This window comes from Oryctolagus cuniculus, chromosome 14, assembly GCF_051225735.1.
Source record: "Oryctolagus cuniculus isolate XC-2025 breed Fujian yellow rabbit chromosome 14, ASM5122573v1, whole genome shotgun sequence".
Lineage (NCBI taxonomy): Eukaryota > Metazoa > Chordata > Mammalia > Lagomorpha > Leporidae > Oryctolagus > Oryctolagus cuniculus.
In genome coordinates, this window is record NC_142880.1 from 55272522 (window position 1) to 55344610 (window position 72089).

Sequence of the window (72089 nt, forward strand, 5' to 3'; positions counted from 1 at the left end):
TTTCTTTTATCAAACCAGTTAACTATTTTGGCTTTGAATACCTCTTGGATTGTGTCAAATACATTAGTTTTAAACTGAAATCCACAGTTAACATAATTTCCTCAGCTCTTAGTATTCTTCTGGGACATCCCAAAGAGGTCTATAATTGAACTTGTCAGCTTAGTCTCAAATTATTGGCTATGTGCAACGACAAAGACTGGATAATTTGGCCGAAACTCTAGTTCTTAAAATTAGAAAGACTTTGAAATAACTGAGAAAAACTACTTGATACAAGAATTTCATGAATTTTTTCTTCTTTAGAGGAGATCTTTGAGTTCAAAAGAAAAAAAAGAAACCCAGCTGTGAAAATTGTATGAGTAGAGTGTTCTGCTGAGGAACCAGTTCTGTATCTTGGAAGGAGTAAGGGATGGTACCATGGGAGGTGGACTCAGTTTGAAAGTCATCAGCACTATGGTTCTTACATTGTCCTAGGAATCCCTCAAATTCTGTCACAATAAATATACCTGGAACAGAGAAACAGGGAGCTATTCCACCTTCAAACCTTACAGGAAGCAGAAGTGGCTATTTTGTTGATTCGTACCTAGTTGGTGTGACAAAATACAAATCCAAGGCAGATGCAATATTATTTATGGATTTTCCCGAGGCACATTCTGGTTTAGAGAGGATGCCTGTATTAAATCTTATCCTCTAATATAATTTGTAGATACGGAATTTATATTAAGTTAAACAATATTTTAAAACCTAGGCTACACCTTAACCCATGAATTATGCTTCTATATTTTAGTTGGAGAAAGGAATTAATCTAGCTGCCTTGTGGTTCATTTCTCTCCAGTTTACAGGACAGCATTACTTTAGAAAACAAGTAAGCAGTGAATTCCTCTCTAGTCTCTTTATAAATGTACTGATAACAGACCAGGCAGATTGGCTAATGGAGTCTAGTGGGAAGAGATAGTACCCATGATTACTTCTAGAAGAGTGATCCCAGCTTAGCACTGTTTCGAGTAAACAAGACTTAGAATCATGGATTTTTGAGACAAGACCCTTGGATAACATCATGCAAGGAACAACACTGTTCTTTAAAATAGAAGCGCCTTAAAATTCAAATGTGTAATCCTAATGCCTCCCTTGGAGAATTCATCTCCTCTGACTCACAAAGCATGTGTCTGATGTGACTAGAAAGATCTGGGCAGTCGCTTGGGATTCCCCAAACATTTCCAGGTTTTGCCTGTGCCCCAGCAATTGCTTATTTTCTTCAAATTGTTGAGACTGTCCCCGAGGCAAAGCCTCAAGTTTCATGTGAGCCCCACCATAGCCCTGCCACTTCCCTAGATTTCTCAGGGTTTATGGGCAGAGATGCAAGTTGTATGTGTATCAGCTAAGTCTATTAAAGAGCAATAAACTTTTTCTTCCTTAAATTAATTTTTGTCTGTTTAGAGATGGTGGCTGTAAAAAATAAAATACTAAAATAATGAAATAAAATATTAAAAAGAAGATATATGCATTAAAATAATTAAGAGAAAAATGAAACACCTCCCAGACAGGACAAAGCAGCATACCGTCCTCTTTAATAGGAAGAAAATAATAATATTAATTATCTGAACTATCTGAGAAACGTAAGAGAAACACGGAAACATGTAATAGATCTTTATTAATCACCAGGATAAATGATTAATTTAACGATGGAGATTTGTTCGTGTTAGAGCTACAGGAATTTACATTGTGTCATTTAGAAAACAAAGTTCCTGTGTGTATTCTTTTTTACTGTTTGAATACTTGATTTACTGTTCCTGTGTGTATTTGAGCACGTATGTTTTGTGAACTTAGAAACACCTTTGAATCAAACATGTCAGCTGAAACTTCAATGTGAGAGCATGAGCTAGTCTTTGAAAGGAGAAGGATTATAGTGCTCTTTCATCACTTTCAGAATTATTCCTCTGATGAACAGTTCTTAGTGCTAATGAATGTGGTGTCCTAGTAAACCTGAAGCAGTAAAATATCACACAGTAAATGGCCATTATACAATGATTTATATTCTATAAAATCTGGAGGAGAAATTGTCAAAATAATATCTATTTGGGGGAATATTAAAATGGTAAGATTTTAGTTTTAAAAAAGATAGCATGAATAAGGTGAAATTTAAATTAAAAATTAAATTTATTATGTCCTCAAAGTAATAAATTTATTTTAAGGAAATAGGGTTTACAATTTCTCTCAATATTTGGCCTAATATAAATTATGGTATATATAAGTAAAGTTAATAAATAGGTAAATTATAACTTTATTCTCTTCTAATTTGATGAATGTTTGAAGTTTTTGATAGTGTTTAAAATTATTTTTTAAAGAGAGCATTGCAAACAATGTTTAAGGAATATTTAATTTTTAAATAATTAGATTATTTATTTATTTTTTTTGACAGGCAGAGAGGACAGTGAGAGAGAGAGATAGAGAGAAAGGTCTTCTTCCTTTTCCGTTGGTTCACCCCCCAATGGCTGCTGTGGCCACTGCACCGCACTATGCGAAGCCAGGAGCCAGGTGCTTCTCCTGGTCTCCCATGCTGGTGCAGGGCCCAAGGACTTGGGCCATCCTCCACTGCACTCCTGGGCACTGATATTGGGGTTCTTCCAAAAAAAGGTTTAATAAATTACTTGGGAAAAAATAACTTTAGACAATACAGAGATATGAATTACCCAGATTTTTCATTGAATCTAAGAAATAGCAATAAAAATGTTTTAAGTCTTTCCACTTTTTGTTAATAAAATGATCAGGTAACCAGCTGTTTAACAAAGCTATACAGATGTTCAGCATAATTAAAATTACAAAAGCCATGAATAGAGTCTCTATTAATTTTTGAGTAAATATTAACTGCTTAATGGGAGCATAGTAAATCTCAGACACTGGAATAAATTATCTCTCTAAAATTTTATATTTCACTATAATAAACTTTTTATATGTTTTTCCACTTTAAGAATAAATTAGTTTCTAGTAACTAATTTTCCCATTTAACTCCAACTGAAAAATGATTAGAATCATATTGAAAATATAATGAGTCATAATAATTACAATAGTATATACGTGTATATACACATACATATTATATAATATATATATATATATATACACATATATATGCTTGGAACTCTGCTAGGTATTTTTCATGTATCACTTTTATAATCATTTTTCTACATCTCTGCAGAACAACCTCCTAATATCAGTATAAAGAGAACAACTATATGCATTTTATTGTTTAGCCTTCAGAACTTCTTTGTAAAAGGGAATCTTATTTTTCTCATCTTAGTGATGAGTAAATATATCTTTCAGATGGTAGAGAAATTTCCCCAAAACACATAGATTCTAGTGGAGAAGCCTCAGTATTAACCCATGTTTTCTGAAATTAATACAGTTAACCACATGTCTGTACTACTTGTAAGAAATGAAACAAGCCGGCGCCATGGCTCAATAGGCTAATCCTCCACCTTGCGGCGCCGGCACACCGGGTTCTAGTCCCAGTTGGGGCGCCGGATTCTGTCCCGGTTGCCCCTCTTCCAGGCCAGCTCTCTGCTATGGCCAGGGAGTGCAGTGGAGGATGGCCCAAGTGCTTGGGCCCTGCACCCCATGGGAGACCAGGAAAAAGCACCTGGCTCCTGGCTCCTGCCAGGATCAGCGCGGTGCGCCGGCTGCAGCGGCGGCCATTGGAGGGTGAACCAACGGCAAAGGAAGACCTTTCTCTCTCTGTCTCTCTCTCTCACTGTCCACTCTGCCTGTCAAAAAAAAAAAAAAAAAAAAAAAAAAAAAAGAAAAGAAATGAAACAATGCCTACCCAAGATGAACAGGAGCTCTAATGTGTTGTTAATAATCAGTAGGTCAAGAAACATGTAATTCTACATTTATTTTGTTTTATTTTAGGAGATGTGTCTTCCAAATATTTGACATTTTGGAAAACAAATAACATCAATTTATTGATATAGTTAAAGTATCAATTTATATTGTCAAAATGCTGTACTTACATATGCATGTGGGGGATTAAAAAGTGACATAATTTCCCATTTCAATATTTTAATTAATGTAGAAAAACCAGGAATGGCTGATTTATATTTGTAACTGTGTTCATTTCCTAGGGCTGCCATAATGCCAGACTAAACGGAGTGAGAACAGAAATGTGTTCTCTGATTAATGTTAAGTCTGAGTCTAAAGCCTAAGTGTCAATAGGGAATCACCGCCCTCCAAGATCTGGGGCAGACCAACTCCTTGCCTCTTCTGGCTTGGTGGCTCCTCAGCTTTTTGTTCTGTTTTCTTCTTTCTACAGCGTTCCCCTCCATGTCTGCTTTTTATGTGACTCACTTACAAGGAGACTTCTTAATGGAAACCTAGGATGGTCTCAATTTAGTATCCTTAACCTAACCTCATATAGCAAAAGACAGTGTCCCTTTGGCTGGAAACTGGTAACGTGTCCGCCCACGAAACCAGTTCCAGTTCCACTGAAGCTCTTGTAGAGTGTAAACATTTAACGAAGCCTGCGTTTCCAGCGTCAGGCTGTGAGAACTGAGAGCCTGGATTTCTCCTCCTGTGATCTCGGATGGGTTACTGAATCTTCTAGGAGCAGTTTTCCTGAAGTCACCATGGAAGACTGCAGCTTATATGCAAACTTGCCCTCTTTTTATGATTGTTTTTAACCCACCAGAAAGCTGCAACTGTACTGAATTCTCTGCTAATGGGCCTGGGACGGCAGTAGAGGACAGCCTTAGTGCTTGGGCCTCTACCACCTATGTGGGAGACTGCGATGAAACTCCTGTCAAGACTGGGCTGTTAGCGCCACTTGGTAAGTGAACAAGTGGATGGAAGATCTTTCTCTGTCTCTTCTTCTCTCTTTGTAAATCTGTCCTTCAAATAAATAAATGAATCATTCTTTAAAAAAATACTGCTAAAGTATCTGTAATGGAATGCACTTATCCCTGAAAGCAACTTTCTTATATTCATGCAAACATATTTGGAAAGTGAACAAAAACATGCACATTTCAAAGAACTATCACTTTTAATGAAAATATTTTATAGATGTTTCAACTGCCCAGCACATGTATATCTGTAAACTCCTGAGTACAACTTGTTTGCTTCCATTTACAGAGTTAAGGAATGATTTATTTTCTTTCTGTACTATACATACTTAGCAAACAAGCACTGAGAATATGTTCATTTTTTTTTTTTTTTGGTAAATTTGTTTCTTTTGAAAGTCAGAGTTACAGAGAGAAAGAAAGACAGAGAGTGCCCTGGAATCTCAGCATTTCCCCCTAGTAAAGATCTTCTGTGGGAACATCTGCACAGAAATTGACTGCTCAACCTTGGACTGATGTCATCCTTTTGACTGTAGCCAAGGATGATTGTTCCTAAAAACTTATGTAACTCTCCTCATTTTACCTTTATAAACCCTTTTCTGGGTTTGCTTCTCTGAATATATCTATAGCTCATTATGTCATGCCTTTTGTTGTTATTCTTGATTAAACTCTGTTATGGAGCAAAATTCTCTCTGTTGTTATTTTGGCTGGCATGAAATGTGATGTAAAAACCTGGTATAGTTATGGTTGCTACTTGTCCATTTCCAGAGATAAGGTCCAGTAATTATGAACTGTATTAAAATTATGCAGGGTATGTTTTCTATACATGAAGTGCAAGAACCAAATTCTTTAGGTAGAGGTGTGACGGTGGTGAATATCCTCTAAGAAGGTTTTCAGTGATACTCATCTCCTATTGGCCATGCTTCCTTATTTTGTATGCCATGGACCCTTGGCCAACTTCTAACAGAGCATGACAGAAATGATAGATGTTGCTTCTTAAATTAGCCTGTGGCTTTCATCTTAGGTACATAATAGGGTCCCTTACACTCTTTTCCTTGATGTCAGATTGTTGACCTGAGGGAAGACAGATTAGATTCCATGCCATGAGGCATCATGAGTCCAGGAACTCATGTGGCAAGGGAACGAGGCCTTCCCAAAATTCCTGGACCAACTCTTCTCAATGCAGTAGAATTTCCAAATGAAGCCACAGCCCAAAGTTAACAACTTACCTGTAACTTCATGAAAGTACAATCTAAGAGGCACTCAGCTGAGGATTAAAGGTAGAATCACACAAGGAATCATTGGACTTCTTGTTTTACATATGAAGGTAAAAGAAAAGATAGATAAGTTGAAGGAAGAGATATTTAAATAAAAGAAAATCAAACTTGACAGTCTTTAAAAGCCTCAGTCTTGTAAGATGATATATGACACTAAAATTAAGAACTGACATCCAGGCAAATATTGAATCTAGGGTGCTGCATGAAAACAAAATCTAATCATGAAACCAAAGAAAAAATCCTGTTAATAGTTTAAAGGTTCACATAATAGATCATCTAAATTAGCCATCATGGCATCTGAAGAGCATAATGGCATCATTCCCCAGAAGACAAAGGTGAGGAGGGTTGATCTACATTTCAGTCTTCTATGTCATGGAGTATTCCTGAAGAAGAATCCTGGAAGATCCACATATTTCTTTCTTTTTTTTAAGATTTTATTTATTTACTTGAAGGCAGAATTTTCAGAGACAGAGGAAGAGAGATAGAGAGAGATCTTCTATCGCTGGTTCATTCCCCAAATGGACGCAATGGCTGAGGCTGGACCAATCCTAAGCCAGGATCCTGGAGCATCTTCCAGGTCTCCCACGTGGGTGCAGGTTCTTAAGGACTTGGGCCATCTTCTACTGCTTTCCCAGGCCATAGCAGAGAGCTGGATCAGATGTGGAGCAGCCAGAATTCTAACTGGCACCCATATGGGATGCAGCAGTGCAGGAGATTTTACCCGCTATGCCACAGTGCCGGCCTCCACACATCTCTTAAAAAGATTACATAAGCAGAAAAAGCAGCAGCACTTAATGAAGGACAGGGGAATGGTACAAAACAAACAAAAATCCTTTGGACACTCTGATTTTTGAACAGTAAAGAGACTAAAGAGAGTCTCAGCAGCAAACACATGTGGAGGAAGCATGAAGGAAAGATAGCTTAGAAGACAGAGCCAAGATTACAAAAGGTAATAAAGCAATTCTAGAACTTTCTAACATTTATCAAGTTAGATTTCAGAATAGACACTAATCAGTAATTCATATGCGTCTATACATTTTTTTCATTTTTAACAAGAATGGCTGATACATTATCCTGGAACTATCTCTCATTTTCTTTTGCATGTTAAAGCAGATAATTTGTTTGTTTAACAAGGAAAGATGAGTGGAACTTTTCTTGGGAAGAATTATTTAAAGAACCAGAGATCCATGTTTATGTCTGGGTCTACTACTAATAAAATGAGACCCAGGGTTTTGAGCAAATATTATAAATGGGAGGATAGTCTGAGTGCATTTTGTGAATGGGAATGGAGCAGTTGACTAGAGCCAGAGGGCAGAAGGTAGCGGGCAACCTCTAAGACTTTTCAAATATATTCTCAGTGTTATCCTTTCAAAGTCATCTATTGACGATGCTAACTCTATCTGAACTATTTGTGGAACATATCTTCTGAAAAGACAGATAAGTCTTAGAATTGCCTTCAATATTTCCAAAATTTTGTAATTGGAAAATGCCTGTGATTTCAAAGAAACATGCTAAAGACATTGAGAGACATATTTAGGCTAACAAACTGGGAAATATACTACTTTCATTAAATAATTTTATTTTCCTATAAAGATAGATGTTTTTGATATGCCTTGCGAGCCTCTCTAAGCTACATTTGAGATGAGAAAGAAAAAAAAATTTCAACAAGAAAGGCTTCACTATAGTACAGTCTATTCTTCCAAAGTTAATAGTGTGAAGTTCAATATTTATCTGAGTCTATAAGCTTGGTATGCTTATAAAAATAATTCTTCACATCATAATCACATCTAATACATTTCACTAATTGTTTCTTTATGGCCTAATAGAGTTATTTTTTTCCTTCCCAAAGCATTCAGCTAAGACAACATTAATGAGATCAGACTTAATTTCCAAGAGATTCAGTGAAATGAAAAATTAGGTTAGCTTGAGTTAACACAATTGGCCAAAAGGCCAAACGAAACGAAACCTTTTTTTTTTTTTTTTTTTGGAAAAAATTTAATGTCTCTATCTTGTCTTTTTAAGACATAGTACATTTGCAGTATTTTCCAACAATTGGAAAGCTTAATTAAGCTTTCAATTATTATAGTCTTGTATGCATCTCTGCTGACATTTAGTATTACCCTGGGAAAGTTGTCTTGTCTTTGTGTGACTTAGTTTCCTACTTTGCACAATGGTAATAATAATACTAATTGCTTTGTGTTACTTTGAAAAGGATTAGAAGAAATGACTCCATAATGGTTAACAGAGTGACTCTACACACATTCAACACTCAATTATATTTAGATATCATTATAATGATTTCACCATTGATTTGCTTAATTAAATCTCCATTTCGCACCCTCCACCCCCATAATGTCATCTGCTATCATTTACCACTATTTTCTTCAATGGATGTCTATTTCCATTCTCCATTGTTGACATTTTTTGTCTATTTTTTCTTTAGCTTTTTATAGATTCCATTAATTTGCAATTATACCTGCTGGCTTGTTTTTTACAGGTGATCTTTCATATCTAAAAGTGACTCATTGAGTAAGCTGGGATAGTAATCTAGAAGAAGTCAACTTTACTTTTTATTGTTCTCACTCTTCTTTGATGTGTGCTCTGGCAAACCATGCTTCCATGACTCAAAATCTTAGGCATCTTCCTGAGTGTTTCTGCTCACTTAAATTTGCTCACAAATCATATTATGCCCTGATATTAAGGGACCGTAATCAAATCTAATATTAAAACTTCAATTGCTCATGCTCTTATTTTTTCATGAGTATAGTGATAAGGGGCTGGGGAAAACAGAATTATTATTTTTACCCAACTTTCTCTTTTTCTCTTCATTTACTTTCAGACTTCAAATCCCAGAATGATAAGATGAGGCATCAGAAAGGAGGGCTAAGGAGACTGGCTGTAATTGGATCCTGGGGACTTCTAAGTTCTACTCTTGAAACTTTTTTTCTTAATTTTTGAAAGCTTTCTTATGAAGTTTCTACTGCATTTCTGATACAAGTGCTTCAGTTTCTTGTTAATTCATATTCACCTACTCTCCCCATAACCTCTTTTCTTTTCATTAGGGTGACTCACATTAGCAATTAGTTCACATGTGTTGGCACCTTCCTTGGGGTCCCCTGAATCTTGGGAAGACTTGCCAAAATCTGGAAAGGCAAATTCCTCTGCATTGTGTTACCATGGATGACTACATCAAGCCCTTTATATGTATATTGCTTCAGAATTGGAACTGACACTAAATTATGTACTGCTAATCTTCAGTGAGTTTAGCAATGCTTTCCAATTGCTTCCATATAAATGCTCCCTTCCTTGGTTGGAGATAAGGAAGAGAGAGACATGCTCCTATACTTCTTAATAAACAGAAGGGAATAAAGCATTTCACATTCACTCAATCTCTCTAAATAATGTCCACTGTTTGATTTTAGACTAATATTGCTACTTGTTTTTATATGCCTTCAAATTAGGTCATGGATTAATGATCACTTGACTTCCAAATTTTAGAATGAATCCTAATTATAAAGCTAATGAAAAATCCCATACACTAACCTGTTATCTGTGCCCTGATCCTTTATATATTCAATTTATAATTTTGAGTACTGTTTTTAAAAACATTCATTTATTTATATATTTCAGAAACAGAAGAAGAGTGAGAGATAGAGACAAAGAAATATAGAAGAAAGAGGGAGAAAAAAGGGAGAGGGAGCTCCCAACAGCTGGTTCACTCTACAAAAGTGCAATAGCTAAGTCTGGACCAGACAAAAACAGAAGCCAAGAAGTCAGTCCACATCATCATATAGGTGGCAGGAACCCAATTGCTTGATCCTTCACCATTGCTGCTCTGGGTGTGCATTAGCAGGAAAGTAGAGTCATGTGCTAAAGCTGAGAATTGAATCTAGTACTCCCATATCAGATGTGATTGTTGTGATCTCTGGCCAAATATCCTTTCCTGATCAATAATTATATTCCTATTTCCTAAATAATGTCCACTGTTTGATTTTAGACTAATATTGCTACTTGTTTTTATATGTCTTCAAATTAGGCCATGGATTAATGATCACTTAATTCCAAATTTCAGAATGAATCCAAATTATAAAGCTAATGAAAAATCCCATCTGTTATCTGTACCCTGATACCTGGAAGAGAATACCTACTCATAAACCATGTAATACTGCTAGCAAGTAGTTTTTAAATTAATTAAAATAATTAGTTGAATTATCTGAAGCAAATTAATCACATGAAAAGTACCCTCAAGCCTGGTCAAATTTGTATATGGACTTGAACTTCTGAGTTCTCATTCTTATTTCATATATAAGTTGTATGACTTTCAATAAAGTACTTACTTCTCTAAACTTTAGTTTTCTACTCTATAAATTGAGATTGGTAAGCAAATATATTTTGTGGTTATCTCAAAATATGCATGATAATGTAGTAGCTTGGTTTGGCACATTATAAACTCTCATCAAGTTATGAAAGTTCATAGTTTCTCTCTATCTGGATTCTTCCCAGCCCCCTGCAACACATATATCCCTTTTGAGGAATTCACAGCTGTGTAGAGTAGTGAGGGAGGCACTGGCCTTCAAATCCCAGGAAGCTGGCTTTTCCAGATCTGTCTGTGAGCACGTCTGTAGAGCAGGCATGTACTGGAGAGATGACCTCCAGCCCCTTTTGTGATACTATGTAGTCTGAGAATGAAAAGTGCAAGGGTTAGAAAAACTGACTTCAAAGTCACTAGACAGGCCATCACATGGGTGCAGGCTTTTGATCCTGTGACTGAATACCATGTAGGTCTGATGATACCTGACCTCCATTCTAGTCCTTCCACTTCTCATAATTCCTAGTTAAATATCCAGTCATTTTCTGAGGCATCAAATTAAAAGCACTTATGGAATCAGTTGGCATTATTGTTTCCTTTTTATCGGACTTCATTTTCCTTATGAGAAAATAGTATGAAATAGCACAACATTTATATTCAGCTGAAGAGTTGTTCTGAGAATGCTTTGTCACCCCCTTTTCACTCTCTTTGCAGCTCCCTTTTCTCTTTTTGTATCTCTAATGAAGATCGCTCTAAATTCCGGATTTTGCTCCTTTTAATTTTTTTCCTGTGCAACGTATTCTTCATTTTCAGTGACTTCCAGAAACATTCTTGACCTTTTTGGCAGAGAAATGTGATATATCTATATTTCAAACCTGTTTTCCACACCTTTATTTCTTTCTCCAGTAGTTATAGAATGCCTTTATGTTGATATTTAGCAAACATATAAAATAAATATTACTTAAACAGATTGAACCCCCCTTGTCCTCAAATATTTTATTTCTAGTATATTTTTAAATTTATAATTAACCATGTCTTTTATTAGAGATCCATACAGGAACTAATAGATGCATTTTCTTCAAATTTTTATGGCCAATTACATGCAAATCTTACTGATGTGATTTGACACGATTTCTTTTACTTCTACCCTTTTCTTGGCCATACTAGTGCCTTAATTTGGACTCATTATTTCCTTCCCAACAGTTGGGCTTGATTCTTTACCAATTTTCCTGCCTCCACTATCTACTTATTCAAAATACATGAATTGCATATTCTGCCACCAGACTAAGTCTTCTAAATCAGAAATCTAACTTTCTATTTCTCTAAGTTCCTCAAACTCTTTAAGTGAATTCAAGGAGCATAAGTGAGAGCTCACTTATGACATCAGTGTCCTAAGTATTTTGAGTAATGTTCTTAGTGGGAAAAAATGATTCTTACTATTTTATAATCACCACAGACACAGAATTCCTTTCCATCTTCATGTAGCCTGGCCAACCTTCTCCTTTTCTTCACAATGCTTATAGTCCTTTATAGTGTTTTTTTGTTTGTTTGTTTGTTTTTTTTTTTTTTTTTTTTTTTTTTGAATGAGTCCTTCTAAGGCTCAAGTTCTACCTTGAAATAGTGGATCAATGTTTTCTATTTCTAAGGTATCCCTTCTTCCTTAATTAAACAAAATTTATATACTTGAGAGGAAGAAAAGGAGGCAAAGATATTCTAGCTGGTTCACTCTGCAAATTTCTACAATGGCCATGACTGGATCAGGCTGAATCTAGGAGCCAGGAACTCAATCCACACACCCTAGATAGGTGACAGAAACCCAGCTGCTTTTACTATCACTAGCTACTTACCTGAGTCTGCATTGGCCAGAAGCTAGAATCAGGAACTGTAACTAGGAATCAACCCCAGGTAGTCTAATTTGGGACTTGGATATCTTGACCACTAGGACACCTGTTTGTTTTTTTAATTTTGATGATCAAAGAAAAATCTTATCATATATGTACAGGGTCAAAATAAGACTCATTACAGTCTCTGTTGTCACAATCACTTCAATTTCTTGCTAATATTGCCTGTGATGAACTGAATTTTTATGTCTCCTGAAAATTCATATGTGGAAATCCTAACTCCCAAGATGATATCGTCAGAAGGTGGAAACCTAATGAGGTGATTAGGTGAGGAAAGCAGACCTCTTATAGAAAGTACAGTGTTTTTATAAAGAGGCTTCAGCAAGCTTCAGTCCCTTCTTCTATATGAAGTTGTAGAGTGAATGACGTCTTCTCTCATCAAGGAAATGGGCCCTCATCAGACATTGTGTCTGCTGGTGAGTTAATATTAGATTTCCCAACAGAGAACTCTAAGAAATAAATTTTTGTTTATAATCCATCCAGTTTATGGCCTTTTGTTATAGCAACGTGAATATACTAATACAATTTGCATGACAATTCAGTATTTCAATGAATGAAGTCTCAGCATTTTCATCATCATCCTTTCCACCAGTGGTAAGCAGCATTATAAAAGGCAATGAAGATGAAAATTCCATAGATACATACACAGAATAATATTGAATTACCTTTGCAGATGTGTAATTGTGACCTAGAAATATTTTCTAATTTATTCTGCTGTAAAGTCTGTGGCAGAGATTGAAATTTCACTTACCATCTTTTCTTTCATTATGAATCTTCCTTAAAGTAACATTGAAAGACATCAGATTGGCAAAGATTTATTGGATAAGACCCTAGAAGCACAGGCAATAAAGTTAAAAATAGTCAAGTGATATTACATCAAGCAATCAAGCAAGAAGCATCATGACAGCAAAGGAAACACTCAACAAAGTAAAGAGGCAACCAACAGAATGGAAGAAAACATTTGCAAATTATACATCTGATAAAGGATTAATACCCAGGATATACAAGGAACTCAAGGAATTCAACAATAAAACAATCTATTTAAAAATGGACTAAGGTTATCAACAGGCATTTTTCAGAGTATGAAATACAAATGACCCACAGACACATGAGAAAATTCTCAGGATCACTAGCCATCGTGGAAATGCAAGTAAAATCCACAATGATGTTTCACTTCACCTGAGTTAGAATGGCTATCATCCAAAAATAAAAAAAAAAAAATACTGCTAGTACTGCTAAGGATGTGGGCAAAAAAGATATCCTAATATATTGTTGGTAAGAATGTAAACTAGTACAAGAATTATGGAAGACAGTATGTAGACTCCTCAGAAATCTGAAAACAGTTGGGGCCAGTGTTGTGGCGTAGTGGCTTAACGCTCTGGCTTGAAGCGCTGGCATCCCATATGGGTGCCAGTTATAGACCTGGCTGTTCCACTTCTGATCCAGCTCTCTGCTATGGCCCGGGAAAGCAGTATAAGATGGCCCAAGTGCTTGGGCCCCTGCACCATGTGGGAGACCCAGAGGAAGCGCCTCACTCCTGGCTTCGGATAGGTGCAGCTCCAGCCCTTGCAGCCAACTGGGGTGTGAACCAGCAAATGGAAGACCTCTCTCTCTCTCTCTCTCTCTCTCTCTCTCTCTCTCTGCCTCTCCTTTCTCTGTGTAACTCTGACTTTCAAATAAATAAATAAATCTTTAAAAAAAAAGAAATCTGAAAAATGTTACTGTATCATTGGCCATCCCACTCCTGGTAATTTACCAAAACAATGTGAAATCAGCATATGAAAGACTTATCTGTATCCCCATGTTTATAATAATGCAACTCACAATAGCTAAGATATGGGATCTACCTAGATGTCCATCAAATAATGACTGAATAAAGAAAATGGTATTTAAATACAATGGAATACTACTCAACCATAAAAATGAACGGAATTCTGGGGGCCAGCCCCGTGGCTCACTTGGTTAATCCTCCGCCTGCAGAGCCGGCATCCCAAATGGGCACCAGGTTCTAATCCCAGTTGCTCCTCTTCTAGTCCAGCTCTCTGCTGTGGCCTGGGAGGGCAGTGGAGGATGGCCCAAGTGCTTGGGCCTGCACCCGCATGGAGACCAGGAAGAAGCACCTGGCTCCTGGCGTAACTCCAGCAGTGGCGGCCATTTGGGGGGTGAACCAACGGAAGGAAGATTTTTCTCTGTCTCACTCTCACTGTCTAACTCTGTCAAATAAAAAAAAAAATGAATGAAACTCTGTCTTTCACAACAAAATGTATGCAACTGGAGACCATTATGTTTAGTGAAATAAGCCAGTCAAATTAAGGTAAATATCACATGCTTTATTTGATTTATGATAACTAATATACATAGTTTAAAATATGTAATGAATATAAGCAAAATTGACATTTGGGATTTGATTATTGTTTATAGTTCCTATCTATACTTTTGAGAAACAGGGAATTTCTTACTACTTGTTGAATTCTTTAATTAGTGGAAGGTTAAACTTGTGATTATAAAGAAAATTGAAAGTATGTCATACAAACTAAAAGAAAAAAATAAGGAAGAATTAAGGAGGGAAAGAGTGTATGCTGTGATGTATCATTATGCTCGTAAGACTGTAACTAGGAAATACAAATATGCTATAGAAAAAAGGTGCTTATTCTTTTTACAAAAAATATAAAAATGAAATGTCTTACTTGGTGCTAACCATCTGGGCCTTACGTGAATGTTTAAAATTGGAATAAAGGTATAGAGAGGTGATAATAAAAAAAAAAAAAGAATTTCTTTAATAATTTCCAATTTAAAATTTCCATTCCAGAGTCTGTCTTTCTGTAGATATTAAGTTTACCTGTGATTTAGACTATGAGATAGAAATAGAAGTGTGGTGACAACTCCAAAAGTTTTCTTTTACAACATTGCACCTCAATTCTTTTTCTTTTAAAAAATCTTTTCTTATTTTCAAGCTTGCATGATCATGAATCATGAAATCATGAAGATAGAGCTTTGGTAATTTTCTATGATTAGAAGATTTTTTAAATTTTATTTTGCAGCTGAATAATAAAGACAGCAAAGCAGAAATAGACAAGAATCCTGGATTTTTCCAGAAATCACTGATTCAGTTTCCCTCTAACTTCAGATTGTCTTATATATGATAGAGAAGCATGTTTCCCAATGATTTTCCATTGTATGTGGGTGGAAAATATCAGTTATGAAAATATATGAACAGATTTCAAAAAGTTTTTACTAGAATAAACTTATATGTTATTCCCTTTTCCAAAAAAAAAATTTCTTTGTTCTTAAATAAAACTGATTACATACATATTGTCCTGACTGCATCCAATAGCACCAGCTGTATTGGGCTTTTATGTCCAAGGCTGCAGCATAAACAACTAACTCAATATTTTTAGTTGTTTTAATCCCTATCAATAATAATTAAGCTTAACACATTTATGTGCACGTTCCCACACACCAGAATCATGATCAAGCTATATGTCTGTTCCTCTTCGATTGCAGATGGTATTTTCTCCTTTCGTTTTATCATTCTATTCTTCCTTGGTACATCTGTTCTCTGTTTATGCCACTAAAGCTCACCCTAGGAAATAATTTACTTTTCAAGACCTTACACAAAAGTAATCAGTTCATAAGACCTTTCCACATCTAATCATTAATCTCCGAATAGAATCCATCTCCTTTGTTCTCTTGCTGCAATTTCTTCCTGAAACTCTATGACTCATCGCCCAGTGACTGTGTCATTGAGTTGAGATCTCCTGGAGGGTAGAAAAAGTCTGTCATTCTTTTAACACCACTCAGAGTACCTGGCAAAATTCAAAACCATGAACAATGTTGGCTTAGATTAATTAGCCTTATTAGTAGTTTAAAAGCATTGTGGACGAAGGAAAAATATTTTGAGCTCTCTGATGTAGTGGTGGTTTTACAGTATAGAAAGTATTATTTTTATTATTGTCATTGTTAGTATTTTATTTAAGTGCTTCCAATAATGGATAAATGTTATACAGCATGCATTTTTCTTATATCTTTTATTTAATTATTTTCATTCTGTTCGAAAGGTGGAGAGACAGGGAGGAATCTTCCTTCTGCTTATTTGCTCCACCAAAGCCTGCATCTCTCAGGGCTGGACAAAACTGCCAGGAGCTCCATCTGGGTTCCCACATGGGTGACAGGAACTCACATACTTGAGTCATCTCTACTGCTTCCCAAGAGTGTGCAATAGTAGGAAGCTGGCTCAGAAACAGAGGTGCCAAAACTCAAACTAAGCACTCTCATGCGAGGCAAGCAACCAACTTGAAGTTTTAACTACTGTGCAAAAACACCTACCCCCAGCATAAATTCTCAGTAAAGACAACTTAAACACATTGGTCAGTAAACTCACATTTTCTGACCCAGCCAGGAGCTTGGAGCTCCTTCTGGGTCTCCCACATCAGTGCAGGAGACCAACCACTTGGGCCATCTTCTGCTGCTCTCCCAGCAGGTACACCAGCAGGGAGCTGGATGGAGAGTGGAGCAGCCGAGTCTCTAACTGTGGCCCACGTAGCATGCCAGTACAACAAGCAGCAGTTTTAACCACTATGCTACAATGCCAGACCCCAAAAAGCAGATTTTCACAGGATCTTCCTCCTCCTGAAATAGATAGAAATTTGACACCAATTTTTAATGTCAATGTGCTTTCCCTGCTAGTATTGCCTCTCACAACACCACCACCTGAAGATTTAAAGAATGTTCTAACTACTTCTGTGATATTTGTACAACATTGCTCCCAATTATTAACTCTTTCAGTATCAAACAAGTGCTTCAATGAATACATGACTTGCTTTAATGAATACACCCACTTGCTTTAATATACTCTATATCAACAGACCACCAGCTTAACTCTATTATTAAATAGCGTTTAAACAAGTCGCTCATCTAAGGTAATAGCTCACAAAAAGTCTCTGCAGGGATTCTGTCGCTCCTACAAAGTGCTAACTCAACAGGCAATATATAGTGCTGTAGCTTTAGAAGCTACTAAAAACCATTTTAGGAGCCAAGAATAGCTAACGGACCTAATGATCAGATGAAAATTTTGAATTACTGTCAATATAACTTTAGAGTTACATATGGAAGATCCAAAAACCTAAACTGCACATCTTCCACTAGAGAATGATGCAGTGTTTCTGCTAGAGTAGAAATTGTTGCTACTGCTTGATCACTTTGAGCTCTCTGTTGTAATGCGTAATTGGGTAACAGGAGAGGGATGGAGAGGAAGGGATAATCTCTACTGGCAGACTCCAGTTTGCACAAATATGTGGAACTATATTTAAAGATGGGGAAATCTGATAAATATCGAGTTAATTGTGACATTTAGACACTTTTAGGCTGATACATAGCAGAGAATGTAAAATTACAGCAATTTTATCCTTAAAAAGAAAACAATTCTGTCCTCAAATTTCTCTGAGATGAAGTTCCAGAGGTATTATAGCCAACCAGTGTTTCTCAATGTGTGGGAAATATTGAATGAGTGGGAAAACCAGGAAGTGGAGAACAATTATATATGAGATGCAATCTACAACAATAAGGGTTGTAACTTATTCCAAGAAGTTTCTTGGATGAAATACTTAAAGAAATTAGAGCTACCACTTTTAAGGTGTCTAAATACAGGTTGCATTTAATAGAGAGAGTACGTAAGAACAATGCTGGTATGATTGTGTCTAACAGTTGTGTGTTTCACTTGCATGTATTTTCTACTCGTGCCGCAACATCCTTCTTCTCATGGTCACAATCAGCTTCACACTGTTACAAGACACAGTGCCCCTGGTCAGGACCCCATGACTCAGAAGAGAAAGCCACTTAGTTTATTCAGAACTTTTGAACAACAGATAACGAATGTCTATTAATAATGCGTCCATCTTTCTTCCCAGATGGTTAGTTCTGGAGAATTTTTAAAATTATTTATTTATTTCAAAGAGCTACAGAGAGAGAGAGAGAGAGAGAGAGAGAGAGAGAGAGAGATCCATCAGCTGGTTCACTCCCCAAATGGCCACTGGAGTTGGGCCAAGCTGAAGCCCAGAGCCAGGAGCTTTTTCCAAGTCTCCCCAAGTGGGTGACAGGGGCGCGAAGACTTTGACCACCTTCCACTGCTTTTCCAGACTGTTAACAGGGAGCTGGATCACAAGCAGAACATCCAGGAGCAACTGGTGTCTATATGGGATGCTGGCACTGCAGATGGTAGCTTAACCTGCTGTGTCACCAGCACCTGCCCCTCTGAGAAACATTTAATACATCTCATTTAGTGGTGTCATGAAATAAAAAGAAATAGTCACGCATAAAAGTGTCTGACACAATGCTGCATATTTGCACTGTTCCTATCATCCCTTCATATGTTCTTCCTGGTCCCCCATGTATTTTGCCTCATGTTTCCCAATAATCTGATTTTAGAACTTGGCTTGAGTCAATGGTTTTTGGAGAAGCCAAGTGTGTCACGTGTATGTGCAGGTATGCATATATGAAGATTGATGGTTTTTGAAAACCTCAGATTCTCACTACTCTATAAAAGTAATTTCTTACTATATGCCCTAAGTTGCTTGTAAAACAAAAACTAAACTAAACTTAACTAAAATGCCTGGAATCCTTCAGCACAGATGGCTCTGTATGGGTCAAAGGTGAGAGGTAAATAAAAAGTTGAAGCAGATTCGTTAGTGACTTGCAATCTAAACTGCAGATAGTCCATAAATGACTAGAGATTCATTGATAATGTCTGAATTTGGAAGTTACATTTTGAGATATGTGATTTAGAAAAATTAAACCCTCATTTGGGAAGGAATGATGCAGAAAATGATTTGTGTACAGTTGCCAAAGACATGCTATTTCAGTAATCCAGGTGTAAGATGATGAGTTACAGAACTGAGGTGGTGGGAGTTTGCATGTAAATAAAATGACACATTTAAAGAGATTTTAAGGGAGGGATTGACAAGACTTGATTGCCTTTTAGATAAATAACTGAGGAAAGAAGGAAACGTATTAAAATAACCCTAAGAATATCAAGCTGCTCACAATGATTTGCTTCTAGAAACTCCTAGATTTTTGTTCATCAAGCAGATGATCACATATGAGTTTAAAGAAATGTCTATAATACAGTAGAAAAATGAATATTTAGAAGTCAATAATCTTACTCAGGAATAGAAACTGATGTAGCATGTATTTCAAGCCAGCCCTAGGCAGTAGGCTATTGGTAGTGAACTGAGAACACAAGTATATAAAACAAGAAAAACATGAGTGTACCTGTACTAATTGACATTTATTATGGTGGTGGTGGGAAGAGTAACCAAAATAACTAACTGTTTTCTAAACTACTTTGCTGTAACATAGCAAGTGCTGTGTAAAAAACAGAGGTTCCTGTTGAGGCCAACAAATGCTGGGAGCTGTTAATATTTTGAATATGGTGAATAGGATTAACCTCACTAAGAAGACATTGGGATCAAGTCTAGAAGCGACCCAATGAGCTACATGGAGAGGGATGTTCAATGCAGAATGAACCCCTAGTTTTGTGGCAGAAGTTTCAGAAAAGAAACCGTCTTGAAGAAGCCCTCATTAGCAAAATATGGATCATATAAGCACCTAATAAGATTTTTAAATATGATATTTGTTTTTTTGAGAAGCTGTATTCATTTTATTTATTTGAAAGGCAGAGAGAGAGAGAAAGACATACAGATGAAGATAAGGAGACCGAACCATTTCTCCTATCTGCTGGTTCACCCCCAAATATCCATGCCTCATGGAGCTGAGCCACCAAGCCAAGAGCTAGGAACTCAATGTGGGTCTGCTCTGGAATGACAGGGATCTAATCACTTGAGGCTTAGTATGTTTGGGTCTGAGTTTGTATTTTTCAATCTCCAGATACAACATAAAATATTCATCAAAGAAGATGTGTAGGCAGTTTTCAGAAATATGACTGAGGTCTGGCCATACTGTCATCTGGAGTCACTGCCTCTTGGCTATGTCAACGGATTGTGCCCTTCCTCCATGTGTCTTTTCACTCATGAGTTAATAAGATAGTTTCCATTCTTCCTGTCACACATTCAAAATTGAGTGCTTTTCCTCACTTTGCTGTATTTGTGTTTGTACCTCCTGTTTACCAACCGGAGTACCTTAGTCCCCAAATAGACCCAGATATTTTCTTATTTTCTCTTACAGTGTGCACCAACTAGAACTGTAATTGAGACTTCAATGCCAATACCAATAGCAAATGTGCTAAGATCAAGATTACTTTTCATTTTGTTGCCCTGAGACTATATCCCATGGAGGAATATAACAAAAATATTGTGTTCAAAGTTAACTGAAATAATGGTGTATGTGTGTGTGTGTGTGTGCTTGTGTCACCCAGTCTCTGTATGTGATCAATTTGATATGTTTGCGTTGCATTTAATTTTAGTTTTTCCTGCTTTTTAATGTAATTCTATTGCCTGACTTTGAGAAGAATTTAATAAAGTTCAAAAATCAATACAAGTTCAGTAAAAAAAGAAGAAACAAACATAGGAGAAAACAATGTATGCTCAAATGAGTTTAACTCTAATTCTGCCTAAAAATATATATATATATGTATATAACATGCTATTCATAATTCTTCATGTGTATATTCAAATATCCAAACACATAGGCATGTTATGTGTTTCAAGTTACATAGTTTTTAAAAGGTAGTAGATGATATTTTAGGCTGCTATATGTAGAAGTAATTCATGCATTTAGCTGTGATGTAATATTTTATTGTTATTATTCATGTAACCCAACAGAGAAGGCTACTTTTTCATTAGTATTCTATGTTTATTATGTTTCTATTTTATGAATTAGTCTTACTAATATTTTATTTGGATTACTGCAACTCTCTACATACATGCAGTCAGCCTATGGGTTTAGTACCAAGAACTATGTTCTTATATAACTACATAAGATAATTATTTATAAGTCACACAAAATGAGGAGCTTTTCTTCTATCTTCCTATTTTCTGGATTGTTTAATATAAATAAAAATGATTTTATAATTTATATCAGAAAATTTCAGTAAAAGCAAATGAGCCTAACTTCATATTTAATTATTTTATTTTATTAGTTTGTTCAAATATCTGTTAAAATTCAATCTGGGAAATGCTCATTTAGCCTAGAAGTAAAGATACCCTCGTCACTAATTGAATTATCTGGGCTTGCTTCACGGCTCCAGTTCCTGGCTCCAGCTTTCCAATAATGCAGACCCTGGGAGGCAGCAGTTTTGGCTCAGGTAATTGGGTTGCCATCCACATGCAAGCCTTGGAATGAGATCCCGGCCCCTTGCTTCAGCTTCAAGTATTGCATGCTTTTGTTTGGCAATTTAAAAACTCTCTCCTTCCACCTATCAAATAATAAATAATAACTAAAAATTAAAAGATCAATGCATATTTCCATGCAAATCAAGTTTGGTTAATGGTAGTCTAGCAAGAATGATGCACTCTATTTTGAGATTGTCACAACATTAATCATGATATGTCATTATGTCTTTTTATTTTAATGTGCCTATATTCTTTCCCTCTTTTTCTATTTTGGACATTCATATATGACTTCTTTCTGTATCTGGGATCATTTTTCCTAACAATTTATTGTTTTTGTTAATCATGGTGCACAGATTTTTTTTTTAATTATTTATTTGACAGTAGAGTTAGAGACAGTGAGAGAGAGAGAGAGTCAGAGAGAAAGGTCTTCCTCCCGCTAGCTCACTCCCCAGATGGCCGCAACGGCCAGAGCTGCGCCAATCTGAAAGCAGGAGCCAGGTGCTTCTCCTGGTCTCCCATGTGGTTGCAGGGGCCCAAGGGCTTGGGCCATTCTCCACTGCCCTCCCCTGCCACAGCAGAGAGCTGGACTGGAAGTGGAGTAGCTGGGACTTGAACTTGCACCCATATGACATGCCAGCACTGCAGGCGGTGACTTTACCCACTACACCACAGCACCGGCCCCGAGTCTATTGATTTAATACCTTAGTGAAACTTGCTTTTATTTAGATGTTTCTGACATATGCATGAACAATAAATAAAAGCTTTTTATGAATTATTCAGTAACTACAGCATGAAGACGTTACTGTTTATTAAATTGTATATGTTTCATAATTTTAAGTATTTTTTTCATGAGACTATAAATTCTTATTTACTTTAAGAGCAAATGGACATTCATTACAGGTGAAGAGTGAAAATGTCCCAAAATAATTTTGGTCTTCCAAAACATTTACATTGAAAATTTTTATTTTATTTATTTATTAATATATGCAAATGAAGTTAAGTCATTTTGCTCTAGTATGCTTTTTTTCTTTATAGAATATAAGCATACTTGGGGCAGGCACTGTATCCTAGTGGCTAAAGCCACTGCTTGCAGGGCCAGCATCCCATACGGGTAGCGGTTCAAGTCCCGGCTGCTCCTCTTCTGATCCAGCTCTCTGCTATGGCCTGGGAAAGCAGTGGAAGATGGTGCAAGTCCCTGGACCCCCTGTACCTACGTGGGAGATGCGGAAGAAGCTCCTGGCTCCCCGCTTCAGATCGGGGCACTCGGGTAGTTGTGGCCAATTGGGGACTGAAGCAGTGAATGGAAGACCTCACTCTCTCTTTATACCTCTCCTTCTGTCTCTGTGTAACTCTTTCGAATAAATAAGTAAATCTTTTCTAAAAAAGAATATAAGCATATTTAACTTAAGTAAATCATTTTGTATACCAGTAATTCATTGAATAGTGAAATAAATTGTTTTTTGGTAATAGATATATTTATATCTTAAAATGCTAGACCAGAGCCAAAAGTGTTTGGGTTGCTGTTTTTTTCTGAGATCTAGTTTCCGAACAATTGGTGGAATAAAAAAGAATATTCAACATAATTAGAAACAAATTAATTTTAGAATAACTTCCTAGAGGATCATGAATTAAAATTAATCTATAGTTACTCTGAAAATTTTTATAACTTGTACTGTTTATGATCAATAATAGCTGTTTAGCTCTAAGAATTATGCTTGCATCTTTGGAATGAAGAAATGCATAGGGTTTTATTGGCAAGGGTCATTTGACAAAAATTTTATAGATATAACTGGAATTTTTATCAGCAAGATAAAACATGGGTCCATGGGCTTTTTGGCAGCCCAGAAATCATGCAGTCATTGTGAAAGGCTGACCTTGTTACCCCTGAGATCTCTCCAGAAATTGATTTTCTCTTGCTAACCTCTGGGAATATGTTCCATCAGCTCTCCATTTCCTTCATCTCCCTTTGTAAGAGAAATCTTTCTGTAGTTTAGCTCTTTATTAACTGTATTTTGTTTCATTTTAAAATAATGTTTCTCAGTTAACTTACATAAAGTATGTTGTTCATTTAGAGAAAATCTAACTATATTTTCTCAAGAAAAATAAAAATGCAGATATATATCATGAATTCCCCAATCTACTGTAAATGTTTTACTTTAAAAATTATTAACATATAGTACTTATACATTTTATGGGGAACTGTGCAATATTTCAACAGTGTACATTGATCAAAATAGACAGCTTGCTTTTCCATGTCCTCATTCTTTTTTGGGTTGGAGTCCACCAGCACTTCTAATCCAGGTCTTCATACAGTATAGAAGACATTATTATGAACTATACTCAGTCGCTGTGCTGTTGAATTAATTCAGGGTGGAATGGAAGATGAAGATACTAGATTGACTACTGGATGAGAAGACCACAGTGGTCCAGGCAAACTGTAGCCAGCTTCAGACCTGTAAGTGATGATGCTCAAGAGATCCAAAACACATATTAATTTCTTTACTCATATCTAATTGGGTGAGAATATCATTTCAATGGATATTTTAAGTAAAGCAACACTTAAAGAAAAATTACTAAAGAATTTTAGAAATGTATTAATTATAGGGAAAGTCAAATATCATTTTTTTTTTCTGGTTGAAAGTTTTTTCTCTTTTTTTTAACTTTTATTTAATGAATATAAATTTCCAAAGTACAACTTATGGATTACAATGGCTTCCCACCCATTAACTTCCCTCCCACCCGCAACCCTCCCCTTTCCCACCCCCTCTCCCCTTCCATTCACATCAAGATTCATTTTCGATTCTCTTTATATACAGAAAATCAGTTGAGCATACATTAAGTAAAGATTTCAACAGTTTGCACCCACATAGAAACACAAAGTGAAAAATACTGTTTGAGTACTAGTTATAGCATTAAATCACAATGTACAGCACATTAAGGACAGAGATCCTACATGAGGAGTAAGTGCACAGTGACTCCCGTTGTTGACTTAACAAATTGACACTCTTGTTTATGGCATCAGTAATCACCCTAGGCTCTTGTCAAGAATTGCCAAGGCTATGGAAGCCTTTTGAGTTCACCAACTCTGATCATATTCAGACAAGGCCATGGTCAAAGTGGAAGTTCTCTCCTCCCTTCAGAGAAAGGTACCTCCTTCTTTGATGACCCATTCTTTCCACTGGGATCTCACTGGCGGAGATCTTTCATTTAGATTTTTTTTTTTTTTTTTTTTTTTTTTTTTTTTTTTTTTTTTTTTTGCCAGAGTGTCTTGGCTTTCCATGCCTGAAATACTCTCATGGGCTTTTCAGCCGGATCCGCATATCTTAAGGGCTGATTCTGAGGCCAGAGTGCTGTTTAGGACATCTGCCATTCTATGGGTCTGCTGTGTATTTCGCTTCCCATGTTGGATCGTTCTCTCCCTTTTTTATTCTATCAGTTAGTATTTGCAGACACTAGTCTTTTTTATGTGATCCCTTTGGCTCTTAGTCCTATTATTATGATCAATTGTGAACAGAAATTCATCACTGGGACTAGTGAAATGGCATTGGTACATGCCACCTTGATGGGATTGAATTGGAATCCCTTGGCATGTTTCAATTTTTTTTTTTTTTTGACAGGCAGAGTGGACAGTGAGAGAGAGAGAGAGAGAGAAAGGTCTTCCTTTTGCCGTTGGTTCACCCTCCAATGGCCTCCGCGGCCGGCACGCTGCGGCCGGCTCACCGCACCTATCCGATGGCAGGAGCCAGGAGCCAGGTGCTTTTTCCTGGTCTCCCATGGGGTGCAGGGCCCAAGCACCTGGGCCATCCTCCACTGCACTCCCTGGCCACAGCAGAGGGCTGGCCTGGAAGAGGGGCAACCGGGACAGAATCCAGCGCCCCGACTGGGACTAGAACTTGGTGTGCCGGCGCCGCTAGACGGAGGATTAGCCTAGTGAGCCGCGGCGCCGGCCCCCTGGCATGTTTCTAACTCTACCATTTGGGGCAAGTCAGCTTGAGCATGTCCCGAATTGCACATCTCTTCCCTCTCTTATTCCCACTCTTATAGTTAACAGCAATCACTTTTCAGTTAAGTAGTACTTTCAGTTAATGTAATACTTTATCCATTTTAGTAATTTTTTATTCTAGCACTATTAGTTGAACTCTGTAATTAACACACAATTATTCTTAGGTGTTTAAATTTTAACTGAAAAGTGATCCCTGTTAGGAATTTGGAAAACATTATGCTAAGTGAAATAAGCCAGTCCCAAAGGGACAAATATCATATGTTCTCCCTGATTGGTGACAACTAACTGAGCACCAAAAAGGAAACCTGTTAAAGTGAAATGAACACTATGAGAAACGGTGACTTGATCAGCCCTTGCCCTGACTGTTGATGAACAACTTAATACGTTATCCCTCTTAGTATTTTTTGTTTGTTTGTTCTACTTAATACTTTGGTTGAATACTGTAATCAGTACCCAGTTATTCTTAGGTGTTGAAACTTAACTGAAAGTCAAATATCATTTTTATACACTATTTTATACACTATCATCAACACTTGTTCTTGTGCCAGCAGCTCCACTTCCAATCCAGCTTCCTGCTAATGTGCCTGGGAATACAGCAGAAGATGGTCCAAGTATATGGACCCCTACACCCATGTGAGTGATCCAGATGGAGTTCCAGACTCCTGGCTTCTGCCCAGCCCAGCCCTGGCCATTGTGGCTATCTGGGGAATGACCAGTGGATGAAAGCATCTCTTTCTCTCCCTCTTTCTCTGTAACTCTTTCAAATAAATAAATATTTCTAAAAAAGACAAAAATCATTCATTTATTGCATTTCTGTATTTCTTTCACCTGGCTCAAACAACTCTGTGCAACTCAAAGTTTAAAAATCAATTGAAGACAATAGTAAGCCTTGTTCTCTGAGCAATGCTGCAGATTTGGTTGCTATGTAGCTACCCAAAACATAGGCTGTCATCTACAAGTGTCTGGATCATTCTAAGAAATGATAAAATCGGGTCTAGAAAATAAAACAATCTGGCTTTGAGTGATTTTATAAAAGACCACAAATAGAGAAATGAAACTATGATTAGCTAGCACAGAACACTGTATTATTCTGTTACTGTCAATATAGTGTTGGCCCAAAAATGTTGGTCTTGAAATTTAACAAACATCAATAGTAGAATCTGATGCACGTTCTTTTTTTTTTTTGCTTTTTATATTTTATTTTTTATCACTCTCTTATTTATTAATAATATAATGACAAGAATTTATGAATTTCATAAGAATACTGCTTTACAGGGAGAGCTTTATGACCCAAAAGCTAAAGCCTAGTTTCTGACGCCCTCATCCAATATTAGCGACTGGGTTGAGTCCCCACTACTCTACTTCACAAGACAACCAGAAGATGGAATTCCTGGCTTTTGGCTTCAGCCTGGCCCAGTGCTGGCTGCTGTGGACATTTGGGAGTGACCCAGTGTAAAGAAAATCTTCCTTTCTCTTTCTGCCTCACTTTTTCTCTCTGGCACTCTTTCAGAAAAATGAATCTGAAAAAGATTATTAATTTGGTTTAAAAGTCTAATCTTCATATAAATCGTTATTTTCTACTTTTGTTTTAAGGCTTAAACTAACACATACACACACATACACACACACACACCCTTCTATTGTAAACACACATGGCACAATTTTCTCAGATTTGCCGTAATCTTCTTAGATTGATATTTTTGTGTTTCGTATAGAATTTCAAAAGTAATAATAGGCCGGCGCCTCGGCTCATTAGGCTAATCCTCCACCTACAGCGCTGGAACCCCGGGTTCTAGTCCCTGTCAGGGCGCCGGATTTTGTCCCAGTTGCCCCTCTTCCAGTCCAGCTCTCTGCTGTGGCCCGGGAGTGCAGTGGAGGATGGCCCAGGTCCTTGGACCCTATACCTGCATGGGAGGCCAGGAGGAAGCACCTGGCTCCTGGCTTCAGATCAGTGCAGCACGCTGGTCTCAATGCGCCATTCGTAGTGGCCACTTTGAGGGTGAACCAACGGAAAAAGGAAGACCTTTCTCTCTGTCTCTCTCTCTCCCACTGTCTAACTCTGCCTGTCAACAAAAAAAAAAAGTAATAATAGTGCATTGTCTCCTAATTTATGAAGAATTCTACATTATATTGGTTGATATATTTTTAAAATATTACAAAAGAGACACAATATTGTTTACATAATTTAAATATGGAAATTCATTTTATTTATTAGCAAAACATATACTTTTATTATTGTTAAAAGTCTTCTAAGCATAATATTAAGTATCAGCTGTCCCCATTACATGTTCTATGGCCTTCAATGAAATATTTAAAGATGCATTGAACCTTGATCAGGTTGCTCATATGCAAAGTTCTTTTCAATTATTTCATGGAGATAATTTAAAATCATTCATTAGGTATAATAACAACAGTCCCTAATGGTCTACTATGTAACAAAGAGTAGCTCATATAATGAAACCTCTTCTTAGAAACAAATTTTCTTTAAATCACCCTGATTGTTTAAGATTTATTCTTAAAGACTCTTGGTTTCATTAACAATTCATAAAACAAATGTATCAATGTTTAATATTAAACTTTAAATGTACATATATTATATATATATATATGTATGTATATTTGCCACAGGGCAATAGCTCTTCTGTACATATGGCTCACTTGGCTCACTAGGCTAATCCTCTGCCTGCGGCGCCGGAACCCCAGGTTCTAGTCCCAGTTGGGGCGCCGGATTCTGTCCTGGTTGCTCCTCTTCCAGTCCAGCTCTCTGCTGTGGCCCGGGAGTGCAGTGGAGGATGGCCCAAGTGCTTGGGCCCTGCACCTGCATGGGAGACCAGGAGGAAATGCCTGGCTCCTGCCTTAGGATTGGTGCTGCGTGCCGGCCCCAGCATGTTGCCCGTAGTGGCCATTTGGGGGGTGAACCAACGGAAAGGAAGACCTTTCTCTCTGTCTCTTTCTCTCCCACTGTCTAAATCTGCCTGTAAAAAAAAAAAAAAAAAAAAAAAAAAAAAAAAAAAAAAAACTGCATGAAAACATTATGCTTCTGTGCTAAAGGTTGTCAATTTGTTCACACCTTAAGCTTGCATTTTTCCCTCTAGTGTCCTCTAATTCAACCTCATCATTAAATCATTTTGCCTGGGGCTGGCACTATGCCAAAGCTGGTAAAGGTGCTGCCTGCCGTGCTGATACCTCATATGGACACCAGTTATAGTCCCAGCTGCCCCACTTCTGATCCAGCTCTCTGCTATGGCCTGGGAGCAGTGGAAGATGGCCCAAGTCCTTGGGCCCCTGAATACTCATGGGAGACCTGGAGGAAGCTCTTGGCTCCTTCTTTCAGATTGGCCCAACTCCGGCATTTGTGGCCATTTGGAGAGTGAACCAGAGTAGGGAAGAATTCATACACATTGGCTTGTGTATTAAATGATCTTACATACAGAAAATCATCAGAAAGAGTCACCAGAAGTAATACATAGTATCAGGGCCGGCTCCATGGCGCAGTAGGTTAATTCTCTGCTTGTGGCACCAGCATCCCATATGGGTGCCTGTTCTAGTCCTGGCTGCCACCCTTCCAATCCAGCTCTTTTCTATGGCCTGGGAAAGCAGTAAAAGATGGCCCAAGTCCCTGGGCCCCTGCACCTGCATGAGAGACCAGGAAGAAGTTCCTGGCTCCTGGCTTTAGATCTTCGTGGCTCCGGCCATTGCAGCCATCTGGGGAATGAACCAATGTTATTTAATGAATATAAATTTCCAAAGTATGGCTTATGGATTACAATGGCTTCCCCCCCCATAACATCTCTCCCACCCGCATCCCTCCCCTTTCCCACTCCATCTCCCCTTCCATTCACATGAGGATTCATTTTCGATTCTCTTTATATACAGAAGATCAGTTTAGCATACATTAAGTACAGATTTCAACAGTTAGCTCCCACACAAACATAAAGTGAAAAATAATAGATGATTTTTTAAATGATGATGAAATCAGATCAGACCTATTGTCATGTTTAATCCCAGCGAGAGTCAAGTTGGGAATTAATAATTTCTTCTTTTTTTTTTTTTTTTTTTTTTTTTTTTTTACAGAAGATCAGTTTAGTATACATTAAGTAAAGATTTCAACAGTTTGCACCCCCATAGAAACACAAAGCGAAATATACTGTTTGAGTACTCTTTATAGCATTAAGTCTCAATGTACAGCACATTAAGGACAGAGATCCTACAGTGACTCCTGTTGTTGACTTTACAAATTGACACTCCTGTTTATGGCATCAGTAATCTCCCTATGCTCCAGTCATGAGTTTCCAAGGCTATGGAAGCCTTTTGAGTTCACCGACTCTGATTTGTTTAGACAAGGTCATATTCAAAGTGGAGGTTCTCTCCTCCCTTTAGAGAAAGGTACCTCCTTCTTTGAAGACCTGTTCTTTCCACTGGGATCTCACTCACAGAGATCTTTCATTTAGGGTTTTTTTTTTTTTTTTTGCCAGAGTGTCTTGAAATACTCTCATGGGCTTTTCAGCCAGATCCGAATGCCTTTAGGGCTGATTCTGAGGCCAGAGTGCTGTTTAGGACATCCGCCATCCTATGAGTCTGCTGAGTATCTAGCTTCCCATGTTGGATCACTCTCCCCTTTATTTATTCTATCGGTTAGTATTAGCAGGTACTAGACTTGTTTTAGTGCTCCCTTTGACTCTTAGTCCTTTCATTATGATCATTGTGAACTGAAATTGATCACTTGGACTGGTGAGATGGCATTGGTACATGCCACCTTGATGGGATTGAATTGGAGTCCCCTGGTATGTTTCTAACTCTACCATTTGGGGCAAGTCAGCTTGAGCATGTCCCAAATTGTACATCTCTTCCCTCTCTTATTCCTACTCTTATGTTTAACAGGGATCACATTTCAGTTAAATTTCAACACTTAAGAATAACTGTGTATTAACTACAGAATTAAACCAGTCATATTAAGTAGAACAGACAAAAAAAAAAAAAAACACATCCACAGCTGATGTCATAAAATTGAAATCCTTCCTCTAAGATTGGGCACTAAACAACGATACCCACTTTCATCACTTCTAGTCACTGTAATACTGTAATTCCTAGCTAGAGTAATTAGATAAGAAAAAATAATCCAACGTATACAGCTCAGAAGGAAAGAAGTAAAATTATCATGGTTTGTGTCATCTTAATTTCTCTCATCAATGTCTTATAGTTTCACTATACAAATCCTTCATCTGTTTTATTCTAATGTGCTTTATTAGTTTGATTGCATTATGAAAAAATATTTTCCTAATTTCCATTTCAGATAATTCATTGCTAGCATGTAGAAACACTAATGGTTATATGAATTTTTATTTTGCATCCTGCAGCTTTATTGATATTATGTATTTTTAAAAGATTTTATTTATTTATTTGAGAGGTAGAGTTACAGACAGTGAAAGGGAGAGACAGAAAGGTCTTCCTTCCATTGGTTCACAGAGAAAGGTTTTCCTTTTTCCCTTGGTTCACCCCCCTTAATGGCCACTACAGATGGCATGCTGTGCCGATCCGAAGCCAGGAGCCAGGTGCTTCTCCTGATCTCCCATGTGGGTGCAGGGCCCAAGCACTTGGGCCATCCTCCACTGCATTCCCGGGCCACAGCAGAGAGCTGTACTGGAAGAGGAATAACCGGGACAGAATCGGGTGCCCCGACCGGGACTAGAACCCGGGGTTCCAGCACCGCAGGAGGAGTATTAGCCTATTGAGCCGCGGCGCCGGCATGTATGTTGAAAATTTTTATCATCAAAAGGTGTTGAATTTTATCAGATAGTTTTTCTACAACTATTGTAATACTTTTATTTTGTTAATGTAATTATGTCACATTGAACAATTTTCATATATTTAACCATCTTTGCTTTTCAGGGGCAAGTTCCAGTTGTTCATTGTATATTCTCTTTTTAATGTGTTGCTTAAAATATTTGCTAGTATGCTTAAGGAATTTTTGTATTTTTAAAACAGGGATATTAACTGAATTTTACTTTTTTCTGGTGTTTGTGTGTTTTGTCAAAGGGCAATAATGGTCTCACAAAATAAAATTAAACATAATTATTCTTTCTTCTCATGTTTAGAAGAGTTTAAAATGATTATTGTCAAATTTATCACTAATTTATTATTAGTTATCTATTATTGTTAAATTCATTCACTAATAAAGTAATTTGGTCCCAGACTTTGATTGTTTTTATTACGACTTAATCTCCACACTAATTATAAAACCATCCAGATTTTCTATTTCTTCATTATTCAGTTTTAATAGAATTTTATTTCTAGGAATTTATTTGTTTCTTCTAGATTATTCAGTTATTTGGAATATAATTATTTATTGTAATCTTCTAATCATTTTTACTCCTGTGGCATCACTTATATTTAATTTATTTTTAAAATGTTATTGAAATATAATAAATATACAAAGAAATTCATGAGTGTACAGATAAGTGAGTTGACGTTCTTTTGATCATCCTCATAGCCAACATCCCAAATTGAAGCAAAATATGAATTTTTTTATCTGTTTTTTCTTAGTTAATTCAGGTAAGAGTTTGCCCATTTTGCCACTATTCTCAAAAAGTCATGTTTTTTTTTATTTTTTTTATCCAGATTGCAGTCTATTATCAGTGCATTAGAGTGGAAACTTCTTTCACATTTAGCCCTTCAGGGACCCAGGTTCTTTTCATCTAGTAGCTACTCAATTTTTGCAGTATCAAAATATTAAAGCTATATCCATATGCTGGCTCACTCCCCAAGTGTCCTTGGAAAAACCAAGATTGTGCCAGGCCAAAGCCAGGAGCCAGGAACTTCGTCAGGGTACCCATGTGAATGGTACGGTCCCCTGCATCTTGCCATATTCTGCTTCTTTTCCCAGACCATTAGCAGGGAGCTGGATTAGCAGGAAGTGGAGCAGCAAGGACACCAACAGCTGAGGTGTCAAAGGTGGTGTCTTTATCTACTACATCAGAGTACCAGCCCCAAAAACATATAGTGTTAATCCATGTCTTTCCTTTTTTTCTTAGATTTTATTTATTTATTTGAAAGTCAGAGTTACACAGAGAGAGAAGGAGAGGCAGAGAGACAGAGAGAGAGAGATGTCTTCCATCCGCTGGTTCATTCCCCAGTTGGCTGCAATGGCTGGAGCTGCACCAATCCGAAACCAGGAGCCAGGAACTTCTTCTGGCTCTCTCACATGGGTACTGGGGCCCCTTGGGCCATCTTTCACTGCTTTCCCAGGCCACAGCAGAGAGCTGGATTGGAAGTGGAGCAGCCGTGACATGAACCAGCGCCCATATGGGATGTCAGCACTGAAGGCGGTGGCTCTACCTGCTACACCACAGCGCTGGACTCCAATCCATGTCTTTCCTAAGACCTGATTTGCTTCATACACTGAGGATTTTACTGATATGTTCAAGGTTTTTTGAAAACCATATAGCCTACTGATTTAGTTATAAGTAAACTAGCTGTGCTATCAAATAACTATCTTTGAAACTTTCTATAACATTAAATTTCTGTTTGTAACCTATCTCATTCTTTTTTTTCTTACTATCATGATATCTTGTCAAAAGTAGCCTACAGTAGCCTAAGTAACACCATGGTTGTTCTAATTCATTCTCCCATAGCCATTTGATCAAAAGTAGATAGGCTGACTTCAAAACTGTTAGAAAAATAGCTTAGGTGATATTCACTTCACTGCACAATGTGGAATTCTATATTCCTAACTTCTGATATAACTTCTATTACCACTCATTAAATTATTAGTAAATCAAAGCTATGCATTTTTTATTTTTATTTATTTTATTTTTGTACAACATGATTCTTTAGCACATTCATTTCTAAATTAACAGGGGAAAGAAATTCTAAACAACAATCCCCAGATACTACTGATTTAATGGGTAGGAGGCTTATTTTTCATTCAGACCTTAGTCTGCTTATGTAACGACAGGATTTAGAACATGGGGGAAGCTCTGGTCCTCACAGTTTTGCAAGAGCCCGTGCTCCTTGAAGCCTGTGGCTCTGCGTTTCTCTGAGGCTGAATTTTGTGTTCCACTTCTATTTCTGACTGTAGACAATGTAGAAAGGAGTCTGAAGAGGACATACTTGCCCTCATCTCTGTAGATGTAGAGTTGACACACATTTCATTTGTAAAAATCATATTTGTACAAACTAATAACATGCTCCCTCTTAAATGCAAAGGAATAGGGAGATGTGTCAGGAAGTGTAATGAGGAAATACAGGACAAAAGAGAGAGGATAGGATTACACAGTTAGACATAAGAGAAATTAAAATTGAATTAGTTCTTAACTCCCCAAAATACACTTAATATATATATATATATATTACAGACATAACCATGAAAATAAGCACTTTATATTTGAGATACAATTACAGCAGACTATTTGATGATTCAAGATAATTGAGGATTCTTTCAGCAAAACATAATTTTTTAAAAAGTATAGAGGATAGTACTGTAATGTTGCAAAGCAAAGATGGCTGAAAATATCTATTCATGAAGAAATGCCATAAATAAAGGTTTTTTTTTTAAAAAAAAACCATGCAAAGAAAATATATCCAATACCAGTACATGATCAACAACGCAATCTCCATTCTTCATTTACTGTATTTCCATAGAACATTGTAAATGTCCTGCATTGTCTCTAAGAGGAAAATCGCTGTAGAATATTCCTGGTTTCTTTATCATCTTTGCCATTCTTCTATAGGGAATTAGAAGTTGGGGTTTTCTGTATTTAATTTCTGAGAAAAAACTGGAGCATTCTGTACATAGTTACTTTTCCTTATCAAATAAAACCACCATCACCAAATATTCATTCTTAGCTGATGATGGGGCACATTACTAGGGTAGACTGCGATTTGGTGGCAGTTCTGGGTAGCATAGATGGCTTCTAGATGGGAAAGTTCAGGTCAGTGAAGATACTGGAAGTCGCTTTGATCACCATCCAATTTTGATTTCCCATCCAGTTAATCTTGGTAATTAACGTGGTATTTTATTCTCTAGTCACCTAATTCTGATTTCTCCTTCTTAATTAATTCAGAACTTAGAGAAGATTTAATAGAAGAAAAAAAAAAATCAGTATCCGACCCCAGGAGGATGCAGGAAACATGCAGCTGAGTAGGGAAATAAGAATGAAGACGTGTTTGTGGTGCTCAAAAACAGACCGAGGGTTTGCATTTCCCAGTGGATTAGCTTTAGGTGTGGGCTGGTAAGTGTGAGGTGTGGAGTCTGAACACAATGAGTCACAGTAAAAGTTAAATGTGTGACTCCCGTCTGATACTTCCAGCATAATCCTTGATGTGTATAGGGTGCTTCATCCAGTGTGGCAAATATAATTAAACTTATATATTTTACTAGATTATGGGTAAAAGGGAGAGTTAAGGACATTAGGTAGGGTTGAATTTTTAATATTACAAAGTTTTCATATGTTGGATTTCTAACTCTTGATAAGTAGAAAAAAATTTTGTTGCTTTCACTATGCTTTTTGATCACAATTCTATGTTATATCTTTTAACTCTAAAGATGGTTTGTTTTTAAGATAATTTGATTAATCCATTTAAAACGTTAATAATTTGTTCGATGTTTTAAGTATGTATTCATAACTCTAATGATGGTTTTCTTGATTTGTTTCCCATTTTTGTATCACCTATTTTTTTACTTTATCATTGATTAGAAAGCTATTGGAGAAAACAATTGGCAACATTTGAGCATACTTGTCTTAGTCTCTCAAAGAATAGTATTTATAATTTCACTACTTAGACTGATGTTTTGAGACTTTTATCACAATAAAAGCATCAACTCTAAGACCTACATTGCTTAGAGTACATCATCTGAAATGATTTCACTACTTTCAATTGCTTACTTCAGAAGTTTTTGAAGAACATATACTTCTTACATTTTGGTTGAGGTGGTGAATAACACAAATATTAATTAATCATTAGCCTATCTTGCATTCTCAGGATATACGCAATTTTGCCACATGCTATTCTTTGTAAGCTGCTGACATAACTTATTAGTATTCTTTAGATATTGCAATTCATGTTGATGTGTATAAAACAGAGTACATATAGGTATGCTTCTAATGACCTACATAAGGATAAACATAGCAACATGATCTTCTTCAATTAAAAATGGGAAAATATCCAACTAAATGCAAACATACGTATAATGATGTGTACTTATGCATTAGAGTACTTTAGACTGATAACGATGAAACAAAAGGACTACAAGCAACAACATGCACAAATCTCATAATAGCACTGAGAAAAAACCTGGATGCAAAAGAACACATTCTGAATGATTTCAGTTATAAAATTCGAAGAGAACTCTGTGGTTTGAGACAATATCACTAGAAAGAGAGAATTTAATTTTGTTCATAAATCTCCTGAGTTTAGGGCTAGTACAGTTATCATCTTTCTGTCCTTTTAGCCCTGAGGACTTGCACACTTCTGACTCACCATAGACTCAATAGTTAAGACAAATATATTTATAGGGCAGAATTCTGGGGGGTGGGGTAGTGAGTAGTGATTATTTACCCTCTTTTCTCCCAGAGGGAAGTGTGCTTTAAGTACATTGTCTGGTAGTAAAAAGCATGAGTTCCCTCCAAACGCATTCTTCTCTAGTTACCAAATTTGAAGAAATAAACCAAGTGTTCTTAATTCCATTCCAGTCTCATATTTTTGCCCAATTTCTACATGTAGAACTTTGTGTTATGTTTGTGGGGAGCTTTTCTAAAACAGGCTCAGGAATTGGGTGAGAACGGAGATTTAAAGTTGTTCAGCAATGCCAGAGTCTCTGTGACTAAAATTAATTATGTGGGAAGTGAACCAAAGCCCATCTACCAATGTGTCAAGCCATGTTGTTCTCTGAATACATCAACAAAGACAAGTGTTCCTTCCCTCTGATGTAAAAGAATCCATTTTGCAACCACCAGACTGCAAATATTTTAAACAACTAATAATTCATGGGTGCTGATGGAAGTAAATAAGTATAATTTTGGAGGGCAATTTGGCAATGTGAAGTACATTTTGAATTTTTACGTCCATTTTTCCTTTGCTATTAAATCATCATCAGAATTTTGCCTTTCCATAACAGGTGCTTAATATTTATTTGTTAATGTAATATCAGCTTCACTATTTAGTTTGACATTTTGAATAAAATAATTCATGAATATTGCTTCTAAAATACCTAAAGTAAAATTTTGATAAATGAAAACAATGATGATTTTGTCTGTTATAATTTAAGGTATCTTGAATGGGCTAGCACAATGCTATGAAAAATGAAAAATGACCACTCAGCTGATAATATGGAATAAAGATTTTATTAGCATACTTTTAAACCTCTTAAATACAATTAGTTTGGTTGCTGCTAGAAGGAGCATATGGAATAATTCACTAATTTTATTCCTATAGATGTTTCTTCACTATTCCACTTAAAGCATTTAAAGTTTTGGTGATTAACAGACATGAACTCCAACAAATAGTCTCTAATTTAATCTTGTTTTCAAGTGTGCAAAACTTAAGCAAAAGGAAAGCCAGAAATATTATTATGAAGTTAAAACAATAAAATAATGCCTAACTTCCAAAAGAGTATTTATATTCAAAATACATATTTGCATGTAACATAATAAGCACCACATCTCTGTGTAATAAATTTTGGGTGAAAAGCCCTCTTGGAAGAACAATTGTAGCATACTAGTCACTGATTTGGCTGAATACTGCCAAAAACTTAGGGTATTTTCAAGGACGAGTATTCTTTACACCCTTACCAAGATTATTTCATCAAAAAGATTAAATTAAAAGCAGTGTCTAATAGTGATTACTATGTGCTATAGAGTGGAAAATTGCTGAAAAGCTACATTTTAAGCGTTCTCACAACACAAAAGAAATAATATATATGTGAGATAATACATATTTTAACTAGCTTAATTAACCCCACTATATAAAGGATACGTAAGAGCATCATATTGTACACCAAAATATATAAAATATTTATGGCAGTCAAAAATAGAAATGATAATAAAGATATAATCCTAACAAGAATATATCGTAACAGATGCTATCTAAAGAAAAATTTCTTCCAGTTTAAGAACAGCTTAAGTCATATGCTATTAATTAAGAAGAAAATTCTGATATTATCTATCCTAAACGATATTGTTATATTGTACTTGAAAACCTACTTGAATGGGAATGGATAAGTGGATGTGGACTTTAGAATAATCATATTTCTAAGATTCAGCATGTTTGTGCTAATAGAGCAATCTTGAAGTTCCAGATGAGGGTGTGAATTGTGTAGACATTATCCTGACTTTGAAAGTGGTAAGGGAGACTAAACTATCATAAATGTACAATACGTATCTCAGAAACTGAGCAGCACTCAACATGGGAATATGCAAGCAGAAAAATTCTCAAAAACAAATAAATAAAGGCTAAGTTATCAATATCATGCCCAGGAAACTGACTTGCAGAAGGTTCATGTGCATTCTGGCCCAAATATTTCATCTCTCCAAAGTTAATATTATTAATAATATTATATTATCATTTTAAAAATTAATTCTACAGCTACATAGTATTTGGAATTGTGACTTATAGGGATAGTATGCACAATAGTAGAATGGATTTCTGCTGTGCAATGTTGTTTTAGAATGGAGATAATTGCTGCATTCACACAAAATAGTTTCCAGTGGCCTGGCAATGAGAAAATGTCCTTTATCAGACAGTATGTCTTTGGGAAACACAGCTGGCAAATAATAAGAAAAATATGACATGCAAACACATGTTTGTATGTACATGTGTACACATGCATACACCACATGTTTATGGGGACTTAAATATTAAGCATCATTTGTTGATGGGTTAGCTGTACCAACCTTCTGATCTTGGGAGCAGTCACTCACATGTTTGCAATGAACCTTGAGTCAATGATGAAGTCACACTAAGCTAGTCTGGACTCTCCTACACATTTTTGCATCCTCTGTCCGTTAATTAGGACAGTCTTTTCTAGGTATCCTGGGATTATTCTCCATCTTTGATGTAGTGTCTCCTATTGTGGTGGGTTGTCTTATTCTATTCATCTATATCTCATGGGTAGAATTCCAAAGAACACACAAGTCTTTGAACTTAGGCCCAGAGCAGTCTATTGTCACTAGCCCTATAGTATATTGTTAAAAAAAATAACAAATTCAGCTCAAATTTGAGAAATCTGTGTTCTAAATAATGTTTCTTTAGAACGGACCACTCCACATTAATTATTTTATCATTTTGTATGGTTTTATGGTCACCATGTGCAAGTATACTATCAGAAATATGAATGATTATTTAGGTTTCTATGGATTTTTAAAGGTTTATTTATCTATTTATTTGAGAAGCAGAGTTACAGATAGAGAGAGGAAGAGATGAAGGGAGAGAGAGAGCTTCCATCTGCTGGTTCACTCCCCAAATGGCCACAAAGGCTGGAGCTGACCCAACAGAAGCCAGGAACCAGGAGCATCTTCCAAGTCTGCCACGGAGGTGCAGGGGACCAAGCACTGAGCAACCTTCTGCTGATTTCTCAGGCCTCAAGCAGAGAGCTGGATCAGAAGACTAGCAGCTGGGGCTTGAATTGGCACCGATATGGGATGCTGGTGCCACAGGTGGAGGCTTAACCTACTATGTCACAGTGCCAAACTCTCTATGTTTTATTTATGCTTATCATCTATCTTCCTAAAATAGTGCATGGCACATAGTAAGTACTCAATTTACCTCTGCCTAAAAGCTCTGTGAAGATTCATTAAATGTATAGGAATCCTACTTTTCATACACAGCAAACACATTTATTGCGGTATTCCAGGAAGTGAAGTATTTCAAATCTGGGATTGAAAATGGAGCAGGTAGGTTAAATAAGACAAAGCTGACTTTATTATATTTATGGACATACGTGAAAGCATCCAAAATGAAGGAATGTACATCTAAACTTAGCAATCCACTGGCTAATCAGTTATTAACAGAATGCTTTTTAAAAAACATAAATCTTAAATATTCTTTCAATTTCCAAATTATTCATGGTAACACATATCATCAGAGTTTCTATTTTTAAACACACCATCACTTTAGGAAATAAAGCTGTATTTTTTCATTGTTAGTTTTATTCTAATGCTTGTGCTTTATCCTATCGGGGAGAATAAAATAAATTATTCACCTTAAATGGAGGAGTATATTAATAAATTCTGATCACTGCTATTCTGTGAATCATCTCTTTTGCATTGTAAAAAAATTAATGTCTCTTCCCATCTTGAATAATTTATGTAGTCTTCTCAGTCCTAGCAGCAGCATAATAAATGTTCTGCATTCCTGGCAAGTTGACGATTCTGTTCACAAAGTGTGGTAGATTTTTAAAGTGAGTTACCATGTACTTCTAAGTCATCTGCCTGCTAATTATCAACTGGGCTGTCATTCAAGAAGTGAAATCTAAACCTTTTTCATATTTCTGACTGATTTGCATGCACTAGATTTCCCTCAAAGATTGTCAGGCAGATATAATGGATAACAGTTTCGATGTCTCTAAACAAGAGATCTTCTGCTTCTTACAGACTCAAGACTGAGTTCTCAAGCCATGGACTCCCACAGTTCTTATCCTGAGCTCCAGCTTTAATTTCTACACAAACCTTGACAAGCAATTTTACCTAAGACAGTTTTCTTATCATTATGATGAATAATAAAGGTCCTTAATAATACGTGGTTGATGTAGGGGTTGAATTATACAATAATTATTTATTAATTAGGGCAGTGACTAGCATATGGAAATTTTCTACAAATTTAAGTATGATTAATAAATAGAATTTATACTACCCAAATTCATAAAGAAATATTCTTTTACTTATGTCAGAAATTTAAGTTTACTGGAATATTATTTCATAGAATTTATAATTTTTCAGCTGAAAAATATCAATACTTTGCTTTAATACAGGAGAAAAGTGAAACAATAAAATCATTAAATAGTACATATCCCACTCTCATCAAAGATAAAATTAAGCCACAAATATTTTCACCTAATTCCTTAAATAACTTAATGCAAACCAAAGTACAAGTTAAATGTAACTAAATGCTATTCATAAAACTCAGGTAATAAAAGATGAATGTTTAGAGTAGTTCACACAGTGTTACAGAACCATGCATGGGAAGACTGGCTGGCTTTCACTAGACTAACTACAGCTGGTATTAAACTGCTTAGGTGTTAGAGGCTTTCTTTGATGGGTTCATGTAGTTAATGGAGAAAACCAAAAAGAAGTGTGATTTTGTTTGGTGAAGTAAATGTCTTCCTTACAAAATAATATATTGCCTATCTAAGCCACAAATTTGTGTTAGTTTAGCTATTAAAAATGTACCCAAAACCACAGAGAAAAGTACTGTAGCAGTGACTATCTGTTGCAGAGACCAGCAACTGTGTGAGAGGATCAAAGCAGCAGAGTACAGGGAGAAGAAGCTATTAAACTAGGAAATGGAACAATATAGCACAGCAAAATTCACAGAATTTGAAGACAACATCAAAAAATAAGAGTGATAGAAAGAACCATTAAAGCAAAACCCCAACAATAGTAACATAGGAAAACAAATTATAAGAAAGGAAATGAAAACTCCAAAAATTGAAAACTCTAGTAACAACACTGTTAATGTGGGCATCTATTTACTAAATAAAGCAATTGGTACCGGTATGACAACATACATCTATGAAGACAATCATTCTGAGAAATTAGCCACTTGAGTTGGTGAAATCAAGACCATGTATATTGCTGTAGCACCTGATAGATGTAAAAAGAACATCAGATTATGAATTCCTACTTTAAAGAAAAATATTTGAAAAGCAAAGTGACAGACAGAGAGACACCTTCCATCTGATGGTTCACTCATTAAATGTCTTCAAAAGCCAGGGCTGAGCCAGGCCAAGAATAAACTCAATCTAGGTTCCTATGTGGGTGGCAGAACCCAGGTACTTCAGTCTTCACCTGCCTCCCAGGGTGCATATTAGCAGGAAGCTGGAATGAAGAACCAAGCCAGCTTCAAATCCAGGCACTCAGCAAGATGCAAACTTGGCAAAGGCACATGTCTTAAATGCTGCACCAAGCACCATCTCCAAACTCATGGCTTTTAAAGACGCAATATTGTGGGGCCCAATGCTGTGGCACAGTGGGTAAAGCTGCTGCCTGTGGTTCCAGCATCCCATATGGGTTCCAGTTTGAGTCCTGGTTGTTGCACTTCCGAATCTGCTCTCTGTCATGGTCTGGGAAATCAGTGGAAGATGGCCCAAGTCTTTGGGCTCCTGCATGCACATGGGAGACCCAGAAGAAGCTCCAGACTCCTGGCTTTGAATCAGTCCAGCACTGGTTTTTACGGCCATTTGGGAAGTGGGCCAGCAGATGGAAGACCTCTCTCTGTCTTTCTTACTCTCTCTCTCTCTCTGCCTCTCTGTAATTCTGCCTTTCAAATAAATAAATCTTAAAACAGAGAAAGGTACCTCCTTCTTTGAAGACCTGTTCTTTCCACTGGGATCTCACTCACAGAGATCTTTTGCCAGAGTGTCTTGGCTTTCCATGCCTGAAATACTCTCATGGGCTTTTCAGCCAGATCCGAATGCCTTTAGGGCTGATTCTGAGGCAGAGTGCTATTTAGGACATGCGACATTCTATGAGTCTGCTGAGTATCTCGCTTCCCATGTTGGATCACTCTCCCCTTTATTTATTCTATCGGTTGGTGTTAGCAGGTACTAGACTTGTTTATGTGCTCCCTTTGACTCTTAGTCCTTTCATTATGATCAACTGTGAACTGAAATTGATCACTTGGAATAGTGAGATGGCATTGGTATGTGCAACCTTGATGGGATTGAATTGGAATCCCCTGGTATGTTTCTAACTCTACCATTTGGGGCAAGTCAGCTTGAGCATGTCCCAAATTGTACATCTCTTCCCTCTCTTATTCCCACTCTTATGTTTAACAGGGATCACATTTCAGTTAAATTTCAACACTTAAGAATAACTGTGTATTAATTACAGAATTAAACCAGTCATATTAAGTAGAACAGACAAAAAAAAAAAAACTACTAAGAGGGATAATGTATTAAGTTGTTCATTAACAGTCAGGGCTATGCTGTTCTCTGAAGGGAGGAGAGAACCTCCACTTTGAATATGACCTTGTCTAAACAAGATAAGAGTCGGAGAACTCAGAGGGCTTCCACAGCCTTGGAAACTCATGACTGGAGCATAGGGAGATTACTGATGCCATAAACAGGAGTGTCAATTGGTAAAGTCAACAACAGGAGTCACTGTGCACTTACTCCTCATGTAGGATCTCTGTCCTTAATGTGCTGTGCATTGAGATTTAATGCTATAACGAGTACTGAAACAATATATTTCACTTTGTGTTTCTATGGGGGTGCAAACTGTTGAAATCTTTACTTAATGCATACTAAACTGATCTTCTGTAGGAAAAAAAAAAAAGAAATTATCAATTCCCAACTTGACTCTCACTGGGATTAAACATGACAATAGGTCTGATCTGATTTCATCATCATTTTAAAAAAATCATCTATTATTTTTCACTTTATGTTTCTGTGTGGGAGCAAACTGTTGAAATCCTTACTTAATGTATACTAAGCTGATCTTCTGTATATTAAGATAATCGAAAATGAATCTTGATGTGAATGGAAGGGGAGAGGGAGTGGGAAAGGGGAGGGTAGTGGGTGGGAGGGATGGTATGTGGGGGAAGCCATTGTAATCCATAAGTCGTACTTTGGAAATTTATATTCATTAAATAAAAGGTAAAAAAAAATAAATCTTAAAACAAATGCTCAAAAAATGCAGTAATTTGTACTTACAATAATCCTATCCATCCATCCATCCATCCATGTCTTCATCCACCCATCCTTCTATCTACCCATAAGTCCAACAGCTGTTCACTAAGTATCCAGCGTTGTGTTAAATATTTAGGATGTGAACACCACAAACATTTCATTTCTTTTAAATTTAGCAATACATATTTAAATTATGTTTAAATTAAGTTCTGGATGGAGATATATATATATATATATTGCACCATAGTGCTAAAAACTAGCTTGACCTTGATCAATAATTGTTTATAAGTCAGTTATGAGCCTGTTTACAGCAGAGATGCTTAACCAGATAGATTCATTCACCCAGATCATTGTATTTGGTGCTTATTAAGGTTTTTTTTTTTTTTTTTATTTTTTGACAGGCAGAGTGGACAGTGAGAGAGAGACAGAAAGAAAGATTTTCCTTTTTCGTTGGTTCACCCCCCAACGGCCGCTGCAGCCAGCGCACTGCACTGATCGATAGCCAGGAGCCAGGTGCTTCTCCTGGTCTCCCATGCTGGTGCAGGGCCCAAGCACTTGGGCCATCCCCAACTGCACTCCCAGGCCATAGCAGAGAGCTGGAATGGAAGAAGGACAATCTGGACAGAATCCGGCGACCGGACCGGGACTAGAACCCGGTGTTCCAGCGCCGCAGGCAGAGGATTAGCCTATTGAGCCGTGGCGCCGGCCAACCTATTAAGGTTTATATTAAGCTTTCCATTAGGAAGTATATATTGTAGATACATTAGTTCAAATAGGGCTATTTCACTGTCAATTTATATGCATAGTTAACAATAACACAATTCTACTTTTTCAGGCTCATAATGAATTCTTTATTTAAATGTATATTGACTAAGAAAAATTTGTACATAGTAATTTTATTTTCTTCATGTTTGTATATGTATACATTTAATTGGTGACAATTCTAGTGTTTAAAAGTGAGAAAATCAAAACTTTTCTAATTAAAACATTACTGCCATTATAAAGTAGGTATTCATGAAAACAATAAATAGTAATTACTGAAAAATATTTTGAATAAAGTCATGAAATATATGCCATTATTTAATAACATTTTCAAATAATATCAAAGGTATAATATATCATCTTATTTTTATGCATCAACCACTCAAAATCTGTTTGAAGGAGATGTAACAATAATTTAATACATTTTTATCATATACAATATTCTAAAAGTAATTTTTTTAACTTTTATTTAATGAATATAAATTTCCAAAGTACGATTTATGCATTACAATGGCTTCCCCCACATACCGTCCCTCCCACCCACTACCCTCCCCTTTCCCACTCCCTCTCCCCTTCCATTCACATCAAGATTCATTTTCGATTATCTTAATATACAGAAGATCAGCTTAGTATACATTAAGTAAGGATTTCAACAGTTTGCTCCCACACAGAAACATAAAGTGAAAAATAATAGATGATTTTTTTTAAATGATGATGAAATCAGATCAGACCAATCAGCCCTAAAGGCATTCGGATCTGGCTGAAAAGCCCATGAGAGTATTTCAGGCATGGAAAGCCAAGACACTCTGGCAAAAGATCTCTGCGAGTGAGATCCCAGTGGAAAGAACAGGTCTTCAAAGAAGGAGGTACCTTTCTCTGAAGGGAGGAGAGAACCTCCACTTTGACTATGACCTTGTCTAAACAAGATAAGAGTCGGAGAACTCAGAGGGCTTCCATAGCCTTGGAAACTCATGACTGGAGCATAGGGAGACTACTGATGCCATAGACAGAAGTGTCAATTGGTAAAGTCAACAACAGGAGTCACTGTGCACTTACTCCTCATGTAGGATCTCTGTCCTTATTGTGCTGTGTATTGAGATTTAATGCTATAACGAGTACTCAAACAATATATTTCACTTTGTGTTTCTATGGGGGTGCAAACTGTTGAAATCTTTACTTAATGTATACTAAACTGATCCTCTGTAAAAAAAAAAAAAAAGAAATTATCAACTCCCAACTTGACTCTCACTGGGATTAAAAGTAATTTTTAACTACACCTTCCTGGAAATAAACATACTAGGGTCCGGTGTCTTGGTACAATGTTTTAAGCTGCCACCTGAGGATGCCAGTATCCAAAATGGGAGTCAGTTAAAGTCCTGATTCTGATCCAGATCCCTGTCAATGCACCTGGGAAAACAGCAGAAGATGGCCCAAGTAATGCGCCCCTGCCACCCACCTGGGAGACCCAGAAAGAGATCCAGGCTACTGGATTAGGTCTATCCGAGCCCCTGGCTTTTGTGGCCATTTGGAGAGTGAACCAGTCAGTGTTTGGAAGATCCTTCCTTGTCTGGCTCTCTCTTTAACTCTGTCTTTCTTATAAATATAATAAATACTTTTTAAAATGAAATAAACATACTAAACAAGGTAAACGATCACTGAAAAAACATGTTACTCGATTATATGCTTACGTGCACGTGTTCCATCGAAGATTAAGAAATATTTACCTATGGTGATGGTGATTGTGTTTAAAAGGTTATAGAAAGTAGGCTGAATCAAAGTAAAAAATAAGAAGTTATAAATTATCAATAAAATCGATATTATTTCTTTGATTTCATTAGTTTATTTAAGTATTTTAATAGTTCTTTAAGCAGTTAACATTTTACATTTACTTGCTTTCCCTTTAAAATAATAACAAAAAAGTAACACCATCCTTCTTTAACACAAATAATAACAACATTTGATTTAGAGATTGTGATGGTTAATTTCATGTGTAATGATTAGGCCGCAGAATGCAGATATTTACAATCTCCGTATGCTGCTGTGAATATATTTTTAGATGAGATTGACATCTAAATCAGCAGATTTTACATAAAACAGATAACCCTCCATGATATAGCTGGCTCTCATATAGTCGTAAGAAACCTTAATCAAAATCAAGTTCAAATTCCCCTAAGGATGAGATAAATCTACCTTTGGATGTCTTCAATTTGGAGTTGTAGCATCACCTCTTTCCTGGTTCTTCAGCTTGCTGTAATGCATTGTAGATTCCAGGGCAGCCAGTGTCCAAAATTATGTGAGCTGATTCCTTAAAATCGCTCCTTTTTCTCTCTTTCTTTCTCTATTTCCATATAAATAGTACATGTGTACATCTTACTGAACATCTTACTGATTCTGTTTCTGCATATATCAGTACATATTCTCAAATGTAGCTTTATTGGAGTATAATTGATATACAAGTAATTGCACCTATATAAAGGGTACAATTTGGTGATTTGGAGCATATACAAACACCTCTGATACTGTCGCAACAATCAAGGTAGTAGACATATCTAATACCTCCCAAAGTTTCTTGTGCTCTTTGTTTTATGTTTTAATTGATGGTTCTTTTAAAATAATCATTAGTAAATAAAAAAAGAGAAAGATTGCCTTCAAATTTTGAGCACTCCTTGTACTGTATTAGGATTACTGTATTTTTAAATGATTCTATTTTTATTCACTTTTGGTCATAGAAAAATAGCACTGAGAAGTTTTTATTTTTTATTTGATTTTTTTTATTTTTATTTGATTTGATTTAATTTTTTTTCAGTTGTCAGGGTGACTTTTCAGAATTCACAATCTTTTAACAGATGGTATACCAGCATTGTGAAGAAATTGCACCAATTTACTGGAGAAGTCAATCCAATTTCTGGAAGTTCACCAGGGCCGTATGTGGTTTCTTGCACATGCATTGATTGTATCAACAGATCTTAGCTGGTTCCCTGAATACCTGATTTTATTACAATACAAGCTGAAATCTATCGTCTACTTGGAGACACTCTTGAAAGTCTGACTGCTCTGTGTTTAAAAAATATGAACTCGCTAATGTTAGGGATTCATTTATATAAAAGTGTTTTTTTTTTCAGTAATTCTAGAAGCTTTCTTTAAAACCTGCACACCTGTGTGCTATCATAAATACTTAATTCCTTATTATTATATACAAAATGCCATTGTTTTGACAATTTATTCAATTTATCTAAGGAGAATACTGTCACTCTCTAATAAGGCTGGGAAACTTTTTTCTACCAAGGGTCATTTAGATGTTTAAAACTTCATTAGCAGGCTATATAAAATTATCGACTTAAAAAAATTTGCCTGCTATAGATTTATTACATTACGAGTTCCACCTGTGGTTGCCTTGACAGGCCCATATCTAATGATTTTATGGGCCTTACACAATCTGTAAGCTAAACATTCCCCACCCCTGCATAACTTAAGGATAGCACTTGGTTGTCTTTCCTTCAGTTTTGGAAAATTGGCCTTGGAACAGAGCTAATAGGAAAAAAAACGGGTTTCAATCAACAAGAGTCAGTGTTCATTGTCACACTATCCAATTTTTTTCTGTGTATTTTGAAATAATTTTGAAGAGATAATCACAAAGATGAATTAGAAAAGAAGACATATATGAAATACTGGGTTGATTAAATGCTATCAATAATGTAAAAAAATTAACATGTATCATGTAATGTGCTGTGTCTCCTTTGTGCCTATATAGATGGAATTTGATTTATATTCAGTATTTCTCTTCCCTCTTACATTTGTAAAAATTTTTATCTGCAATTGAAATTCAGAAACATCACTGTACCATCATGTAATATTGTATGTGTTTCAAAATTTGCATTTAGACAAAATTTGGCTGCTAATACTGATCCAGGTGTCTTTAGAATGCTTGTTTTCAAAATGCAATGTTTCAAGCAGGTGTGTTTGCATTTTTCACCCTACTGCTACCTCACCACTTGCTCAGTGTTGATGGAGTACAATTAATACTCATTGCACTCAGTGCTGACAAGGAAAATTCTGTATCATGTATGTATTCAGAAATTTTAAGAGCTGATTTATTACAAAGTTGTTTTTTCCTTCATTTAAAAGGAACACTTGTAAAATATTTTTCTTCTGCAAGTTAAAAATCACATAAGTTTATTTTCTTTGCTCTATAACTATTATTTTTTTTAATTTATACATTCAACCATAACCAATTTTCTCTTTAAAGTCTGAAAAATCTAGCAGATATTTTCGCTTTCTATAGTGAAGTAATTACTAAGGTATCAAGATCAAAACTAATTTTATTAAGCTCATGGTATACTCTGTCATATCTGAATTATGTACAGCTTACTGAAAATTTTATTTAGCATCACGTACTTGTCAAAAGAAAAATAACAGTGTATCTTGAGTAACCTGTACTTTTATGTTGACAATGGAAATGATATGTGAGGCTTTCACCACAAATTGAGTCTACAAATATTCTTGCTTGCTTCCATGATCTGGATAGATTTTTTTTTCTTCTCTAAGATGAATTTGCTCAAAATACCATCACTTTCAGTATCTTCTGGGAACTTGCTCAATACATTATTCTGTGTGTTTCATGTATCTTCATCTGTCTTATTTCCATTGGCTCCTTCATAGGAGTACATAAATATCAGGCTTCTGCCACTTAAAAGTAAAAAAAAAATAAAAAAACATAAAAAATGGTTTCTCCTTCATATCTTAAAGTGTGTGTCCCTTTTCTTACACACACACACACACACACACACAGAGAGACAAATAGCAGGAATAGCCTATTTTTTGCTATTTCAACTTCTTAACTTTTTGATAATTTACCAAAACTGAATCCTGATTCTATCTTTTCTCTTTCTATAAGATGTTTTTCTTGAAAGTTCCTAGTAACATACTCAATTCTAATAAAGTGAGAATTTTTTTTTTTTTAGTTTTCATCATTTTGGCTCATTAATACATATGTGAATCTTTTATCTTAGTTCACATACCCAGGCTATATTTCCCAGTATCCATGATAGAAGCCATTGTACAATGGTTCAGTTCTACTGATATGATGTAGAGGCAGATGATATGTGTCAGGTTCAAGGCTATCTTATGAAATCCTTATCACACTATTCCAATATTTCTTTATTTCTTTATCAACTGGTCCTTTACAAGGATTCCAGAAGAAAGCTCACAAACTTAGCCAGAATGAGGATGTAAGTCACTGCTGCTTACCTGGAACTTCCCCAGTTTTAAGACTGAAAGTCCTGAATTAACGGAAAACTTTATTTCTGAGAAAAGTAGAAAGGTTGGTCATCTTTGATAGGCTGTCAACCACTGGGCATTGAACTGAACTATTATTGAAAACATAATGACCATTCTACTATATTAAAACACAGCTTATTTGAGTTTTTTTGTTGTAATAGCCTACTAGTATAAATATATAGTTTCATTATTGCTTTAACACTCTCTTTTGATTTCCTGCATTTATAACTATTACCATCAAACCTTGTATTTACCTAATCCTCCGTTTTGTGTTACTTCATAGAACCTACTCAACCCCATGTTTGCTGATTCAATCTTCTAAAATCTCTAAATGGTCTCCCTTAATCTATTTTCTTTTCCAGACATAGTTAATGTTTTATTTTCTCACTGAGAACACTGGTATTCAAATTTATGGGCATAACATAATTATTCAGTGAGCTTTTTAAAGGTTTCCTAGACATACTTGAAGGATTCTGATTATAGGTTGGGGAGGAGGAATGTCATGCTATTATTTAAATAATGCCAATGATTCTGATGATAAATGTGACAGTTCAGAAATAGTGACTCGGAATGTTACTAAATCTTTTTCATAAGTGGTTTATCCACTGATAAAATTCCCTGAATATTGGAATTTTGGCAATAATTATTGTTTAAAGAAGGATATGATTTGGATATGTCTGTTTTGTAGTTTAAATAATGATTTTTAAATAATACTCCATCTCTCTGGAAAATGTATGATTTCTCAGGCCTTGATTAGCACTTCCCTTTAAGTGTTTATGATTTATTGGTACTATTTGTAAACCTTAATTTAAAACATAACAATAATTATAAGAACAAAGCAACGTTACCATTAGCCACTACATGATGATTCTAAACAACAAAAGGCCCCAGTTTTCATATATGAAGTTTGATTCAGCCCACATGCAACTTTTCAATACATACTCTAAGAATTTCTGGAGAGATTCACAGGTGACACTTTTGAAATGATAATAGTCATTTGAGACAGAAATACAGGGTAAATAGATGGTGTATAACTTTTAGCAAGGCTCTTCAAGATGTTCAAAACATTCTTTTCAACTGAGTATATTTACCTCAATGTACCAATATCCTTACAACAGCAAACAAGGCCAAGGGACTCCATTTGTCTTCACTGATATTGTACACCTGTCTTTCTTTCTTACATTAGTTCAGGGATTCAGTTTTCCTTGTTGGCTCTCATTCAATACATTCTCAAAAAAAAATGGAAATGATCTTGTACTCAAGGGAATATAAATTGGGTCTAAGTCTGGGAGAAATGATGAGAAAATTCTATTCTTACTTTTTGTAAAACATAGATTTTCATATAATCCGTGCATTACCCATTATATAACTATGTGTATGAATGGGACTTTGCAAAATTCATGGTAAACTGAAATGAAAAGATAAAGGGCATTTTCCATGAACTTTTTGAAACTTCCTTACCCAGGAAAATAAGCTTAAATAACATAAAGAATACAATCTAAACCAAAAGTAAAATGCTATTGTTTTTTCGTTGTTTAATGAGAGTTTTTAAAAATCTTTCCTATTTTCTAAGTTTTAATTCAGTTGTTTAAATTGCCAATAGAAAAAAGAAGGGGATCATGCAGGCAAGGTTTTGAACGCTACCTCCCTCACAACGTTTCTCCATCTCAGTGTCTTCTTTTATCCTCTTTCTCTTTATTTTTTTTAAAAAAGATTTAATTGTTTATATGAAAGGCAGAGTTACAGAGAGAGAGGAAGACACACACGTGTACACACACATATGAAGACATGTAGATAGCGGCCAGTGCTATGGCACAGCAGGTTAAAGCCCTGGCCCGAAGCGTCATAATCCCATATGGGTGCTGGTTCTAGTCCTGGCTGCTCCACTTCCAATCCAAATCTCTGCTATAGCCTGTGAAAGCAGTAGAAGATGGCTCAAGTCCTTGGGCCCCTGCGCCCAGTGGGAGACCCGGAAGAAGCTCCTGGCTCCTGGCTCCTGGCTTCAGATCTGCATAGCCCCATCCTTTCTAGCCATCTAGGGAGTGAACCCACAGATGGAAGACCTCTCTGTCTCTACCTCTCTGTGTAACTTTTTCTTTCAAATAAATAAAAGAAATCTTTTTTTTAAAAAAAAAAGAGATGTAGATAGAGATAGAGAGACAGAGAGAGAGAGAGAGAGAGAGAGAGAGACAGATAGAGATATTTTCCATCTGCTAGTTCACTTGCCAGTGCCTGCAATTGCTAAGACTGAGTTAGGCCAAAGCTAGGAGCTGGAGACTTGGTCCATCTTCGGCTGCTTCCCCAGCTGCATTAGCAGAGAGCTGGGTCTGAAGAGAAACAGCTGGGTCTCAAACGGGCACCTATATGTAATGCTGGTATCACGGACAGCAGCTTTACCTGCTACTCCACGATGCCGGGCCCCTCTCCTGTTGGGGCATAGTAAACAAACGGAGAGACAGGACACGGGAGCTCTTCTAAAAAGCACCAGCAGAATGAATCAGCACCATCCCAGTGTGCATTTTTGACAAGGATTACATCAGCCATTTATACAGTGCATATGCATGCTTTTATAACCCTAATATTACATGTAATGTTACTTGATAATTTTCAGAACATGAGTGTCAAGACATTGGTGCGGCACTTTGTGACTTGGTTTACTAAATAAGCAAGTCTGGGAAAGCAGCTGCATGTCCTCATGGAAGATATGTTCCCAGGAAAACTCAATGCTCTTTTTGATAATAGGTTGTTTTCTTGTTTTATAAATGACTGTAAGATATATGTTGATTTTTGGAAGCAGAAATTACAAACTTTACAAGTGTTAATCAATGATGGAATGTACTGAAAGAAGCAGCAAATCAGGATTAATGAGGCCAGGCCAAGGCAACCAAAGAAGAACAATCGTTTTAACCAAATGAAATTTGGCAGCCATCCTACAGGATCTGGTCTTGAGGGCCTTGAACTCATTATGCTCATGATCAACTCATGATACCATGCAGGGCAGACAGAGTGCACAGGAATCCCAACAGTTGAGAGAGAACAGAGGCAAACCCTCTCCCCTGTGTTAGTAGTGTTTCTGTTCCTTTCCAAGTTGGATCAGGGCTTTTTTAATAATACACACACAGACACAGTGCGTCCTGTGGGTGACGGAAATGTTTTCTCCCTGGGGCTTCAGCTGCCTCAAAATTGCTAGAAGTGTAAAATAAATGGTTAAGTGTAAATAAGAGAATAGACATTGTTTGATTCACTTGTCCCAGGGTTATGTAGAGTGCTTTGGCAAAAGCTATGTTCCCTACACTCTCCACTTTATTTTTAATTATTTTTAGATATGTGTTTTACTTCTTTTAAATATCTAAATATGTTTTCGTTTATCTATATACCCTATGAAAAACTATATGTATGAGTTTGTGCCTGTGTATAGCCTTATGTTTTCTAGTTTATCATCAGGTCTTCTGATTTTATGTTTATTCTGAGTGATTTTTTCTTTTTGTAATTACTTTTTAGGAATATTACAGTATTTGCTAGGGATACAATAGGGTTAACTTCAGTTTGACGGCACTGTGCTGTTGTGAACACTTTCACTGTTATTCTCTGTTGGTAATTTGCATTAAGTGACATTTTGAATATAATATACAAATGTTTATGCCCTTAGCATTTAACCATGCATTTGGCATGTTCAAGTTTGATTAAATGTTTTTCTATTCATTTAGTGTTGAAATTCCCTGAGACAATACAAAGAAAATTTTCTTTTATTAACAGAGTTCTAGATTTTTTATGTTTATATTTATACTTTTTCTTGTTGAAATTTATTAAGTATACATCTATTTAAGAAATTATAGTTGATTGATACATTTCTGGGCTAAGTTCAAAATAAAATTTTATGTTACTAAGAATATGAATGTAATGATCAATTATGCATAATTAAAATAATAGTTGTATGAAATAACAATGTTCATGCATTTTACTTCATCTCCTTTAAAACACCTTTTATCTCTAATTGTTTTGGTTAATATTATATTTCCCTCAACTTTTACAAACCCATACCTTTGATCTGGGATCAGGGATATCACACATCCTTTGCCTATACATTTTGTCATCATATTTAAATACAATAAACATAATGAAATATTTTAAACACTAACAGTCTTCAGTTCCTAGTCTGAGATAAAACTCCATCTCAAGCACTACAGAGGACATTTTAACTATTCTGCATGCAAAGCCCAGGCTGAAGTGAAAAATGAAGTGGATCAATCTGCAGAAAGCAGCAAAGTGGCTCTGCCAAAGTATTGCTAATTGTTGAATTTCTTGAATTTATTTGATCTGTTATTTAACGTTTTCTTCTTAATTTCCTGAGTTCAGTTTGTCTTTTGCCAATAGCTTGTTACATACCACCACCACCACCACCACCACCACCCCCCGGCAAACTAATGCAGGGGTTTAGTCCCCAAAGTCATATGTTTAGAAACTGAATCTAACTATGTTCTATGTAACTTAATTATGCTTAGATAGGCCATCACAATGGAGCTCCCATGATTGAATCTTTAAGGTTTTTTGTTGCCTTTTTTTATTTTTTTTTTTTTAGAACTTGCTCTTTTTAAAAAGATTAATTAAAGGACTCTGTTGCTGTGGTGTAGCGGGTAGAGCTGTTGCCTGAGGTGCTGGCATTCCATACGGGCCTTGGTTCAAGTTCTGGCTGCTCCACTTTCAATCTAGCTCTCCGCTATGGCCTGGGAAGCAGTGGAAGATGGCCCAAGTGCTTGGGCCCCTGCACCCAGTGGGAGACCTGGAAGAAGCTCCTGGCTCCTGGCTTCAGATCGGCTCAGCTCCGGTCATTGTGGAAATCTGAGGAGTGAACAAGCTGATGAACACTTCTCTCCCTCTTTCTCTGCCTCTTGGTAATTCTGCCTTTAAAATAAATAAATAAGATTACTTAAACTATCTAATTAGTTAGAAAGATAGAATGGCAGGGAAACAGAGACACAGAGAAAACAGGATCTTCCATTTGGGCTCACTGTCCCAGTGTTTGCAAGAGCCGGATCTGGGCCAGGTGAAGCCAGGCGCTGTGATTTCTAACCTGGTCTTTTCTGAGGGTGGCAGAGATATGAATAGTTGGATCATTTTCTCTGCCTTCCCAGGCTCATTAGCATGGAACTGGTTCAGAAGCAGAGAAGCCAGGACTCAAAACAGCAGTCTGAGATAGGATGCTGGTGTCAGCTTAACCTGCTATGCCACAATGCCAGCCATCTGGCTAGCTATATAGTAAAAAGGACAGAGAACAGATGGAGGTGTCATATATTTTTTATACAATTTTGTATATCTTCATATAGAAGATAGGATTCACCATTTAGAAGATGGGATTCACCTTACCAAAAGAGAAGTCAAAAACAGTCCCTTGAAAAACCAATTTATGTTTATATTTATTGGGGAAACAATAAACAGTCGTCATTCCCTGTTTTAAATTATGAATGTCTTCCTATCACTGAGGGAGACAGACACAAGAGAATACTATTTTATGTTTTCAACTAAATGATCTACATTTGTCAATTTCAAATTTGCTTAATGCAGGAAAAATCTATTAGTTGAAGAAACAGACTAAAATTTGAGCAAGCATGTAGAGGATCTTGATTTAAATCCATGTTTCATATTAACTCCTCTTCTGTAATGACTTCAGAAATCAATGTAGCAAGATGAAAATTGGTGGTGTTTATTAAAATATCTGAAAGATTTTGAAAAATATTTATGAATTATTAATAATAATAATTAGAAAAATACATTAAGACACAAATGTCCAGAATGTAATCTTGTGCCAATTTTGTGGAAGAATAAAATATGAAACGAAGATGAAAACTAGTTTGTACACAGGCAACTGATGAATGGCAATGGCAAGTTTGCATATTTCTTACTCCAAATTATATTGTTTTTCCTCTGTATCTAACACAAGTACAAAAATAGAACGAAACTTAAAAAACATTGAATTGTTGTATTTTCAAAATTAAGGATAGATACTTTTTGAAAATTAAACCAATAGTATAGTCTATGGTTTTTATATAAAATTAACATTAGAAAAGATTTAATAAAAATGCGTAATTCTACATTAGAAGCTGAAAATATGTTCCAGTACTTGGCCCTGCTGCTTAGTGAAAAGCAATTTAATGATTATTTATAGCAAACATTTACATTTTTTCCTTGAAAAATGCATACTTTATTCTCACCAAGGCAGTAGTTTTTGAGTTATTGTCTAGATTTTTGTGTCATTTACTCTGTAAGAATGCAGGTAGGCTTATGGTTAAATCAATGTTTGTCAAATCTGTATGTTTTGATATTATAAATAGTAGAGAAGCTTGAAAAACCAATAAATCTACATCAAGTCAAAAATTCTGAACACCTGGTACTTAGTGCTATCTGTTTTAAAAGTCTAAACCTATTTCTTTGCCATTTAATAGCTTCCCCTGAGCAGACATGAGAAACAGTCTATTGGATGCTTGCATGCATTTAATAAATGTTTTATTCATTACATTCTCAGGTAATTTCTCTTAACATACTTGTTCACAAAGACGAGTTTTTCAAGGTGTTTTAAATACATAGGTGATGGGAAAAGAATCCGAGGAGTGGAGCAAATTTTGTATATTCTGCTCACTTTTTCAATTAACCTAATTTTCAAAATGTCACTTTCAGTGACATATGACACTGTCTCACGAAATATCTTGGAGAGATCATGAACAATTTTACAGTTGCAAAATGCAGTGAAACTTTTTAGATGCATAGATGGTAACTGTAAAGTTTAGCCTGCCATGTGAAATTTTGTGTATGGTCCAATTTTCTGCACTTCAACTCATTTCACTTAGTGAACTCCCTCCATTTTCCCAAAGCACTTCTTCTCACCTCTGAAAGCAGGAAAAATATTGAAATTGTGGAAGATGAATGGCCACCATTAGATGATTGGCTGCCTCCATGAACTTACAGGGTATTTTTAGTTTCTGCATAAGCCTATTACTATTCTTGTCCACACTTGTGCTTTCTTGATTGCAAGAATACTGGAGTCATTTTATTCAATAATCACTATTTCATAAGATAGCCTCAAAAATTCCTGTGCTACTAAAAGAAACAAAAATATTGGAGGCAGAGAAAAACCTAACTAAACAAATTCATATTTTACAGACATAACTCAGGGCAAAAATAACTTTAGATATTTTATCTATAATTGAAAATGATAGTTTAGAATAGAGTTTTTAATAAACAAATGCCCTTTTTTATCTCTGTAGTCATGCTTCATTTTTTGCTCTCCTTTTTCTTTTGTTTAATAAATGTTTATGTATACGTGGTTCATATTGGGTACTTTGATAAATATAGGGAACACAATAATTTAGTTTAAACATGGCTGGTCAATCAACTGATTATTACAATACACAGTGACAAAAATGAGGTACAGCATTCTATGCAGAAACAGCTGAGAGTCAAAGTAGCCGCCTTAGTAGGAAAATCATTAAGATATCCCCAGTTTCTTAAGGGGGGAGTCCCAAACTGTTGGTGTCAAACAAAAAAGAAATTAAAGTCCATCTAAAAGAGGAGAAATCTGAAGAAAGTGGTAGATGTTGGGTACAGGAGAATGTAGTGAGGAAATAGGTTATGAGGTGTCTACTGGAATTTCAGAATACTCATATTGGGAATATATACATGGATTTGAACTGAATAAATCCAATGGTGTCAATCTTTACTGCTCAGAATATTACCTCTGATCAAGAAGTTCTTTGGCATCACTTGGAAGTTTTTTAGAAGTGCAAATTTGGCACATATGTAGACTTGTAATAAGAAGCCCATATAGTATGAATGACATGCACACTAAATTTTGAAGCAAGTTACGAATGACATATTTGATAGTGTTTACCTGAAAAGCTTGAAAATAGGCATCTGATACCAGAGATAATCACCACGGAATTCTAATGGGAGAGAAAATTCAATGAGAATTATTCTTGGACATGTTAAAATGAAGGCTTTAACGACAACTGAAGATATTTCTGAATTGTGACCCTGTGGGTAAGGAGATCACGTGGTAGAAATGTGCATGTTTTCCTTTTTCTTTTTAACTTTTATTTAATCAATATAGATTTCCAAAGTACAGCTTTTGGATTACAGTGGCTTCCCCCTCCCCCATAAATTCCCTCTCACCTGCAACCATCCCATCTCCCACTCCCTGTCCCATCCCATTCACATCAAGGTTAATTTTCAATTATCTTTATATACAGAATTTCAATTTAGTATATACTAAGTAAAGATTTCAACAGTTTGCACCCACACAGAAACACAAAGTGTGAAGTACTGTTTGAGTACTAGTTAAACCATTAATTCACATAGTATAACACATTAAGGACAGAGATCCTACATGGGGAGTAAGTGCACAGTGACTACTATTGTTGATTTAACAATTGACACTCTTGTTTATGGCATCAGTAATCACCCAGGTCTCTTGTTATGAGTTGCAAAGGCTATGGGAACCTCTTGAGTTCAACAATTCAGATCTTATTTATACAAGGCCATAGTCAAATTGGATGTTCTCTCCTCCCTTCAGAGAAAGGTACCTCCTTCTTTGATGGCCAGTTCTTTCCTCTAGGATCTCACTCACAGAGATCTTTAGGTTTTTGTTTTGTTGTTGTTGTTTGTTTGTTTCCACAGAATCTTGGCATTCCATGCCTGAAATACTTTTATGGGCTTTTTGGCTGGATCTGAATGCCTTAAAAGCTGATTCTGAGGCCAGAGTGCTGTTTAGGACATCTGCCATTCTATGGGTCTGCTGTGTATCCCTCTTCCCAAGTTGGATAGTTCTCTCCCTTTTAATTATATCAGTTCATATTTGCACACACTAGTCTTATTTATGTGATCCCTTTGACTCTTATACCTATCATTATGATCAATTGTGAACAGAAATTGATCACTTGGACTAGTGAGATGGTATTGCTACATGCCACCTTGATGGGATTGAATTGGAATCCCCTGGCACGATTCTAACGCTACCATTTAGGGCAAGTCCAATTGAGCATATGCCGAAATAAACATCTCCTCCCTCTATTATTCCCACTTTTATATTTAACAGGGATCACTTTTCAGTTAAATTTAAACACCTAAGAATAATTGTGTGTTAATTAAAGAGTTAAACCAATAGGATTAAGTAGAACAAAAAATACTCAAAGAGATAAAGTAATGGTGCTTGGTTAGCTGTCAGCGATCAGGTAGAGCATATGATAATATACAATACCATTTCATGATGAAAACTTAAAGCAAATTGGGCATAGAAGGAATATTCCTCAATACAATCAAAGCAATTAATGAAAAACCCACGGCCAGCATCCTATTGAATGGGGAAAAGTTGGAAGCATTTCCATTGAGATCTGGTACCAGACAGGGATGCCCACTCTCACCACTACTATTCAACATAGTTCTGGAAGGTTAAAGCAAAATCATTAGGCAAGAAAAAGAAATTAAAGGGATACAAATTGGGAAGGAAGAACTCAAATTATTGCTCTTTGCAGATAATATGATTCTTTATTTGGAGGATCCAAAGAACTCTATTAAGAGACTATTGGAACTCATAGAACAGTTTGGCAAAGTAGCAGGATATAAAAATCAATGCACAAAAATCAACAGCCTTTGTATACACAAGCAATGCCATTGCCAAGAAAGAACTTCTAAGATCAATCCTATTCACAAAAGCTACAAAAACAACCAAATACATTGGAATAAAATTAACCAAGGACATTAAAGATCTCTGTGATGAGAATTACAAAATCTTAAAGAAAGAAATAGAAGAGGATACCAAGAAATGGAAAAATCTTCCATGCTCATGGATTGGAAGAATCAACATCATCAAAATGTCCATTCTCCCAAAAGCAATTTATAGATTCAATGTGATACCAATCAAAATGCCAGATCTTCTCAGATCTGGAAAAAAATGATGCTGAAATTCACATGGAGGTACAGAAGAACTCGAATAGCTAAAGCAATCTTGTACCACAAAAACAAAGCTGGAGGCATCACAATATCAGATTTCAAGACATACTACAGGGCAGTTATAATCAAAACAGCATGATACTGCTACAGAAACAGATAGATAGACCAATGGAACAGAACAGAAACACCAGAAATCAATCCAAACATCTACAGCCAAATTATATTTGATCAAGGATCCAAAACCAACTCCTGGAGCAAGGACTGTCTCTTCAACAAATGGTGCTTTGAAAACTGTATTTCCACTTTCAGAAGCATGAACCAATACCCCTATCTTACACCTTACACAAAAATCCACTAAACATGGATTAAATCTAAATCTACAACCCGACACCATCAAATTATTAGAGAACATTGGAGAAACCATGCAAGATATAGGCACAGGCAAAGATTTCTTGGAAAAGACCCTGGAGGAACAGGCAGACAAAGCCAACATTAACAATTGGGATTAGATCATTTGAGAAATCTCTGTACTGCAAAAGAAACAGTCAGGAAAGAAACCAATTGAATGGGAAAATATTTGCAAACTATGCAACCGATAAAGGGTTAATAACCAGACTCTACAAAGAAATCAAGAAACTCCACAGCAACAAAACAAACAACCCACTGAAGTGATGGGCCAAGAACCTCAATAGAAATTTTTCAGAAGAGGAAATCCAAATGGCCAACAGACTCATGGAAAAGTGTTTAGGATCACTGGCCATCAGGGAAATGCAAATCAAAATCACAATGTGGTTTCACCTCACCCAAGTTAGAATGGCTCACATACAGAAATATACCAACAACAGATGCTGGTGAGGATGTGGGGAAAAAGGGACACTAACCTACTGTTGGTGGGAATCCAAACTGGTAAAGCCACTGTGGTAGTCAATTTGGATATTCCACAAAAGCCTAAATATAACCCTTCCATACAACCCAGCCATCCCACTCCTTGGAATTTACCCAAAGGAAATTAAATTGGCAAATAACAGAGCTGTATGCACCTCAATGTTTATTGCAGCTCAATTCATAATAGCTAAGACCTAGAATCAACCTAAATGCCCATCAACAGTAGCCTGGATAAAAAATTATGGGATATGTATTCTATAGAACACTATAAAGCAGTAAAAAAACTGAAATCCAGTCATTTGCAATAAACAACAGGAGTCACTTTGCACTTACTCCTCATGTAGGATCTCTGTCCTTAATGTGCTGTACATTGAGATTTAATGCTATAACTAGTACTCAAACAGTATTTTTCACTTTATGTTTCTGTGTGGGAGCAAACTGTTGAAATCTTTACTTAATGTATGCTCAACTGATCTTCTGTATATAAAGAGAATCGAAAATGAATCTTGATGTGAATGGAAGGGAGAGGGAGTGGGAAAGGGGAGGGTTGCGGGTGGGAGGGACGTTATGGGGGGAAGCCATTGTAATCCATATTCTGTACTTTGGAAATCTATATTCATTAAATAAAAGTTAAAAAAAAAGAACCTTGAATTGAGCCCAGGCACTCTGATGAGGGATATGAGTGCCCTAACTTGTATCTTAATTGTTATGACAAATGCTCACCTCTAAACTATGTATTTTTAAATTTACTCAGAAACACCAACTTACACATGACCAAATATTATTTTTATCTGGCTATTTGAAAAAGAACCTTTCGGAGTCACTGTGCACTTACTCCTCATGTAGGATCTCTGTCCTTAATGTGCTGTATATTGAGATTTAATGCTATAATGAGTACTCAAACAGTATATTTCACTTTGTGGTTTCTATGGTGGTACAAACTGTTGAAATCTTTACTTAATGTATACTAAACTGATCTTCTGTAAAAAAAAAAAAAAAGAAATTATCAATTCCCAACTTGACTCTCACTGGGATTAAACATGACAATAGGTCTGATCTGATTTCATCATCATTTAAAAAAAATCATCTATTATTTTTCACTTTATGTTTCTGTGTGGGAGCAAACTGTTGAAATCTTTACTTAATGTATGCTCAACTGATCTTCTGCAGATAAAGAGAATTGAAAATGAATCTTGATGTGAATGGAAGGGGAGAGGGAGTGGGAAAGGGGAGGGTTGCGGGTGGGAGGGACGTTATGGGGGGGAAGTCATTGTAATCCATAAGCTGTACTTTGGAAATTTATATTCATTAAATAAAAGTTAAAAAAAAGAAAAAAAAATAAACATCATGCTGAGTGGAATAACCAGTCCCAAAGGGACAAATATCATATGTTCTCCCTAATTGTTTTCCTTTTTCATAAAAAAACTCAACTTTTTATATATCATTCAGCATAGTTCATAAAGCTAATGCTAGGTAATTTCTAACCCAAAAATAAAACTTAAATGGGTATAGTTATATCCTGAAATTACAAATTTTCCTCATATATTTCAAAATCCATTTTGGCTGTTAATAAAACAGAGAGTTGTTATATGCTCACTGAATGTTTAGTTTTACATTTTGGATAATTAATTCTATATTTTGATTAAATATTAGTTTTCTAAATAAAAATCATGAAATGTTTTATGTGAAACATTCCATAAGAAGGTTCTAATGTGGATAAAGAGAAAGGAATGATTTAGCAAGAAAGGAAGATTTAGCAAGAATGGTCAAAGTTCTGCTTTAAGACAGATATCTTGTTAGTCATTGTGTAACCAAATTTGACATTATCAGGAGGAACAGAAAAATAATGAGGGGTCAAATTTATGAACAAAAGTGGTGGAAGAAACTGTAGAGGACAAGGATACTAAGGGCCATAGTGGAAAATTATGGTCCTTCCATGCTTTTTACAATTAGCATTGTGTTTTACCATAAATGATGCCAGGGAACATTTACCTAGATGCCTTATATTTACATTACATATGCATGCATGGGACATAGTCTATTTAACTATTAGTAAAATGCCTTCAACATTCCATTCTTCGTGCTGGGGTGACAAGGATAAATGACTGAGTATTGAAGGCTAGCACAAACTTATGATTGCTTTTTATCTTTTATTTTATTTAAGGTGTACAAATTTCATGTATTTCCTGCATACAGGTTTAGGAACCTGGTGATAGTTCCCACCCTACTCCCTCCCTGCCCATGTTCCACCTTTCCTTCTCCTTCTAGCTATACACTCTCTATTTTCAGATTACTTTATACTCATAAGATTAACCCTACACCAAGCAATGAGTTCAATAAATAGTAGGAAGAAAAATTTTACTGTTACTCAACAGTAGAGACAAGGACTGTAAGCAATCATAAAATCACAAAATGTCAATTTTACTCCTATACATTAATTTTTGTTACTCTATCAAACTCAATCATGCAGGGATTCAGCTCCTTCACATGGAACTCATTGAGCCTCTTAACCACCATACTGAGAGGTCTATTTATTTCCATTGAATCCCTGAGACTTACCACATCCACTCTTTTTTCTTAATCCTGGAATACGGGGAGAAACTATTCATTGTACTTTTGCTTATCCACTTCTAAATTTATTCAGATCTGGTATATCAACGAGTTCAAACTCAAAACCTAATTTTCTCTGGAAAAAGAAAATCTCTAACTGTATTTCATATGTGTTATAATGATATTTCATGAGGACATTGGCATGGTTTCTCTAATTTTAGTAGAAAGACAATAAATTCCAGAACAGCAAAATCAAGATGTCACTTACAGTAAAATGTTCATTTGAAAAAAAAAAATCCTTTCTGAATTTTTCACATATGTCTTCCATTCTCCTGAGCCAGGCAATCATAGGAAGCCCTGGGCAAGGGCCTGCAATGCCAGTATCCCATATGGGTGCTGGTTAGAATCCCCACACTACACCTCAGCTTCACCTCCCTGCTAAGGGCCTGGGAAAAGCAGAGGAAGATGTCCCAAAAACTTGAGCCCCTGCTGCTCAACTGGGAGATCCAAAAGAGTTCTTTGCTCCTGGCTTTGGCTTGGCTCAGTCCTGACTGCTGTGGCCATCTGGGGAGTGAACCACCTGATGGAAGATCTCACTCTCTGTCTCTCCCTCTCTATTTTGTAACTCTGACTTTCAAATAAGCAAATTCTTTAAAAAAAGTTTCCATAAGAGTGTGCGTGGGTACATCAATGCATTGTAGCAAAACAAAATACCTGGGGAGTTTCACTAGGATATGAGCAATATTTTGAGGGAAATGAAGCCCCCAAGTCATGGTAAAAGGGAAATGTCAGACACAAAAACAATGTTTTATTAGATGATTTATAAATTATGGCTTTCTATTCATCAAAAGAAATAGGCAGGTTGTCCTCATTTTAATTCTCTCCTGTTATAGGAATGAAGAGTCTACAGAAAATCCCAGCAAGAGTTTGTGGCCAATGATTAACTAACGGAATTTCTCTGTGTGATCAGTTACTTTCAACCAAAAGATAATTTCAGACACAATTTGTCACTGAGTATTAAAAATTAATCTGAATACTAACAAACTCTTCCAAGAACAATTATCAAAGAAAACTTTGAACACATGCTAATTAGAGTCTTAAAATTAAATCTAAATATTTATATTGTTTATAGAAAAAATACAGAGAAAATATAGTTTGAAATGCAAATGAATAATATATGATATGACTAAATTATCTGCCAGTTTCTGCCTTATATTTCAGGTAACATTTAAAATTTCAGACACAGACTGATGATTCCCACCTCTCAACATCTTTGTGATTTCATAAGAAAAAAAATCAAATCTCAATAGATCAATGGACAAAAGTTTTCAAACAATTATTTCATAGATTAAACAAATCCAACTATGTGTAAAATTGCTCAAGCTTGAATGTGGTCTTCTGTCAAATTCAATGGTGACTCTAGAACATTTGATCATCCATTATATGAGTGATAGAGTTGTATAATAAACATTTCCTAAATGCCACTCTAGGAATTTAAATTGGTAGGAATATTTGTGTCCATACTTACAATGCTCTACCTAGTCTACCCCATCCTCTTCCAGTGTCTCTGAGGTCCCCTTGTTCACTTTACTGGTATCTGTCTGACTTATTTTTTTTTAAACTTTTCTTTAATGAATATAAATTTCCAAAGTACAGAATATTGATTACAATGGCTTCCCCCCCATAACGTCCCTCCCACCCGCAACCCTCCCCTTTCCCACTCCCTCTCCTCTTCCATTCACATCAAGATTCATTTTCGATTCTCTTTATATACAGAAGATCAGTTGAGCATACATTAAGTAAAGATTTCAACAGTTTGCTCCCACACAGAAACATAAAGTGAAAAATACTGTTGGAGTACTAGTTATAGCATTAAATCTCAATGTACAGCACACTAAGGCCAAACACAGACATATTTCTAACATAGGATCATAGCACAGTTCCCTCTACCTGATGTTTACTTGTATGAAAGAGTTGTGTAAGTTTACTCCTCATTTACATCTTTCTTCAAACAATGTTCTCAGTGAGACAAATCCTAATCAAAACTTTTGAAATTCCAAAGCCCACTGAGGGAAAAGCCCACTGATTTATTTTATTTCCAAAGCATATCTTGCCATCAAATTATTGTGTATTTATGTGTGTGTGTGTGTGTGTCTGTGTGTTTTCTGGACCATAGAATAAAGATTTTGTCTTTTTATTTCAGTTTTATTCTCAGAACCAAGAACTGTCCAGCATTTAGTAATCACTAAATATATTTTTAATCGTTGATTGCATGCATAGAATAAAATCCATGCAATTATATATATATATATATACCTATGTTTGTGTATTGTTGGAGAACTATAAATAAAATTTCCTCACAAAGGTAGAAAGAAAGATAAATATTTTATTGAATAAATATCAAATTAGAATTTGATACTGAGAAAGTAAAAGAAATTCTACTATTTTATATTGTGATGTAGATACAAAGTATTGCAAACATATTCTTAAAACAATTACAAATGCTAAACTAAGAGAACTTGACAGCAGCATTTGTCAAAGATCATTCATCCTAGATTCACCTGGTAATTGGATGGCTATACATAGTACCTGATAGACCTTGTATGGAGGGAAAAAAATTATGAAAGAAATATTACAGAAGTTTTGCATATATTTATGGCAGAAATTTTTCAATTTGAAGAGAGTTGCCTGGAATGTTAGGCCCCACAGAACTGGTAGAGAGGGACACTGTTATCCTTGATGATGATATTTAAGAGAGGTGATTTTAGAACCTCCAGGACATTCTATGCAGAAGAGCTAGCAAGATGGCTATTTAGATTTTTAAAAGATTTACATCTATTTCAGACAAAGACAAAACTTATAATTTCAAAGTTTCTAAAGTACTATAAGAAATGGGATGAGAGGGCAACTCCTTCCTCATTTTCAATGAAGAAAATTACTCTCTCGTTTTTTCTTTGTATTTTCCCTTACAATATGTATGTATCTATGTATATGTCAATGTTTTATTACTTACTGATATACTAATTGTACATGTTTATGAGTAGAGTGTGATCATTTGATACCTGCATATAGTATTCAATAATCCGGTCAGGGTAAAATGCCTTTCCATCTTAAAACATGCCATTTATTGGGAATGCCATTATTGGATAGCAGATTAAACCTCCACCTGCAATGCCAGCATCCCATTTGGGTGCCAGTTTATCCTAGATGTTCTGCTTCCCATCCAGCTCCCTGCTAGTTGCATAGGAAAAGCAGCTGAAGATGGCCCAAGTGCATGGGCCCCTGCCATCCATGTGAGACCTGCAAGAAGCTCCAGGCTCCTGGCTTTGCCTGGCCCAGCCCCAGCTGTTGTGGCCATTTTTGGAGTGAATCAATGGATGAAGGATCTCTCTCTGTCTCTCACTCTCTTCTTTCTCCTGCTCCTCCTCTCTCTGTAACTATGCCTTTCAAATAAGAATAAAAATAAATCTTGAAAAAATGTCATGTACATATTTAAAAAAACCTGGCACATCTACTAAAATATTTTAGTTATTTAATTCATTTATTGAACACTTGAGAGCATCACTTGCTATTGGGCATTAATAGAATTTTCCAAATATTTAAATGCATCTGAACTCTTCTACTTAGAACACAAATACTTTGTATTTATAATTGTAATGTTTATTAAGGAAAAAATCAAGTTCAACACAATTATTGTGCTTTTTTGTTATGACATATGCCTTACTGAAGCTCTACATCTTGTTCACATACTTTATTTTCTGCAGTCCTCTTGCTCAAAGGCATCTAGTGGTCATCCAGCAGAATAAGACAGTCAGTCATCTTCTCTAGGAATTAATTATGGCTATTAAGCCAATTCAACACAATTCAGGTAAACATCATTAAAGTTCTCATTCATTGTCCTTGATGCTGCTGCTATTAAGTAAGCATCACCTTAAAGAGATGCTTCATGTCAGAGTTGTGTTTTTTTTTGTTTGTTTGTTTGTTTTATTTTGTTTTAACAGGCAGAGTGGATAGTGAGAGAGAGAGACAGGGAGAAAGGTCTTCCTTTTCCGTTGGTTCACCCTGCAATGGCCGCGGCAGCCGGCACACAGCGCTGATCCGAAGCCAGGAACCAGGTGCTTCCCCCGGTCTCCCAAGCGGGTGCAGGGCTCAAGCACCTGGGCCATCCTCCACTGCCTTCCCGGGCCACAGCAGAGAGCTTGACTGGCTGGAAGAGGAGCAACTGGGACTAGAACCCGGGGATGCCAGCACCGCAGGCGGACGACCAGCCTAGTAAGCTGTGGCACCGGCCCATGTCAGAGTTTATTTCAGTGCCCAAGCAACCTCTGAGTAGGAATGTAGTCTGAAATTGTGAACATTAAGACAGGAAAGTCTGTAAAACAAGAATCCTGTTGAACCTTCTCCTGAGCATCAGTTAAATCCCACATATTGTTATAAAACTGGTAAATAAAATAAGTAAATTGAATATATATTTTTCTACATTTACAAGTGCATGTATAATATAAAATTATTTTGTTATATTAATAGCATGATATCTTCATCATCATTAGACTGAGCTATCAGTAAATAATAAAAATCATGATTTTTCTTTTCATAAGACTATATATCCTTAAAAGAAATTACACAATTGAAGACTTTTCTCAGTCTTACATTAAGCACAGATGATATTTTGAACTTAAAATATTTTGAACTTAAAAAAATTAAAAGTTATTTTTGAGTTTAAAAAGTTAAGAAATTTTGAAAAGGAATGTTATAAGCATTCAATTAGAACAGATAATTCTAAATCATAGAAGTTGTTTTCCAAGAAAGCCATCAATTATTTAATATCTTGTTTTAAGTCAGAAATAATAAAAGTACTCAACACAGAGTTGAGAAATTCAGGAAATATATTCATTTAAAGTTTTTGACTTTGAGCAACAGTAAAAGGTGTAATTTTGCCTTTATTATTTGAATTCTAAAGCAAAACATACCCATACAGATGGATATCAGAGTGAATATAGACAGGCATTTAATAGGATCATGTAGAAGGGTGAGCATTGTATGCAGCAGGTTATGCCCTGTTATTGAGTCCCAACTCCACTTCCTCTCCAGCTTCCTGTTAATGTACCTGGGAGGCAATATAGTGGCTCAAGTACATGGGTTCCTGCCACACATGGAAGACTTAGATGGAGTTCCTGGCTCCAGGCTTTGTTATGGCCTATCCTGATAGTTCTGGATATGGAAAATAAACCAGTGGAGGGTAGATCTTGCTGTCTCTCTCTCTTTCTCTTTCATTCAGTGTTTCAAATAAATAAAAACAAATAATTATATTTTTAAATTATCACATGGCAGAAAAATGGTTTAATAAAAAGAGGGAGGAGATATAAATTGAGTCAGAATCTTTTTCTTTTCATAAGTGTGCCTTCAGAATTCTAGAAAGAATAGAATGGAGGGGTAGTTAAAGGTAAGTAATATCAGCATTTTATAGATAGTGTTTTAGAAACCTTGTACAGAGGAGAGAAAATATTTTGACTATTCTCTGTTGTCTGCACTGTTTGGAAACAGTACTTTTTGCAACCCTCTATGCTGAAGAAAATATTTTGATTAAAATTTGTTTATATTTATTAATAAATCAAATGAAGCTGTGAAAATTCCATATTATTAATTTTTCATTGAAAAACTGTTTTAAACTAAATCTTCACTACCAAATTGGCCAAATTGACTACAGTTTTCTGTATGATACAATAAACCTGCTTCTCATATGCTACCATCTTATTTAACTTTAGAATATTTATTTGTTTGCCACATATAGTTAAAATTATTTGTTTCTAAAATATGACCATAAATACTATCATACCATTTTTCTGGACTGTATCCCAGATTCAATTTTCCTGGAACAATTTATTCTAATTTTATTTCTTAAAATTTTATTTATTAAGCAGAGACAGACAGAAAGAGCTCTTCTATAGTCATTTAGTCCCCCAAGCAGCTGCAATGGCCAGGGCTGGCAAGGGCCAAAAGCTTAGGAGCCAGGAACACAATCCAAGTCTCCTATTTGGTTTTCGGAAACCCAGTAACTTGAGCCATCACTACCACCTTCAAAGGTCTACATTGGCAGGAAGATCCAGCCAAGACACTTTAGCCCTGATTTTCATTTTAAAATGAATATTTAATCCTTTCATCATTTTTTTTTATTTTAAAGATTTATTTATTTGAAAGTTACAGAGAAAGAGAGGCAGAGGCAGAGAAACAGAGAGAAGGAAGGCTCTTCCATTCACTGGTTCACTCCCCAAATGGCCACAATGGTCCGAGCTGGGCCAGGTCAAAGTCAGGAACCAGGAGTTTTACCTGGTTCCCTACATGGATGCAGCAATCCAAGGACTTGAGCAATCATCCATTGTTGCCCCAGGCACATTAACAAGAAGCTGGATCAGAACTGGAGCAGCCGGGATTCGAACCAGCAACCATATGGGGTGCCGGCACTGCAGACAGTGGGTTTGCCTGCTATGCCACAGCGCCAGCCTTCACAATTCAGGGACAAAAATGCTGTTTTAAAAATATAACCCCATTTAATTGAAATGAACATTTTATAGAAACACAGTGGTGCCATTAAATCATAGGGTAAAGATACTCCTGCTCCTTCTAATGCCATATCCTCTCGAATTTTCTTAAGCAGTTAAGTAGTCTCTTTCTCTTTAGAATCAAATGTCTGTTTTTAAACTGGTCCTCCTGGCCTTACTGTAATAGTTTCATATCCTGTTTCCTGAGTGGGAAATATCAGACTTCCCAATCTAGTCTTAAATCTACAGGAAAATTCTCCACCCTCCAAAATTATAGAGGAGGTGTTTGTAATAACATAGCTCTCTGTGGCTATATTGTCTTTCATGCCCTCTATTAATTTTACTTACATCTTTAATGTGTGTTATAGTTTTTAAGAGTCGTGTGATTGTTTTATAGTCTGCAGTATGAAATCTCACATTGACTTTGGCAAGTGACTGTTTTATATTATGGCAGTATTACCTGTTGCCTCAGGTTGAACTTGCAATGAAACATCTGTCCTACATACTTCTATGTATCTTTACCATTGGAGCCATACTTTGCTTTTTTTACATTTGTGAAACAGATGCATTTCATTTATGATTTACATTTGTGATTCAGATAAATTAGCCAGTTTTCCTAAATCCCATAATGGGCAGTAGTTACAACAGCTATTTGAACCATATGTTTTATATATAATATATGTATATATATATATTAATTTTCACTGGGTTCATGTCATGGTGGTAGTAAAACAAGTGCTGACATGCAGTTAAGTTCATTTTATCTTAATATAATACACACATCTATTATGTGTTTGTGAACAGATTTCTGCTGCATAGCTCTTTTATTATTTCCAAGTAATCCCTTTGCCATTTTCATTCTGGCATGAGTTAATATACTGCCTTCAAGAGTTAAAAGCAGAATTAGCAAACTGCTCTCATTTGCAGAGATCATCAACATGCTAACAATTCTCTGACCAGATAAGCAATGTGTTTATATATTGCAGCCTTGGGGGTATGTCCCATTAATTACACAAGCCCAGCAGCTGACATGTGATTAATTAGAAGTGGGAAATCTATTCTTCAGGTAACCAGAAAACTCTTTCCACTTGTCAATGCTTATCTCCTTTTTAAAGCTGTATCAACTCAAAAGATACAGGAAATAATACTGAAGATGTATGGCTAAAGAGAAAACAGATTCGGAAATTTTGAGTTCTTAAATTTTAAGTTCTTAAATCTGTCAAAGGAATCAGTGTCCAAGTTATTTGAGAAACAGCATCAAGAATGTACCAAAAGAAAGATATAGCCCGAATTTACACATAAGTGTTAAAGGAGAATTTATAATAGGATAGGACATTCATGGTGTAGAGTTTAATTTGAAACCTCATGCGTCAGAAGGCTTTGGAGTGAAAATTAAAGTATTTGTCATAATTATATCTATATTGTCAATTTATAAAAATGTAATTTAAGCCCTTATTAACCCTAATACTTTAAAGTTCTCCTATTTTCTTCTATTTTTTAGTATCATGGTTAATATTCAATGAGATTCAGTCTATGCTTCAATAATACTCAACTGCAGTTTTTATTTAAACCAGAACTCACAGCTTTGGATTTGTTTATTCTGCAACAGATTACTCAATCATTGTGTTTGTGTTGACATTCTTCTATCATTTCATAATCATGACACCAAAATCTGTTTTTCAAAGAACCTAAAATTATCAAAGATTAGTCATCTATAAATATCGATCATCATTTTGACAATTTTTTAAATGGTGAGATAAATCAGAATGATTAATAAACTTTGACTATGTAGCAGCTGAAAGCTAAGTCTTGCATTTAATATATGGGATCTCAGAAAGAAACTGCATTGTTTTAAAGTAATATTTAATGCAATTAATACAAACACAAATACTTAAATATCCATAGGCATTTATACTCTAAACTGTTATAACAATAGTTGAGCTATTTTTTGAGGTTTTTACATAGTTGTTTTTAAGAAAGTTTTGGGGGAGGCAGCGCTGTGGCACAGTGGGTTAAAGCCCTGGCCTGAAACACTGGCATCACATATAGGCGCTGGTTCTAAACCCGACTGCTCCTCTTCCAATCCAGCTCTCTGCTATGACCTGGGACAGCAGTGGAAGATGGACCAAGTCCTTGGGGTCCTGCACCCACGTGGGAGACCCAGAAGAAGCTCCTGGCTCCTGGCTTCAGATCAGCACAGCTCCAGCCCTTGCAGCCATCTGGGGAGTAAACCAATGAATTTAAGACCTCTCTCTCTCTCTCTCTCTCTCTCTCTCTCTCTCTCTCTCTTTCTGCCTCTCCTCTCTCTATGTAACTCTGACTTTCAAATAAATAAAATAAATCTTAAAAAAAAAAAGAAAGAAAGTTTTAGGGAAGTCTTTTAATTAATTTAGTTTTCTTTGAGAGACAGTCAGAGATATGGCCTGTATCTGCTGATTTACTCCCCAGATCAGTGCAATGAGTGGGACTGAATCAAGCCAACCCATGGAAAACCAGGAGCCAGGTAGGTAATACAGGACAGCAGGAAAAAAGGACAGCAGGGACCTATCTACATGGGCCTTCAACTACTCCTTCTCCAGGTGAGCATTAGCAGGAACTGGGAATTGGAACAAAGTCAGAATGCAAACCCAAGAGCTCTGATGTGGGAAGGGGTGTCTTGGTGGCAGCTAAACCACAAGGTAAAATGTAGCTTTTA